This window comes from Zonotrichia leucophrys, chromosome 5 (assembly GCF_028769735.1).
Source record: "Zonotrichia leucophrys gambelii isolate GWCS_2022_RI chromosome 5, RI_Zleu_2.0, whole genome shotgun sequence".
Taxonomy (NCBI): domain Eukaryota; kingdom Metazoa; phylum Chordata; class Aves; order Passeriformes; family Passerellidae; genus Zonotrichia; species Zonotrichia leucophrys.
In genome coordinates, this window is record NC_088175.1 from 36,046,688 (window position 1) to 36,118,776 (window position 72,089).

Here is a 72,089-nt window from a genome sequence, read left to right on the forward strand (position 1 = left end):
AAGTCCTAATATGCTTCAAGGCTCCTGGATTTAAAACAGCATCCAGGACAACACAGGTGGGCAGACTGGCTGTTTCTGCGCTGTCTTCTGTCAGGTTAACAATTAGTTAATTGGTGCTGCTAATTACAATGTTCATTAAGCAATCCCAGGTGGCAGGTTTGCCCTTCCCATCCATATCACTGAAACATTCTGAATAGGATTTCATGCACAAGTGGACGTAATGGCACTTTCTGTCTCTCTTGCACACAGACATGGTAGCGTGAGTGATATTCACCCTCCCATGTCATGTACTTCAGCTTCACTTGGGATTACTACCTGGCCTCATTTCAAAGAGAAGAATGGCATTGTTTTGTTACAGAAATGCTGCACTGTTTTGGTTGTTAACTTCTACATGCTTTGCCCAGTAGAATAAAGATGTTTGGTTTCGTGAGAATTATGCCATTAATAATACATATGACTTACAAAGAAACAGAGATTTACATGTCCAGAGTATTGTACAAACAGTAATGCATAATAATTTGTATAGCAATAATCTCAGAAATAAGAGCCAGGAAGGATGCATTAGGCTCCAGTAACCAGTTCTTTCCATTCTGCTTTCTGGGTGGCTGCAACTACTCCTTTAAAGCAAATCATCTGAGTTCCATTCCATGTTGTTGCTGGGGTACCCCACTGACTCCTGCTTCTCTAGACACCAATTAACATTTCTGGAGTTCTGGGATTATGGTGCACTCTTGTCTCATCTTCTCCCCAAGAAAGCAAAATACATCAGGCTTTTTCTCCAAGATTCTGCTTTGTACTTCTACCTAATCAATAACTTTGCTCATATTTCAGGTAAAAATCCCCTGCTTTCTCTATGCTTTTATCTCTCCAGGTCTTTTTTTTCTCATCTCTTCTGCTTTAACTTCAAGGTAATGTAGTACATTGGTTTGAAGCACTGGCTGTATCAGGTAATGTGGATTGTATTTCTGACTGAGTTATTTTGAGATAAAAGAAAGGAATAAGGTGTCCCTAATTCAGAGTCCTAGATCATTGAAAGTTGCAATTGTCAGCTAAAAGACACTGTGTACATACAGAGTGCTGCTGTAGGCACTCATACAGCTCTCTATATTTGATTTTCTTCTGTTAGCATGATTTGTTTGATTCTCTAGATGTTCTTCAGTCTGTAAAGCCTTTTGTGATGCATTAACCTGAATGATGCTGCATGAACTTCATGATGATGATTCTAATAAAATTGTGGAAATGCACTACATGATCCAGCCTGTGGGACACAGACACTATTAATTTCCTTTCTGATGCAGAGGAAAAGACCATGTGTGTTTTCCAAGCACTTTGTGCACTTTTCTCTCTTTCTGAGGCCCATGTTTCTTATCTCAGTGAAATATCCACGCCATAATGGTGAACACTGTGCAGACAAATTTCCTTTTGAATACATTGCAGAAAGGAATTTAACAAAGCCTCTCAGATGATGCCTAGAGGAAACTGTGCAAAAAGCTATTCTATTTGAAGGTGTTATACAAATTCTCTGGCAAATGTATCATATGAATGCTTCTATAGGTAATTTTGGAAGGGTAACCAAAATGCAATCCTACATAAAGCTAGGAGGATAATCAAAACATGAAATGTTTTTTCTCTTTCATTCCTTAAACAATGGTTTTGCTCTTTTTCCGGCTTTTATGGAAACTGCAGGAAAGCCCTTGAGAAAGTCCCATCAGAACAAGATGCTTATTCTTGCCAATTTTAATGTTTTCTTCATAAGGCATTGACTAGAACAATTAATTTAGGGTTTCAGTGTACTCCCTGGACCATTACAGAGAGGTCTGCCCATGGGCAGTTGAAAATAATTGCTGCATGGAATAAGTTTTTGGCCTTGGTGTGTGGTTCAGCTCTAAGGAACCAAACATTTTGAGTTGAGCTGGTGGATAGTGCAGGCCCTGCTCTGTGCTGAGCTCTGAATCACTTGAGGCACTAAAAGTTCACAGTGCATTGACTTCAAGGAGAGACTGAGGTCTGGCCAGGACATCTTGTCTTGATGAAAGGACACTTTTTCTGGCCAGTGTTTCAAAGTCCTTTTCTCCCCCATGCAGTTTTCCTTTTAATTTTTTTCCCCCTTAGTGTTTCGGATGCACTTTCATTTCTCTTTTAGCAGATTTTTAATTATCCTGGTGCCATACTGAGATGTGGCTGAGATGAATACTCTAGCTGGTTTTGAGTCACATCTGCAGATCTTGTAGGTATAATCTCTATGGTAACTGACCCATGTTGGATAGAAGAAAAAATGCCGAGGACTAAAGGTTAATTGCTGTTTTGTTGATACATGTTTTATGCAACTCCAGTGTTGCAAATTAGCTATCCAATTAGAATATGGATATTAAAAGATCGAGCATCTTTTTTGTTTCTTGCGCACCTGCAGAACTACTTGAAACACAGTAGAAATACTTTAGAAATAACGATTTCTTTTTATACAATCTTGTGCAGGGAGGGATTCTATCTCAGTCAACTCTTTTTTAAAAGGGGGAAGGAAGGTATTTGTCACTGCAGAGGGAAACCTTTTTCTTCATATTATAGAAAAGATCTACCTGTCGTTCTTCCCCTGTCCAGAAGAAGAATAGCTTTGTGTGGTCATTGTTCTATCAGGACACCTAGAGAAAAAGCACAAGGAGAAAGCAAATAACTAAACAAATCAACAGATGAAATTTCTCTCATGTCACCCATGACAAGCTAATGTTCTGTACAAGTTTTTGGAAATCCTTTTGCTCTTCAATGTGTACACAGTGGTCCTCAAATGAAATAGCTCAGGTCTTAAAAAATATACTGTCAAAGTGTCTGGTTTCTCTTTCAGGGGATTTCTTAGATTCATTTAAGAAAGTAAAACATTAATTCAATTTAAGAAATGAAAGGCTTGCTGACTAGTTTTTTCTCCTTACAGTATTTTCTGTCCCTGTGAAAAGGCTTAAAAAGTACACTGCTGTGTACTTTCTAAGTAAGGGTTAAGGGTTAACTATGTCACTTGAAAGAATACTGGTTTAAAAAAAATTCTTCTTACTTTTCATGGGCAAATGTTAGAGACTTCATTCCTATATGAATGTGTAGAGAGTCAGGTGTATCTGTGGTGAAATATTTAACCTGATTTACTGAAATACGGAGAAAACTGGTAATTATGGATTATAGTCAGTTAAAAGATGGGACTGCCTAATATGAATTATCATTTTAATTTCTCAAGTGTGTGCTTTTGGGTTGTGCTGCTCATGAAAATACTCTTTCATCTTTTTTAGTATGTCCATCTTTTTCATTAGGCTGTTTGAGACTGCTATTTTTGGCTTTCCATGAATCCAGTAAAACCTGCTTAGAAAAACTTGTATCTTTTTTGCACTTACGCTCACCAAAGTGACTCTCATGGGGCACACAATTGTTATCCTTCTACATGAGCATGGAAATTTCTAGTAACTTGTCATTATTTTATTCATTCTGTAGGAAGAAATGTTTCTGCATAACCTTTTTTGCAATTAAAATTCTTCCAACAGTTCTTAATGGACTCTGGGGAGGTCTCTCTTCTCATAGATCTTAGCAGAGTGAATTAATCTGTGTTCAAACAAAATTAGAGATGTAATCACTATAACCTTTAAGAAAATAATTATGTTCCTAACACAATCATCCATGTTTTGGGGACCATATTGCAAAGTCTTGTGGCTCCTGTTGCAGACTGACTCCTTTTCCTCATACTCCCTAACAGAATAGAAAAATTAGACTTTTGAGTCTCTTGAGTGCAAGCCTGTGACCTGTGGGTTCACAGTGAAACATTTGGTATTTCTGGCTCTGCATTTCTTACTGTTTTGGGAATTGCAACTCAGAACCTGTGAATGATATTCTGAGTGTAGGAAATCTGCTTAAATTGAATGAAGAAAAAGTTTCTAGGGATGCTCAGGTCTAATACTTTTCTAAACAGTAAAATATTTGCCATTTGTTTATGTCAGTAAAATGAGAAATATTATGACACATCAGATGCTTGGAAAATATTATCTTTCACCATACATTTCTGAAAAAATGTGATAAAATGTCCTAGAGGTCTAGATGTATTGCCTTTCTGTATTTCTAAATTAAATCTCATCATCTGACAAATACAAAAAATGTTTTGGTTTAAAACTAAGTCCTAAATCTTCAAGGCTGCCTGCATGCTACTAACCAGAAAAACTCAACTTTTTGAGTAAAGCGGTATTATTAATGATCTATGTGCCAGCTTCCTCACAAACATCTAAGTCCTGCATGATTATCAAAAATAAAGAGAAAGAAATGGTTTCAGTCTGCAGAATCAGCAAAATGCTACATATTGATGTTAGAAACCAAATGGAAATGATGGCAAACTTGATTTGTGTACAATGAATATTCATCATGGCATTTAAATAATGTTGGAAAATGCCATCAGTATAAAAATTCAAGTCTAAAAAATGCAACATGGAATAAGTTTTAGCAACACTCAAATCCTTTCTATTTTTGATATCTCACTGTGCTGGTATCCAGTGTTTACTCAAATAAATCTGTACAGGACTAGCTGTGATTTTTAGAAACAGCTCAATCTTATCTATATGGTGTTAGCAAACACATAAAGTACATAGGTACTTGCAATCAGAAGATATTACATGGGTAAAATGCTTGGGTACTGTGTTATGATGACAAGATGCTACATCAGAAGCAGTAATATAAATTTGAACACACAGGAATCAACCAGACAAATAATAGGATAGGAGACCCAGTTATGTAGCAAACAGGAACCTAGCAGCTATCCCTTGGGCACTCTCTGCTGTCTGATCCACTGGGCTGGAGAGTCACTGGGCTCCTTGAATTGAGATCCACACAGAACCTGGACTCTCCTGCAAGCTAAGTCTGTATGGTTTCAGAAAAACTGAACACAATTCATTTTTGTCCCATCAACTCTTTTACTGGGTTAAAGAAATATACATTAGTAAGAAGACTCACATCCATGTTTGCTCTCCTTCTGGGATCTATACCAAACCTGTTAAAGTCAGAAGGAGTTTGATGGGTTCCTCTGCTAATCAGGCAACAGGTAAAGCTCATTTTGAAGACACTAGAAAGAGAATATCTAAACTTTTGAAGAAAAATATAACTGCTTGATCAAATTCTAGTAGAAATTATTACAAGATACCACTCACTGCCTTGAGCAGTCATGTAACTTGTACGTGTCATTTAAGAGCTGCCTACCAAGATGAAGCTAATTATGCGGCTGGGTGTGTCTTTGGAGATCTTTTAGGATGACAGACATCATAAAAACCAAAGTTGAAAATGAAAATGTCCAGCAGGACCACTGTAAAGAATGAAATTAAATGTCTTTTTATAGGTAGACGTTCTTGAGTCAAGTAGGTGATTTCACCTCTGTACCTTATCACTAGTTGCTAGCTAAACACGAACTGCTGCCCAGTTGTTATGTAGGATGCATATCAGGCTGACTGCTTGCCTAAGGGTCTGAACACAGATGAAAGAGAAAGGCAGGTTTTTCTGTACACACTGGCTGTTTCTCTGTTGTGGAGGAAATGCCTAGTATGTTTTGAGTGTGACAGCTGCCTCCCGTAAATAAACAGCCACTGACAAATGCTAAAGAAATTAGCCATATGAGCCTGTTCTACTTTATTAAGAGCTTCAGGGAAGAACCTTAAAGTTATTGTAAAGATGAAAGAGGAGTGCGTTATGTATCCTGGTCACAGTCTCTGAGCTGGTGGTGTACATTATTGAAGCATTCTGTAAAGAAGCATAAATTCTCATAATTTAATAAAGAAATTATTTTGTTGCTAGTGCATATTCTATAAGGTGGGGTCAAGTACACACCTCCTAACTTCTGTGACTTGAAAATAAAGAGAGGCGAGGTACTAAGGTAGAAGATATCTGTTTCCCTCTGTGCTTTCTTTCAGATTTTTCTTGATGTTATGGCTCTGTTTTTATTTTATGATGAAATCTGTCTTTGCCCCAGGGTTTATCAGTAGTAATGCATTTCCATAGTACTTTAAGGCTATGAACACAATAAGCATTAAAACATGGCTTAAAACATGAAGTAGTAAAGTGTCAGGATGATGATGTATTAGAGGCAAGTGAGACTCAGGGATATCTTGGGGCCATGAAGTGATGGTTCCTGAAGTTTTCCTTAAGCTTATCAGAAAATCTTGTATGACCAAGGTAGGAGCAGCACTGTCCATACCAGGAACTTTGGTTGCCCAGCTAAGGAGGGGGACAAGAGATATTCAGTCACCCGCAGAGAGCCTTAGAACATTATTTGACTGAATCATAGAACAAGAGGAATAATACCACTGTTACTGGACTTTGAAAAATCTACAGTAGTTACTATCTTGAATTATGGCCAGGATGGAGGTTGACTAAAGTCAATGATCTTGTGATCCTATAAAGGTCTGTTGTGGTCCTAAGTTAGGTCCATTGAGTTCTCTGTGCCAGCATCTCTGTCTGAGTGGGAAGCCTCTAAGAGCTTGCAAACTCTCAATTTTGCAATACTCAGAACTACCCAAAAGCTAATGGTGGGGTCTGGGCTGATACCCACTCCTTGAGGCTCAACCCTTGAATATTGAGAAATTCAAAGGCATTCAACATGAGTACTTCTCTGAACCTGAGGGGAACTTTTAACTTTTATGCCTTAGTACGTTTACATATGAACATCTTTGTGTCTTTGGGTGTTTGTGTGTGAATCAATTTAGGCTCCCTGTGCAACATATACTGTATGTTGCTGTCTTAAACTATAGTTAAGTCCCTGTTGAAACTGTAGTAAATTCTATTGAAAAATTTTATAAACATCAAAGTAAATGATAAAGTGCTGCTAAATCCTTTCAATATATGCCATTGTCCAAGTCTGAGACTAGGACTGGGCCTAGCCATACCTAATCATGAACAGGAGTTTGGAAAGTAAGGGGGCCAACTCTGTCCCTTGTGCCTCAATGGGAGGGTCTCCCTTACCTCTTTGTGTCCTTACCCTTTAGCATCTATAGTCTCTGTGTAAACCATTCAGAATTGACTGCAATATTTTTTCCTTTGTATGTTTCATCCACGTTGTAGCAATAGAGTGAATCTTGCCATCAGACTTTGTCACACTTTCTTAAATTTGTATTAAACCTGCTTTTGTAAATATCTTTGATGATGATTCTCTAAGTGACCTAAACCACTCTTTTCATGACAGTCATAATTTTCCCAATTCCTAATTATTTTCCTGATCTTGATAACAAGAATATGCTGTGTGTTTCTGGCTATGCTCATTAACTGTCCCATGTTGTGACAGGATTCAGGATGAGAAGAATAATGTTCTATCTTTATTGATTGATACTCTCAATTTCTTTGGCTATAGATCTTTGCCACATGCTGTCAATATGCAGCCTCATAGTAGCAGCAGAATTGCATATGAATATGTAATATGAGGAAAGTTCTTGAGCTTTTCAAGAGCTGACTGAGCACAACCCTGCTCTGAGCAGTTGGTTGGACTGGAGAGCTCCAGAGATCCCTTTGAACCTGAACTACTATATCAGTCTATATTTCTAAGACAGATTCACAATTTACAGGAGTTAGTAAGCTTTTCTTCAGAAACTATCCAAATGTATGCCTAAGTCTGAAGTAAGTGTGAGGGACTTTGAAGTTTAGTGTATTACTAACCATAGGTCTGCATCACAGCGTGTCATGTGGCCAACTGCTTCATTTGCTCATGTCCTTAAGTGTAAAATTGGGCAGAATGGCTAAGGTAAATTCAGGAAATAGGGACAACAAAGCTCACATTTTAAGAGTGTGGCATTTGCAACAGGAAGCATCACTGCAATCACAAGGAAATTGAAGGAGGTTTCACTGGCAGCTTTGTTAATTCAGCAGTTTGACAGGCAATCACCAGCAGTGAAAATATAATCTGCCAGGAGGTATGTGAGTGACAGCCCTTGTTTCACGGTGAAACCTCAGACCACAGGGAAAGACTTATACTTGGGCCTAGACTACAGCTGATGGCATAAGATGAAGGACCTCTTGGAAAAGGCTTCATCATCACAGTTTTCTCATATGAATCATTCTGCTTAACTTTGGTGCTGGGTAACCCCAAACACTTAGTTTAGCAGAGGCTGACACAGCACCTGGTGCCCTGATTTCTTTTCAGGGAAGATGGAGAAAGGACTGGTATAGACATGGGTGATTTACTTCTCACAAGGTGCTGTGGTCTCTTGCATAAATACAACAACATATGCATTTGTCTGGCAATAAAACATTTTCTCCTGTAAGCACACAGGTTGGTACTGGCAGCTTTAGGTAGTTCAGCCATTTTGTAATTTATTAAGTGTTGTCAGAGCAGACATTTTGAAATACTGGTCTCTTCATCACTGGGAAGTATTTACAGTGAGATTTTCATGTGAAAATCATTCGTGATCCATTCACTAGTATTTACCATCCCTTTGATTTTTAGGTCAAATACAAAACTATTGTTTCTTCAGGGAATCAAGTGTGAAAGTCAGACATCCCCCCTACATCCCTCTCCTGCAGAGCTGGGCACAGGTGTAAATAGGACCATAAAGTAGGAGGTTATCCCTGTGCACTTTGCTTGACTGGCTAAATCTGGTACAGTGTAGTGCTAATCCATGCCTGTAGCTCTTAAAAACTATGGAGATAGAAAGAAATAGCAGTTTGTTTAATAGCAATGATATTTCTGTTATATAGTGACAATAATGATAATGATGGTGATTATAACAGCAACACCAACAACAATAGTAGCAATAATTATAATAATAATAATACTAATGCTTGTTTATTTGCATTATTTTTAGAAATGCCTTCTTAGCTGCAGCTTAAATCAGCAAGTCAAGGCTCAAGGAATGAAGACCATTTGCTCTGTTTCGAACATGCTTGGCTGGCAGAATGTTCCAGTCAGGGAAGATCGGCCTGCCTAAGAATGAAATGTACATGTGAGATTTTTTGGTTTTGTTTTTTTTTAATTGCAGATAACCAGATATTTTTTCTTCACTGATTGACTTTTGGAGCTTTTATTTCAGCTGTTTTTTTGGAGGAGGCATTGTCTTGATGGACATAACTTGGTGAACTGCTTAGGTTGCTCATAACAACCATTCCTTAGAGTAATCACCACAGAGAGCTAACAATCTCCTTTGCCTGACTGGTCAGCTGAGTTATTCGATGTGGTTTCTATTTTCTATATATTGTCAAGAACAACAAATTTTTATGCATCCGCAGCTTTTCACAAGTTTTCATTCATGAAAAATTTCCTATATTTGGAAAAATATAATCTTCTAACAAAGCAAACAAAATACAGCTGTTCAATTCTTCACAGAAGTGAAGCTGAAAAGATGATCAGAGCGACTCACTTGTCCTCAGAGCTCACTTATGTTTTGCATTTGCAGGACTGAGCATGCAGTGAGAGGACTGTGACAGAAAAGAGACAGAAAAATCATAAAGAGATGCTCTGTAAGGGCACATGCACCAGGGGGGACTGAGGAATACAGGGAGCTGAGATGTGCTTTGATGGTACAGGAAGATGTTACCTACACTGTGATGCTCTCTATGGCATGGCCTGATCTTGTTCCTAGTGTGCACTGCACCCCTCTGCCAGGAGGGACCATGGGTCCCCTCCACCTCACCCACAGGCCCTTGTTTCCTTGCAGGGAAAGACACAGAGAAAGGCTGGGAGGCCTCTTCAGTGTACTCAAAGAAGATCCATTGTCTGGACACAGAGACCATATAGAAACCTATTCCAAAATGCCAATTAAACCATTAGGATGAAGAAATAAGGGAGTAGAGCAGGTACTGAAACATCTGCAATCTAGAGACATGACTGACTATTGTCCAAAGACACTGAAGTGGCCAGCTATAAAGTGCTACAACACAGTGACAAAAAAAGCCAGCTGAGGAAACAATGGCATGCTGAATGTACCCATGACAGATAAAGAGAGGGTCAGTGCTGGAAGGAGGAATGTCTCAATTGTAAGCATGTGGGAGACAGCGAGACAAATGTCAGAAGCGTTTTGGCAGTGGTAGTCAAATATCCAGTGTGGACAGTGGAAGCATTAGTGTGCCTTCCATTACCTTAGCACTAAATGTGCAGGGCTTGGCACTTTCTGGCCATAAAGTTAATTCTGTAGGTACCGAAACAGATGGATAGATAAGCTTCCAGCTGCAAAGCAGTCATCTAAGGGAAAATATGGAAGGAATGTAAATTTGTAAGCAGATCAAATGAGACTACAGAAGATATCTAATCACAGAACCCTTTGGATTGCAAGGTAGATCTAATGGGTCTGTCTCCATACACAAGAATTCTTGATCTGAAGCTTTATTATTATCCTTATACATAGATATTTTCCTGAAGAATCTTAATTTTGGTTTTCATAATAGGGGCGAATATTGATGCTAACTAGATATTCAATACATTTTGCACTTAAAGATGTTGAATCAGGACAGTCTTTACTTTCACTTGGGCTTTTGTCCCTCATGTTTTCTTCCTACAAACAGAGTTTTGATTTAAGTGGGGGAACTACAGAGCTGAGGCAGCATAATGCAGCTTGTGATCACTTGTGTTGCTCTTTAGAGAAAGAAGAGTAATGGAAAGAGTGGTATTGCATAAAAGAGCTGTGTAACCTATAGTCTCAGGTAAATGTGTGCCTGGCAAAATCCAACATGGATGCTTCAAAAGAAGGGGATATTTATTATCTCATTGAGTCATGAACAATGTATCTCTGGACTTCTATTTTGACCCCTATTATTCCCGGGCCCCACCTTTGTGGCAGTGGCAGAGCCTCAGCTTTGTATGTGATACCATGCAGTAGTATTCAAGTTTGTGATGTTTATTTGAAAAAGAGTGCCATCAAAATACAAAGATGTAACCCTGACTTGTTACTCTGACTGTAACTAAATGGAGTGGCCTTAGTCCACCTTGAGAGTGGACAAAACCAGATGAGCAATGAGGTCTCCATTGCTTGCTTTAGTTTCTGCTGCAAGCTCCTTTATTGCTCTCCCTATAAATCACCTTTGTTCATGAGAGTGGTGTGCATAAAGAAGTACCTGCTCTCCTCCCTCACCATTTGAAAGCAGCTCTTTTATGCAATACCACTCTTTCCATTGCTCTGAAATTTCATAGAGAAACCCTCTACTGTTTTTCTTAGTGAGTGCCTTGTTTCATTATGAGGCTAACAGAGACTGTTAATAGGACAATTTCAAAATCAACCAAACAGATGAATAAGAAAGAGTTTTAAGGTTTTCACAGTGAAGTGCAATTGAGCTCAGTCAGAGTGAAAAGTACAACTGGTATGTATTGATTTGCTGGATTGGTGCATATTTAGCCACATCAACACTCAGCAAAAGTCCCTTATTTTTTGGGATTTCCTTTTTTTTTTCCCCTTGAGCAATAATAAATACAAATGATTATATTTGGAACATATAAGCAGGGTGACATTGAGACAGCTGCATTTGTATGATTTCATCTGCTAAAGAATTTAGCTCATTTTTAAACATAAGTGTTGTTTTAGAACATATCAGCTCAATGTGTTGTAAATCTAGTAGTGTGATATAAATATTATACATATATATGTACAGACATATGCAGCCACTGGGGCTAGGTCCTCCTCCTCTGCCTCCACATTTCAAATTTAATTTATCTGAGCTAGAAAACAGTTCTAGTAGAGTAAACTTTGCTTTCCATTCAATTTGGAGCTCTATTCAGACTGACTCTGTAGCTTTATCTCTCTGAGATAGCACATTTTAAAAAAAGGTTTGTGCATATGTTGCATATGTTAAAATTATGGTTTCTTCATTGTAGCAGTTCTAGGCAGCATGTGAGGTTTGAGAGGAACAGACCATCCCTCCTGCCTGGCTCTCATTTCAGGCTGCTTCTGGTAAGAAAAGAGTGTGATGCCCAAGATGAGTAAACTGCTTGCGTGCAATGTGTTAACAGGTTTAGATTGTAGGGCCTGCATATGCCTGTACTTTTCATCCTGTTCAAATTAAAGTGTGTATAAATACATGAAGCAACTCACTAGATTTAAATCACTTTGCATGGCCAAGGCCTTAATACCCTAGCTAGTTTTGCACAGAAAACCCTACACAATGATTTATTATACATAGAGGAATAAAGATTTCTTTCTTATGCTTCAATTTTCACAGGGAATAAAGTTGCATGATTGAGTCTGGGTGGCTTAAACACAGTGCCATAAAACAGAGCATTCCTTGTCATTCTTGCTTTTAGCTTTATCCAAGACAAATAGCATTTAAGTGTGTTATTATGTTATGACTGCTTGGTACCATCTGAAATTTTTTTTATGGGCACTTACATCCCTTAATGTAAAGCAAAATTTTACCATACTTATCTGGGTCAGCTTTTGAGTCAAGAATTGAATGTACACAGAGACTGAATTTCCTTCTGGTGTCTCAAGTACGACCTGCTGTGCACTGGATGTAACCGTATGTGAAGGAATCCTGTTTTGCTGCTGATACAACTTAGAGACTTTCTGCTTGAATGCTGATCCATTTTACTTTTATTTAATACATATATCCAATTTTCAGAAGATATTTTGGATTCCTGTGATGATGACAAAAATGATTCATGAAATTAAGGGACTTTTAGACACTTGTAGGTGATGAAGTTAGGGGAGATTTTGGGCTCCCTTTCTAGCTGAATAGGTAATTTCATCTTAGTGCAGCCTATGATGATAAGCCATTGACACATTTGCTCATGAGATTTTCCCTCTCACTGTTTTCTCACACACTGTGTCTCATTTATACAGAAATAAATTGACTTTTTTGAAAACCAGCTGAAGATCCCATAGAATATGAATTTATGTTTCCCTATCTGGATGTTCATGACTTGAATACTTCTTAAATTGTGCTGAGCTGAGTGTAGCCAGATGATGAGTGAAACCATATGAACAATGCTTCCATCAGCCCTTTGAAGCAGATAAGCCCATGAATAATTCAGCACAGGAGAGTGCCTGGCTCTTCTCTGGTAGCTTCACAATAGGTCACAAGTGACTAAGCTCAGAAGAGGATGTGTCCTCAGTATAATTAGTCTTTCTTTAACACTACTGAATTAGCACTTCTGTTTTATTGTACCCTGAAGGTAAAATGGTTATTAGGTCACAGAACAAGCAAATTATTGCTAAATGCCTTGGGTAGATTACTCAAGAGCTTCTGACTATCACTTTATTAACTACAACTTATGTCATCAGAAAATATTAAGCTAGCAAAATCAGTAAAAAAATACAAATGTTACTGTAAAAATCAAAAACAGGCTACAGGGACAAGAAAGGAAATTAAAATTAAGCAGTTGCCCAAGTCTGATGTGCACTATATACATAACACTTCAGCCATTGCTCCCCACGTCATAGTTGTTCAAATTGTTTATGTAAGATTTCTGTTTTATAATGAGATTATTAAAAAAATACAATTTGAACATTTAGCTTGACCAAAAGTAAAAAAAATTATAATCCCCTCCTCTTCTCCCCCATTCCTAGGCTCAGTGTTACTGCAAAGATGTTCTTTCAATTGCACTAAGCTTGTTCTTTACAGAAACCTAAGGTGAGGCAACCAGGGGACTATATTCCTGGACCAATTTCATAGCTAAATTACCCTCTCTAACCCAGTTTAGAAATTTTAGAAGGAGCTCTTGTGCTTGATTAGTTCTTCCTGATAGTACCTTCCAGGTACAGGGCCCTGAACAGTGGTGCCTTGGCTGGAATCATTCCATGCAGGCTTTTGGGAGCCTTCCAGGAGCCACATCCTAAGGATCCTTATGATGCTGTCCCAGAGGATTATTTCACAGCTGATTTTACTGACCTGATATAGTGCAGGTACCTCAGCAGCTGTGTCAGGGTAACTTCGTGGCTCAGTGGGATGCCGGGTTAAAGAGGAGAATGAACAGCACTTGGAAGTGCAATTGGAGCCAAAGTTATCACCTTGGGAAATTAGAGTCTATGTCACTTTTGCACATAGATTTTTGGCCTGAACACTCACAGGTATGTCTCCTGGGCATTTATGTCTGCCTGCAAGTTCCTCTGAGCCACTGTTACAATATACCCTCTGTCTTCCTCTTCCAGCAGTTGGAAGGGGTGATCAGAGTACTGATGTGGGGGATGGAGGTGCAACAGTCTGACCAAGGTGCAAAAGTGGTGGGATGGAGCCTGCAGACAGCTCAGCAGCAGCCTGTCCCAGATGGATGGACCCACCTGCTTGGATGACTGCGGTAGCAGGTTCAGTGGCAGGTGCCTGTCTATGTGATGCTTTGTCTGTGGCAGACCTACACATGTAACACCAATCAGAGTGAGAAAGTGCTAAAAACTGATGAGTGTGACTGAAATTTTCTGTTCGTTTTTAGAATCATCAAGAGTGAACAGCCTCAGTTCTGGTGTTGTACTACAGCTTTGTGAAGGTGTATGGATGTATTTAACAGGTGTGCATTTAATATAAATTGTATCCACAAATATAAATCACAGAAAAAAGACATGGAGTGGTATATTAAGTCATGAGTCAAGGATTCAGCAGAAAGTAATTTCCTACAATCATTTTATGCTGGAAATAAATAATATATAAACTTTAAGAGGTACAGAAGTAACTTCTCAAAACTTCAGGATTTGCAAATAGAATATGGGAGTAAAATATGTTGGGGAAAATCTCAGGACCAAATTTGCCAATAGCTGTATTGCACATTTTGACATGCAACAATCAATTACCAAAAAAATTAGGAAGTTATTTTGTGGCATTTTAAAGTTTTTAAGTCGACAGAGAAATCTATGTAAGTTATCAAGAATTTCAGAACAAATGCACAGATTTGAAATGCACCTTGGGGTCTTCTTTAATTTTATACGGGGTTTTATTAACAGGCATCAGCTTTCAATCAAAGGGCCTGAGAAGATGAATAAATTGGTAAGGAATTGATTGCATAAAGCTGAACCAATGGCAACCCAGCAGGGGAGCAATCAGGGAGAGCTTTATAACAATGCAACAAATTCTCCACATTGCAGATAGCTCAGACCTTGCACATGTCAGACAGGTAACTTACAGTATATTTAAACAATGATATTTTTCCCTTGAAGCACTGCACATCCCATAGAACCAGGATTTTAGCTGGGCTTAATTGGTATTGCATTATTTTTGTTAGTGTGTCTAAATAAGTTGGTTTTTGTTTCTCTAACCAGATCAACTGCCCTTCCAGGTAACCCTCCCCAGCTTATATACTGGCCATGACATTTTGTGGTGTGAAATATCCCTCTGGTTAGTTTGGGTCACCTGTCCCAGCTGTGCTTCTTCATAGTCTCTTTACAGACCTCCTCATTGGCAGAGCATGAGACAAGGAACAAGTCTATGAAAAACATGACTTAGTAAAAACTAAATCATTAGTGTGTTTTATCAACCCCATCTGCTTTCTAATCTAAAACACAGCACTGTAACAGCTACTGTAATTCTACCCTAACTGAAAGCACGATAGAAGCTAAAGTGCTGCTATTTCTCTGCAATTAAACTTTTTTTTTCTCCTACTATACAGAAGCTTCGGTTTAGAGGAAAAGATGACATAAACCCCTTTTGGGTATTTGTTTGACAACTCAGTGTTAAAGGTACTCTGGAAACCATTTCCTAGGCAGAGATGATGGCAGTATTGGATTTTCTCTCTTCAATAACTGGGAGTTAATGACCTGCAAAGACTTATGAATAGAATTGTGGTAATGTGATCCAGTTAAGTCAAACTCGGAAGGAAGGTAGGTTGAGAGAGGTTTGTATTTGGATTTTGGGATCTCCTTTTGTGTATTATACCACCATATTCCATAGTAACGAAGTGTAAGACAGGTGTTCCCTATGGTGCTTTTTCTTAGCAAGATGGTGTTTTCTTTTGTGAGATCAAGAACCCAGAGCCCAGGAAAAATTAATGGAAAATCCCAATATAAAAACAAATTGCAAATGATTAATTTGAATGAGACTGCTATGAAGCAAAATCTATCAAACAGTCAAATTTCAATAGTCATTAGTTTGCATCACAGCAACAGAACTGCTTTGGGAAAGGTAAAAGGTAAACAGCTGTAAATCTGTTGCCATGCAGAGACTCGCCAACAGATTCCTGCCTTCCTACCAAAGGGCTGGTGGAAAGGGAAGGATACTGGCCCCACTCTCTTAGGTTAGCCTGGGATTAAACAAAAGGTGTTATGAAAAAATAATTGGATGCCACTTGGGTGACATCAGGTGGTGTAACTTCCAGTATTAATTGAGTTTTCATACTGTGCCCAATACAGTTTTAGCAGACTGAAGCATGGCATATTTGCGGACACAGCAGGTTTTCTATTTGTGTAGTACTACTATGTGCATATTATTTTCATAGAAATGAGGGTGGAGCACTGCATTTATATTGCATCTGATCCCTCCAGGGCTGGAAAACCTTACAGCTGTGGACAGTAACTAAAGGTAATGATGAAGCCAAGAAGAGATTTTGAGGTAGTAAATTATAACAAATTAGACAGAATCCACACTCAATAACTTATTTCCTCCTTGAAACATGTTGAAAGATGTGCAGATAAAATGTCAGGGTTAAATTAAGATCTTAGTTATAGTTATATGGCTCAAAACCAAAAAATACATTTTGTGTGAGTGTCCAGAAAAACAGAATCTGACTGACTTAAAACCAAGCCTGAACGTGATTTCCTATTCAGACTGATCTAGAGATATTTCTTTTATCCTTTAAACTCCCTGAACAGAACAAGGACCTGTCAAATAGTGTAATATGTTAAAAAGATAAGTTGTACAGTACTAGTTGTAGGTTTCCATGGCAATATCTACTAAAACTCTGTGATTTACCTGCGCTGAAGCTGAAAAAAATGAGAGAAAGAGAAAGCTGTCTTTCTTATTGCTCCTCTAAGGAAAAAAATTGAGAATTCCATGTTAACCGTACACAGTGACAGTTTTTCTTTACAGGTCACACAAAGCATTTTCTGCAAAGGTTGTATGTTTCTAGATATCATCCAGGATGGCATGTTTTCAAATTTTCTTAGAATCTTTGGCAAGTGCTCACATTATTGTGAATGGGTAAACTTTGCAATCCACACCAGATTTTAAAGCATGTGGTCACTATTTAATTAGTGGTAACATAAGGTTTCCTTGGGCAGGAATTCCAGTTCCCATTTATGATCAGAGGTTTGTAAGGAAGTTACATGCCTAAAAATTCATTATTTCTTTATTGATTAGGATTATGATTGAATTGATTCTTTACATGGTGGTTAATGAAGATAGAAAAGAAGACAGAAGAGAGGCAGAAGATTCAATTTGGCTATCTAAGGTCTAGATGAAGTTCAATGAAATTTTGGTGCTTTTTGGAGATATTTAAAAGCCATGAAAAGCAGCTGATGTAGATCAGCAAAGTAAGAGTTTTCTCACACAGCTCTCACACAGTTGTAAGAAGATGTGCAATTTGTTTTCCATAATTTTTACTATTTTTGACCTTGAAGTGAAATTAGGCATCCTTGTGAGCTGTCTTGAAAATCCTGGATTTGGCAAAATCACAAAGCCATTCTTTCTTGCTGTGACTTCACATTGCTTGTTTTCTTTTCAGCAGAAAATCAACAGAGCAAAACAGACTGAATATAAGAAAAGAATAAAACTTCCTGATGCTTAACCAGACTCACTTAGCAATCACATTCTGAGTGAAAATTCAGCTTGGTTGACTGGGTTTGAAGTTACCCATGTTTTATGTTTTCTGATGTCTCCCTATTCCACAGCAGTGGCATTATTTATTTATATTATTTATGGATTAAATATTGCAATTTGAATTCAGCTGTGTTGCCTTTAACCAAAAAGTCTGTTTCAGCTGATGCATTGCATCGCTATTAGAGAAAACGAAATAACAGTTTTCAAAACATTATTTTTTTGCTATAAAGTACTTTGATTTCTACATATTAAAACTATATGAAGGGCTATAAATTATCCTGAGTTCTACAGACTGTAATTATTATTGTAATTATAATTTTTTTTCTAGGAAGGGATTTTACTGCTCTGCACCAGTCTTTAAACCAACATAATCCACCAAGCACTTAACAGTTCATTACCTCACCAGTGATGCTGAGTTCTGTTATTAGAAGTTTTTTATGAGGGCTACTGAGGTCTGCTGGGCAAAAGGCTTAATGGGCAAAGGATCAGGCTTGTTCCTGAATTCACTGAAAGAGCTCCCAATCCAAAGGAAGAAGCAATGGATAGCTGGCTGTGAGTGTTGCCAGGATACTTCGTTCTGAAGTAAAAGCTGTCAGCCTGTTACTCATGTTGATGCCTTGTCTGTAGTGTTTGCTTAGCATTGAAAAATCAGGTTTTAGCCACTTACTGATTTCAATGCAGTGATAGGACATATAATCTATTTCATCTTGCATGATATTTGGAGCTTCCTGTGTATAATATTGGGGCTGATACATAATCTGTAACAACTGGGTATGAAGTTATTACAAGAACAAATTACAGTTATTAATAAATGGCTAACTTAAGCTGCAACTAATCATAGAGCACCCTGAGTTGGAAAGACCCACCAGGATCATCAAAATCCAACTTCTGTCCTTGCACAGAGCAGTCCCAAGAGTCACACTATGTGCCTGAGGGAGTTGTCCAAACATTTTTTGAATTCTGTCAGGTTTGGTGCAGTGACCACTTCCCTGTGGAGCCTGTTCCAGTGCTCAGCTACCATCTGGGTGATGAACTTTTTCCTGATATCCAACCTAAACCTCCCCTGACTCAGTCTCATGCCCTGTCCTTGAGTCCTGTCACTGGTCAAGAGAGTGAAGAGATTGGTACCTGATGCTTTGCTTCCCCTTGTGAGGAAGTTGTAGACCACAATATTTCCCCTCAGCCTCCTGTTCTCTGGGCTGAACAAGCCAATTCACCTTAATCACTCCTCAGCATTGTATTCCCCAGTCTGTCCCCGCATCCAGGGCTGTCCCAAAACAGGTGCAGAATCTGGCACAGGTCTTTGTTCAACTTCCTATGAGGAAGCTGAGGAAAACTCGCCCTAGAAAAGAGCCCTGAAGAATGCCACTGGTCATCAGCCTGATATAAAGCGATTTATTGTAATCCTTTGCACCCAAACAATGAGCCAATTTCTCACCTGGTTGCCTGATGTGTCTACCTATTTTTTACTAATGTTTACCTAATATTTAGAATGCCACTGTATCTTTTCATTTCTCTCATATGAATAAAATTATAACCATTCTTCTGCATCCTGTGCAGGTTTACAAAGGACAACTAGAGAACACTGCTTGAATTATGCATGCTTTTAATGAAATGTGATCATATATATTTCTAGCTTTGGACTGTTAAAGCAGAATCCTTCCCAAATCATTCTTTTATTAAAAAAAATGAACATGAGGATAGAATATACAGATTCAGGCTGACAGACACAAAATGTTTTACTTAAGTTTTATGGCTCAAAATTTGTCAGATATTTGTTGAAGAAAATGGCATTTTCTAGAAAGAAAAATATTCTACTAAATACTCCACCACTTGCCTCATGATGACTAACTTACAGGCAACAGCTTATTTTTTTAAGTAGATATTATTAGGAGCTACTGTAAAAAATGAGCATTTTTAATATTAAATGGAATAGGTTTTCACTGGTATAGCTTTGTGTAGCAGGGAAGTTCTGCAGTACTTTTTTTTTTGAGTCAGAAAAAAAAAGAGGAAAACTTCTTCCTGGCACCAGACTGTTTATGTTCTTGAGTGACAAAGTAGAATGACATCTGGCAGGAATTTCAGAAAACCGGGCAAATTCTGTGCCTCAGAAATGTGTGATTTATGTGGGGAAGCAAAGAGTGAGGAGTGTGTGTGCAGTATGAGCTTTCACAGGAAGTATACAATGAAAACCCAGGCTGCTTGCATTCATTAAAGAACTCATACTGCCTTTCACAGGACAGAAATTCTTTTCCCAAATTGTGTAGTTCATAAAAAATGTATCTTAATTATCAAACTAAGGAAAGATGATCTTATTATCTGCTAATGACCATGCCCTCCTACACTGACACTGCAGATAACAGTTAGAGAAGTTTCTGTTATAGGTTATTGTTAAATATTTTTAAACAGTCACTATATTACACTCCTATATATACATATTTCGTAAAATGTTTAAATTCTAGTGGCATTCCATGAGAGAGAAAATCTATTTGACTCATTATTCTGATGGGAAGTAAGCGCAAAATGTTTGTCAGTGAGCCAAAATTAACTACAATTAAAATATGGATAGGGAAATGTCCATGGATATATGGATAGTTGAATTAAAAGACTATCCAAACCATTTGCACTCTTGCACATAAGTAAATTACTACCTGTGGGGTCATGAAGAAAATTGTTTCAGAGGCATCTTATTTCAAAATTGTCTGACAGTTGTTAAGAACTAGACTACTTAGATTTTCCCTGCTAGTAGTTTTTCAAGTTTATACTGTCTTCCCTGTCTCCACTATAAAATTTTTCCTGTCTCATGTAAATATGTCTCTGTGAACAGAACAGTTACTCAAGGGAGGTGCTAAGAGTTACTGATGCAAAGGCATATTGTTATTTTTAATACTATTATTCTGATGGGAAAAAACCAGCAAAATATTTGTTAGTAGGTCAATTATTTTCTATTACTAAACCTGGCTTATAAGAAAGAAATGCCTTATAAAGCCATTGAAAGGATTTCTTCAAGTATCTAAAGACTGAGTATGGTACTGAATCTACATTCTCTGTAAAATAGCTTTTGCTGTGGTCACCTTTGTACTTACTTATATATACTTAAGTATTTTGGATGCAAGGACTTTTAAATCCTTAATGTTCTGTTCCTGTACCCATGACAGTCAATATTTCCTTTAGTTCCAGTTGCATAGGAACAGTATCTAACAGGTTAAATCTTGCAATCAAAATATAAGCAGGTTGTCACCATTTAGGCTGCTTTTGACAGTGGGACAGGCTTGAACAATGAAATTTCAAGAAAAGAGAGGGGACAGAGATGTAAACAAATGCAAAGATTCTTAGCTCTTTTCTTTGGCTCTAAACATTAGGCTGCACAGTCTGTAAGATTTTTCTACTTGTAGACTCCAAGCATTTTGAAGCTGTCTCACACAGCTGTGCCCAGGATGCTTAGGCTTAGAATGTTCCAGGTAAGACCTGGCTTCACTGGAACACATTTTTGTTTTCTATGTGAAATAGCTAAATCTGTTTGCTTAACAAGCAGATTTACCAGCAAATAGATTAGACATGGCTTTCACTCCTAATCAGTGACATGACAGCTTCTTAAGCAGACTCCTGTTCACCTATTTGCTGTTCTGTTTGAAGGAACTTGCCAATCACTATTAAGGTATCTTAATGAATTTAACTTGAAAAATCAGCTGCTGTGCTGCAGATGTCCATCCATCAATTTGCTCCTGCACTTTCCATCAGGAATGCTTGACTGTATGGTTATTTATCTGCTAGGGCAGTAAAACTGTCCCAGCTTCTCTTATATTCTGATGGGCATTTAAGAGACCATAATTTAGAATTATAGAACTATAAATTCATCTTCCTTCATTGTTTAATAAGCAGACCCTAACTTGATATTATATATTCTTCATTGTTTGTAGATCTCCTGTCCTTTCTGTTATATCCATCTATCCATGTTGTTCTGGCCAAAGGTAATAAGACCTTACCATAGAGAGAGACTTTATTCAGAAAAATAATTTATTTCAGTGGCTAAAGACAAAGTAATATTATAAGTAACCTATATTTAACACTGGACAATTTGTATAGACATGGAGTAAAGTGAAAATGTAATGATTTGGAAAAAAAAGGAAATGTGAAATAGTGAATAAAGTTTCAAGTGGAAGGACCTCTTAAGTAGACAGCAGGGATTTTTTTCTGTGAAACGTAGCAAAATCTGAATCTTGGATAAATCTACTTTTCTGTCAACTATACTGAAATAGAGTAGTGGGAAAAAAAGCCCCATAGAGCAAAGTTGTACAGTGTCATTAAAAAACAGTCTAAAAAGAAGTGAAAACGATACACAGAAGTTCATTATCTTAAATTGAGTTCCCTTTGATTAATTTGTAAAGATGTAAATTATTTTCTGTAAAACTCAGTTAAGTTTATCACATGTACGATTCTGGTCTAAGTGACTCCTAAGTCAGTTGAAACCTTTGTAAATCTGTCAGTGTGCATCCAAAACACATCTCCCTTCTGTAAGGAATACATAAGTGAAGGAAGGGTGTAATCATGTCGTGTAATTATGGTGCAGTGGAGACATGACCCTAGAGTAAGAAAATTCCTAATCACCTAAAAGATGGACTGTACTTCTCAACACCGAGATGCATATAAAAAGAGTCAGGAAAAGAGCACAAAAGAAATGTTGGAAACACAAAAATCTCCTCAATAAGGAGGCATGATGCCTATTCAACAGCTGCAGAAAACAAAAGAAACAAGGTAATATAAAAGGATGAAATCAGAGTCAGTGAAATAATCTTCCCAATTCTCTCTCAAGGAGAAAAACAAATGAAAACTTGTGAAAATTATTATGCAAATAGATGTGAAGAAGTGCTTTTTAAGATGAATATTAATTGTTGGTACCATGAGACATGATTGAGATGAAGCTTGAAGGAGATTTCAGAAAAGAATTACACATTTATATGAATAATAAACACACAGAATGAAATGAAAATAACTGGGCTTATTAGGCTCTTCTTATTCAATATCATGCATCTACCACATATGCTAGAACTAAATTAGATCTATATCATACTATAATGCAGTAATAAAACAACAAGAATCATACTTCTTCACTTAAAAGATCCAAGAAGGCCTAAAAAGACTTATAAATGATTAACATATATAAAAGTTGTTATATGCAACAAGACCATGTGGGACAAGCAGCCTGTACCAGTATGAAAGCCAAGTAAAAATTCTTAGAATTCTGTTTCATGTCCTGACAAGAATAAAGATTGAACAGACTGCAGAAAATCACACTACAAATAATTGAACAGCTTCTTCTCAGAAGATATCTTCCTAGAGAGACAATTTGCTTGGTAATTAACAGAATATTTTGCTATAAAATAGAAATTTCATGCTGTAAGTCATTACCTCCTAGAAACAGTTTTACCGTGGCTGCTGACTGAAATGGCATTTTCGGAAGGAGACCATCCCAAGGCTGCCAAATTCTTTCACTGTAATTCATGAAGCCAATGCAGCACCTCTACTTGCATATCCCATCAACAAGATATGAAACCTGTATCTTTAAACCTATTGGTGAAGGATAGAAAAGTGTGTGGGGGAGGGGAAAGGAGAAAGAGAGTGTGGATGTGTGTGTGCAGGTGTGTATGTTCACTTATGCCATGGGATATGGCTCTTAGAAAGTGCGAAGAGCTACTTCCAGGCCACATGGGCTAGAAGAAGGGGTAAAAAAGTTTCTGGAAAAAAAGAAGGAAAGAGGAGATAAAAAAAGCAAAAGGGACTAGACAGCTAATCCCTACTTCATTTTTGGACCAGGTACAGTATTCCTTTGTGTCACCACAATTATCTGCTGGCTTAGATAGAAAGGCATCTGCAAAGGTCTGGTTTTTCCTGGCTCGGGGAAATAGTTACCATTCATAATTAGAGATGACAAGCTAGACTATACAGACCCCATGATTTGTTTACTCCTTTGTGCAAATAATACTTGAGATGCTGCTAAAACAGCCAGCTGAATTAATTTTGCCCAACCCAAAACTATCCCAAGGGAATTCATCTGTCATATCTCTACCCACACCTCAGTGCCTCAACCAGCACCACGGAGGAGTTGTGTCTCTTACTGCCTTGCAATGGCTATGATGTAGTTATTGGCAATTTCACACTACGTGTGATAGATGGGAATCAATTAAAATACTGTATTAGAGACAACAGGATGTTTACTTGAATAATTTTTTGATTTAGTAAATGGTAGAACTAATAAAAGAAATTGCTTCTATCAGCTTTCACAATAGTTTAAAACTTACTGAGCACAGCCAGACAAGTGTTTAGTTATCTGGAGGAAAAAGCTTGAGCAATGGGCTGTAAAAGCAAGGTCTTTTAAAATATGCCCATTTTTAAGATTTAGTTTCAGTTTCTTCTTTCCCTCCTCCTTGTCTTCTTGACTTGTTTCAAAATGGCTTAGATTAAATTTCATTTTGTTAAGCACCTCAATTTTTCAGCTAGGGAAAAAAAAGACCATTAGGAATTTGCATTATCCATTACAGCCCCCTTCATGATCTGAAATTTATATGGGAAATGCTAATTGGACATTCATCATAATAAAGATAATGATTTCTGTAGTCTCCACAGTGATAATTAAGATGAAAGATGAAAATAATGCAAAGCGAACATTGTATTCTTTATTTGCTGTGAATAGAAAATGGCAAATTAATTCTGTCCTTGTCTGCAGGGTAGGGGTGCCAGACAGGGATAGAGGGGGACATGTACAAGAAGTTGTTTTACCTAAGACATCTGAATTTGCTCAGGGGTCCTGCTGATTTTACTCCAGTACTCAGATGAAGAAGGCTGATACTGAGTGTAACCGCTTCTTACTATTGGGAGCTGTCCTGAAGACAGATGTGCCTAATGAGGTTTTGTTCATTATGCTCCACTGCACTGTGCTTGCCTTCTTTTGCTTACCGAACAATGTGTGTTCCCAGTTCCTTGAAGGGAAGGGTCAGCTTCCATGATGTGGAGTTCTAAGTGCATGCAGTGCCAGAATGAGGCTTTGTGAGTTTACTGGTCAGAATACTCATTGCCATCTGCATGCATCTGTTTTGAGATTAAAACTAAGCAGGAAAACAAATTTTTGTGAAATAGAAAGAATTTTACACAAAAATCTTTCTCTTACATTTGTTTTACTCTTTCTACAAAAGAGATTTGGTGAATCAAATCCAAGATTGAGATTGTTGACTGTTATTTTTTCTGCAGCTGGAATGAACTTAAACTATCAGCTTCAAGTCTTTGGTGAACCCACACAGCACCCAAGAAAATCCAATATCACTAATTTTCCATTCAGAAGGCTAGTGTGGCCCTAGATGGGTGTCATTTATCAGGGGCTTGCTGGATACATATTTTTCAGGAAGGATTTATGGCTTCTAGGTGCCTCTGTGGGCTTTTGCTCCTGAAAAGAGGGTTGGAGAGCAGAGATTACTCTGTAGTAATTACTGTGTAGTGTTGGGCTGAGGGCACTGTGCTGCAGGCCCCTGGGAAAGTGGCAGTCTGGAAGTAGGGGGCCAAGGTTGGACCCACCAGACACCCTTCACAAATTATCTAGTCCTGTTGTCACTGTGGGCTAATGCAAATGAGCCCCAAAAAGAGCTGGAATGACAATGTCTGGTCTGACAAGAGTTGCTCCAGCTGGTGGCTTCCCATTGCAGTAGGATGAATAATATTTGGGGAACAGAGATCTATTATTCACTCCTAGTTTTGGAGAGCGAGATCTATGGATAATGATATAGTTCAATAATCCATAAAAATATTTTACATGTGCCCAGAAACATGGAATGCAAGACAAACAATTGCGCATGCAGAAAGACAGACCATGGAATTTGGCTAAAAGCTCATTGTGTATACACTGGCACACAGTTATAAGGAGGAGGCTGTACCATTTTCCTTTCCAAATGGAAAAAAACCAGAGAGACAATTCAATTAATACTGCAACTTATCTTAATAGCTACTAGTTTTAAGCCATTTCAGTAGCATCCTACAACTTTATGAGGCCATAATCTGGCTCCTGAAAGGAAGAACGTTGAAGACAAGTAAGATAGTGAAACACAAGCACTATGCCTAGTGTGACAAACTTCACATGGGGCTGTGCAAATAATTGACTTCTTGGTTTGCTTGCTGAATTATGAGGGAGAGGGGAAAAGTGGACCAGCAGCCATGAGAACAGAAAACCAATTTACTTGCTTGTTGATCCAATTGGATCATCACAAAATGAATGAACATAAGAATACAATTTCTTAGATGATTTTCCTCAAATAGTGCTTAAAAAAACAACAAAAAATTTCCTCCTTCTGGAGATATTCCACACTATAGAAAAGTTTTGACTAGATAAAAACGGCATGGCATGAGTGGTTATGACATTAATCTTTGATTGAACCATTTTAGCAGCTGCCTCTCTGCTGATAGCCTTCTGTTATCAAAAGCACAATGGAACAACTTCAGAAAAGCAAGTTCTTCTGAGCTTCAAACCACTGGTCAGAACAAATACACTATCATCTTTTGGAGTTTGCAAAGCTGCCACTGAAATGGTTTCCATGTTTGGAGAATGATATCTGTGTGGGGCTATTTATTCAGTGATACTGCTTTTTGCTGAAGAAACCAGCATATTTTCTGTACATATAGTAGGGGGGAGAGTTGCAAAGAATTAATTTTACTCTTGAATTGAAGCATTTCCTAGATTATAATCATATTTAGAAGGAATGGGAAATTGAGGGAGATTAATTTTTCAGAAAGTCCTTGGGTGCTTTAAATGTCTTAGTTCAGAAGTCTTGTCTGGAACTACTCTGATTTGGCCATAATAAGATGCCTGTCTAGAATTTTTAAAATGATACTCAATGAATTCCTGCATCAGCCTGAACTTTCTTTTTTAGCTTGCTCATGCGCAAAGTTGATCTATCTTGAGCTTTCATATGCAACTCAATGTCAAGCAGGACTTATGAATCATGAATGTTGAAAGCATTCAAAAAATTCTCCTGCTTCCTTTTTCCTGGTCAAATTCTACATCCATTCCTGGACCCCCAGAGAGTTCAAGCAGAAGAGGCAAGTGCCAGACATTTCACAAACTCTTTTTTCCAGGAGGTTTCTTGACCCATTGCAATAGGCTTAAGAGAATGAAATTACTTCGATGAACTAGAATAAGAACTCGGATCCAAATCCTGCTTTTCATGGTGCTTGAGCCAATAAGTTGAATAATTGTTTTTCTGATGGCTTAATGCTTTATGGAAGACATGGCAATTATCCACAATTTTTACAGATATTCAGAGTATCTTTCATTTAATAAAGATACTTCAGCTTTTCACACACATTTTAAAGCATTGTTCATTCTGTTTAAAACAGGGTACAAAAGTTTAAAACTGACAGCTAATTGAAAGTGTGTATAATGAATTGCTCATGAAAAGGAAAGCCTGCATGATCATGTCTAGGGATGGCTGCTCTCTGCCATCCCATGCCATTTTCATGGAAAGCTCTAAAGTGATCACACTAGAAATAAGTAATTATCAAATCAGTGGTGCACAGAGTGGTTCACAGGTGATATTTACCTTTTCAGAGTCTATCTTCTTTATACTGCTTCTCTCTCTTTGTTTTTCTTCTCCATCTAATCTACATAGCAATACACACACCGTTTACAAGAGTTGATCCTTTCTAAAGGGAATATTTTGCAAACCAAGACAGTAAAGGAATGTAAAAAGATTCCACAGAAATTCCATTTTCATGTGTTTGATTTTAAAGTGCAGTAGAGATCTAGAAAAGGAGACATGGTTTTCAAGCCTCTGCCTGTGTCATCTCAGCCTTTGATTTCCTCAATTCTAATGGATTGAGTAATCTTAGGTTTTGTTTGCATTGCTATAAAAGTTCTGAATTTCATGATCAGGCACATCAGGGAGCAAGTCTTAAACTATCACATAATTATCCATCAACCCATGTGCACACACACATACATACACAAGCACGTGCGCGCGTGCACGCACACACACACCCAATAGCTTTTTAAAATTCATATAACTGCAGTTTTGGAATTATGCCCTGGTCAATTCCTAATGATGACTTAATTTTATGCTATTCTGAGGCTATGGAAATTGATCTTGAAATAACCAATGAATCTAAGATTGTTTGGAACCCAAGAAGGTGAGGAGCCTTGTTTGCAGATAGCAAGTAGTTTATTCTGCTAAGTGTCTCCTTAAAGGTACTATATAATGTCACTGAATTGAAGAATTACATAATTTTGAAAGGAACTAGTATGATTCATTGGTGCCTCCGTTTTAAGTGGTATGGTACAGCACCCTGCAAGTCCTAGGATAGAGCTTACAAAAGGTTTGTTCCCAGCCTACATCTGACATATATTGCAAGACATCATCAAATTCAGTATTTTCTAGAATAAGACGTAGTTAAAAAACCATACTTTACTGAATTAGCATGGTGTGTGAGGAAAAAATGAGGATGCACCTTTAATCTTAACACATTTGCTCTACATAATTGAGAATTCTTGTGTATTAAGGTAGTGTTTGTGGAGAACCATATCACAGCCAGATGTGTTCATAGGTTAATACTCACCTCCTTCACCGTAGGGTTACCAGCAACCTTAAGGAGAAAGGCAGAAGGGGGAGTGACAGTGCTTTCATGGAGCTGGCTGCAAAATAGATTGCAAGCAGGCAAGCAGGGAATTTTAAAGAGATTGAAAAATACTGTGGAATAAATAGGATATGAAAACCTTAATATGCGTCAGGATTTTTTCACAATAGTTGCTGTAAAGACAGTTTCTCTTTTGGGAAAACTCACAGCTGTGGAAGCATTTGTAACAGTATCAAGAACATTTTTTCTAAAGTAGTAATGTCTTGCAGCATACGTTCATCAGATCTTGTTAGATAACTAGACTCAGGCAGGCAGTATTTTACTGAGGAGGCCCAGAAAAAGCATTTACAGCTGAATGGATGTTAGAAATCTGTAGGTGGCATTTTCCTTCTGGCTGAATCAGCTGAGTGGTAGAAAAGTTGTTGTACCTTAACAAAGTCTATAAGGGCTCTCATTACAGACAGTGCACTTGATTTGTGGGTGGATAATTGTACCATGCCAAATTTCACTTTGGGTAATTCAGGTGAGTCTATTCAGCTTTATTTGGGGTTTTCAATGTTCTCCTTTGCTTCCCTTTCTATGAAGCTTTCCAGCATTCCTTTGGGTTCCTATGGGCACCCTCCAGTAGTGGGTTTGCCATAGCAAACAAAATAATAATTATTAATTTTATTAAGTTTGTAAACATAACCTAGGCCCTATGTAGACACTGGTGGTATAAACCTAGCTTTGAAACAACTGCTTAAATATAAATGGTGAGGTGGAGAATCTCCAACTACTAAGGAAGGTGACAAAAGCCTTGCATTTTTCTGATAGTGTCCATTAAAGGGCATTGTTCTCCTGTGGTTACAGGCCCATATGTATTGTATTCACTGCTCTATAAACATGCATACAAAATACAAACACCACCAGAGGATTATAATATAATTAGAAGAATCTTTGTGTACCTGTTTGATTCATGTAGAATCTGTTTCCACTCATTGATTCAGACAGAATTCGCTGAGCTGCCTCCTGAGGATGAATAACAAAATTCATGTTTCAGGAACCAGTGTTTCATGTAACTAAGAAATGATTTTAAAAGAGGCTGAATGAAGAGCTGATGACAGAAAAATGGAAATCCAGGTGACAAAAACTTTTAGTGTGTATAAGCTGGATTCTGCTGCCTTCAGCTAAAGTTTTAGTGTTCAGTCTTTGTTAAAAACTAGATTGCTTTCTCCTAAGAGAGAAAATTTTCCCATTCTCCTTTCAGTGGCACTTGAGTTTAGTGCTTCCAGCTAAATAGCTAATTGCTTTTCTCAAAATAATAAAACATGCATTGGCTAAAGACAGGCTTTACTGACAAAGAAGACAGGAAGAATGGGCTTGTTATTAAAATTTCATATGGAATCATTATAAAGAATATGTATAGATTTATAATTTATTTATATGCTTACTTCTAAGCTAAAGTATTGCAACTAACCTTTACTTGGGTTTGAACTGGGAAAAAAATACTGATGTATTTTCTTTTTGAAAATCTTTGCAGTCTCATGGCAAGTGTTTTTTTTCCTTTTCTATGTTCTTTCAATTTTTCTCAAAATCACATGGTGCTTCCTTCAGTTCTCAAACAAAAAGTTTGAGAATTTTTTTTTTAAAAACATCTCTCAGCAGGACTTTCACTTCAAATACTATAATTTCTGCTGTGACTCACTGTGTTCAGCTTTGCTAAACATAGCTAACACAGTAATCCTGGGGCTGGAAACCATGTCCTAAGGCAAGGAGCTGGCTTTGATGCCTCCAAGCTGCTCCAGCCCAGTCATCTTGACTAGACAATTTCCAGTGTAATTAGGCTGCACCCTAAGCTGGGTGACCTAGAAACCAGGACTGATGGAAGCACATATAGTGCCAAATATCCATGCCTAAATGGGTGATGCCTACTGGAGTCCTTATGAAACAAAGTTCATCCTCAGTACAAAGAGAATCATGTTATTGGCTGCAAACTAATTAAACTGGAAATTCCTATTCTTTTTAGGCACTATCTTATGTTTCACTGAATTGACAGTAGAATTCACTGTGGTTCAGAAATCCAAAGCATGATCTATGCCTCCCTTAAAATTCAGGGTAATATATTTGTCAGTCCTTAAGTGACTGAATCTGGCACTATGACATGAATTATATGCCTGTAGTTAAGAAAATATTCAGAATACATTCCTCAAGCAACAAGGTAACTTCTAGCTCAGCTTTGATAAGATACATCATGCCATTCAGTTTTCATACTCCTATGAGCTAGCATTCTCTCTATATCTGCAGATTACTTATATAGTCTTCATCGCTTTAGCATTTTGGTGCTATGAGATATGCACATTATAATATACAAAACCTTAAAGAGTAACTTCTTGTTTAGAGAATTAATGGGAATTCCAGATAGAGATTAATAGTTCTTACAGGCTGAGTGGCTCAAGTGACTTTAAACAGGGTGTAGAGCTGGCTGCTGATTCAAATTCAGCCTGGCTGAGTGGTTTCCAGTATTCTTCCTTTGACAAGTGAGGAACAGGACTGGCTGCTGTGAAAGCAACAGGGGTGAAAAGTCAAAAAGTTACTGGGACTTGGCATGAGGGAGCCAAGATTTAGCAAAAGAGGCTGCAGGGAGTTTCAGATGAAAGTGAGAATTATGGTGTGGATGGCAGTCACTGGTGACCTTCTGGGCTGGGGCAGCAAGGTGTTGTATAAGCCCCCTCTGGGCCAATAGGTCTGGACAGGGGGAGCTGGAATGGATGCAGCAAGGCACTGTGTGGTCAATTTGAGGTGCACAAGCAGAGTGGTATGTGGGGAGTTAATATAAAACCTTCCTAACATACTGCTGGCTTACTGCCAGCAATATTAAATCCTTGCCTTTCTGCTCACGATATACACTCAGGATAAAATTTATGAACACATTGCTGAGAAAAGAGTCCCTGATCCCCACACAAGCTGTACATTTCTTTTGGCATCTTAGTTTCTTTCAGTGCTTAATCCCTCTTCACCTCCCCTGTCTTTATCTGCAGTCTTTTCAGCAGCTGAAAGAATATGGTTCCTAATACTTTAAATGAAGAAACACATTTACATTTTGGTGTAAATTTAGTTTTGTTTGCTTTTCCCCCACTTTTTTTTTTTGTTGGCTCTTTTTTTCAGTGAGATGTCATCACCTCCTGGATTTTAGATTATAAAATGCAAGGAGGTTTTTGTGCGACTTGAGGAAGGATGAAATGTGTGTTGACAAAACTGTACTATGAAATTGGAGATTGCAAGAGTTTGTTTAACATTTTTACTCACATGTTTCTCATGGCTGTTTTTATATTCAGTTCCAGATACATATATAGCCTTTGTGCTTTTCATCATGCACATTGTGATATTATCAATTTCAAACATCAGAAAAAATAATTATCTTTTATAAAAAATTTAAATTGTGAAATTGTGCACAGTAAGTGCACACCTATACACTGAAGTGTTTTACCTGTACATTTTTAAAAATTGAGACAATTTTATTAATTTCAGTGCTGCCTTCAGAACTAAAAAGAATTTTAAAATGATATGCAGAGGCAACCAGTCCTATCTTCTCAAAAGTCCAAGGGAGATAATAATGGCTGAGCTGCAGCCGCTCAATGCTGGGACACCCCTTGGCTTCCCTGAGGCACTTGGAGCAGTGGATGGAGACTACCATCAGCTGGCCATGGGAAATGTTCCCACACACAGTCATAGGATCAGAACATGTTTTTCTTCTAACCTAGATGTGAGGGAAGCCTGATGCATACTGCACGTTTTGGGAAATGCAAAGAGGGTTGCAGGAAAGACAGACAAAACACTATGTATGTGTATAGGTGGACTTGCATAAGTTGACAGGTGGAAAATCAGCATTACAGCTGGCTACTTCCAGCTTTGACAACATATGAAGATGGAATGGAGTGGGCTTCAGAAGGATTTTTATTTTTCTAATTTCACATGGACAACAACATGAATTTGAGCTTGCTGATAATCACATCTTTCTAACGAAAATGTGCAGAGTGAAAAGATGAGATGATATTATTTTGAGCTTGTTAAATATTTGCCCAAGCAACCAGCAGACCTTTGAGTCAGCTTGGTGTCCCAGAGATGTCATGAAGGCCCTTTACAGGTATTAGGTCATTTTTCGATGGATGAGAAGGTAAGACTAGAATCTCAAATACTTTCTTTTGAAACACTCACCCAGCTCTAACTGAGGGCAGGTTGTGTAAGGAAGGTTTGCTCTACTTCCATTCTGTAAGTAGTAGTCTTTATCTTCACCCCGAACAGTCAGCCCTTATCCTCCATGAATGCTACATGAGCTTAAAAAAAGCATTTTAAAAAGTATTTGTTTATTATTTATATACACATATATATACTTTCCATCCCATGAGAATGACCTGCAAATAGTAGATCAAAATATGAGAGCATGTTGGAACATGTTTGAGCTGATGCTATGGGTATGCTTCAGAGACATGACAAAGTTTCTCATTTATAGAGTTCCTTTCATAACATAAAATTAACAATTTATATGGTTGATATTGATTTATACAAAATGATGGGCTTAAAGCTTATTGTGATCATGCAAGATTGAGATGTTTCATGCAGAATAAAAAGTTTTGGGAAAGTGATTTCAGTGCTGAGCAACAGTCTTAAATATATTCTAGTTGTTACGGCCAAGTGAGTGAATTAAATAGGGAGCAGCATTATACCATTCTAGAAATCTATGCTGCAGTTGTGTGGTTGCAGCTCTGTTCTGCTCATCTTAAAAAGTATATAATAGAAATAGAAAAGATTTGGAAAATGGTTGGGATTTGTTTTCAAATGATGAGTGACTGTGAGTCCATGATTTCTTTGAGCCTGGAAAAGATGCGACTTGAGGTCTTTGAAACCATGAGTGTCACAGAGATGGTGAACACAGGCCAGTTTGCCTTGTCTTCCAAGGGATGATCTAAGAGTTGTCTTACTGATAGACCAGTGGCAGGTTCCAAACTCTCCAATGAAAGCAGTTCTTCATTTGATGGAGATGTAAACTTTGTAAACAAAACTCTATTCAGATGTGAGAAACAATCTTCCTTATTTCTTCTACCTTTACCTTCTCTGTGACTTTGGACATTATATAAAAGACTAGGCTGGGAGCTGATAGCTCCCAGCTGGCTTGCTGGAGTGATTTCTCTGGAGCAGCAAGGACTCAGTAGTAAAAAAACCCAAAACTAACCCAAAAAAATCTATCAGGCCACACTTCCCTTTAAAATGGACTGAAAGCAACTAAAGCTAATTGACTAGCCACTACAACTCACATTGCTAAGTTCAAGAATGCTGTTCAGACACAATAGATCTCATATTTGTTAGTCCAGGAAGACAGGAATGGGATGAATTCTTTGTAGCTGTTGTTTCATACACTACTCCTTAGGCAATGAGAGTTTTATTGCTGAGACTGCTGACACTAGATCAGATCTTTGGGAAAAAAATCCCAAAACCTACAAACATTTTATTTTGTGAATTATTACAGTTGTGGAATGAATCCCTGCTGCTGTCTTGAGTAAGCTGGGGCTGACTAATGTCTGCAGCCACAAGGAAGGAAGGTTTTGTAATCTACACTCTCTCTCAGAAGACACAATTCCAACCGCCATACTAAATCACAGGGAACGTTGCTTCTTGTCGAAAGTCTGAGATTAAGGCAACAACAATTTCCTTTTCTTAACTCTGTTTCTTGTTCTTTGTCCATCTGTCTTTAAACAAACAGGCAAGCAAAACCAAGTAAAGCTGAAGCAAAATAAATAAAAAAACAACAAAACCTTTCCAGGATGATCTTCTCCAGACCAACACTGCATTTCAGAAGTGTCTTTTTCTAGGATCTTGAATGGAATGAAATTTTACAAAAAGACACTTTATGCAAAAAATCTGTGTCTAATGGTTGTCGCTCATAGCCCATTTTAAGACAAGGCTGAAGAGACTGATATTTTACTCTTCAAAAAACAGGACCACTGTTTTTAGCATTTGTATAAGAGCATCTTTAGTTGTACAAAGCTGTAAAGTGTTGATGAGAATTGATACTACCCAGTGGAGGGTGGCAGAAAGGGGCCCTGACCTCCCAAGGCTCCTGTCACCTCAGCCACCTTCTGCTGAGGTTTTCTTTATGAATTTCTGCCATCCTTCTTCAGGCATGAAGAGGTATTGGTTAGTCTTCTGTAGTGCACAAACAATCAGGAATAAATTAGCTTTCCACAGCAAATAAAATTCAATTGTTTCTCTCCAAAGAGCAAAACCAATGCATTTTTTGAGTTATCATTTTAGTTACCATAAAGTCAGCTTTCTGGCTGTTTTATTCATAAGTCATGCACAGCAAACAGCCACGCTGCTCTGCAGTCACGTTTGTCCTCAACTACACCATAAGCCTTTTCCTTCAATTCTCCCAGCCCCTGCGATTACTGGTGCAAGCCTTCTTGTAACAAGAACAAGAGAAAAACTAGATCAGAGTAACAGTAAGCATTTTAACCACAGCACTCCCTAAACCAAACGCTTCTCAGTCACATGAAACCCATTCATATTGCAGGTGATCTTAGCAATGGTGGGGTGGCACCAACAACAGCAATGAGAGAACAAGGCAACTTGTCTAGACAGGCGCCTTTTCAGAGCACACTGCTCTTCTACTTTGCTTTCACAGACCCACACCTTAACTTGGAAACTGGTCACACCTTGCAATATACATGGGGTTGTTGTAAAGGGACCTTTATTCCTGAAGGCCTCTGTATTTCTCGGATTATGAACATTTTTGCAGCACTGTTGGACATGGAGGTCTTACAGAAGCTGAGGTCACATTTTGCTGGATGGTTTATGGACTCTTGTAAAAAACATACATATACAGACTTAAACATGAGTTTGTGGTTTTTGATTATAAAAAAGACTATTATTACAGACTGTATTTTGTTTGACTCTCCTGATAACAAGAAAAATGGACAATTTTGCAATACACAAGCCTTTTTTTTCATTAGAACTAAAGCAATGAACTTCAGAGAGCAAGTCACTGGGATCAGTGACTCTAACGTAATTTAATTATGCTAATCAGATTGAGAATTGGAGGGAAAAGGTGACTGGTATTCATGTAAGGAAAGGTCCTAGCAAAGAGAGATGTGAGAATATTGTTAACCTCAAGGGGGAGAGAGAGGAAGATAATTATCACCTCAGGAGATGGGTCATGGGGTAAATTCCAATCTGCACTACACATCCATGTATTTAAAACCAATATCTAGAGAAAATATTTATAGTCAAAACAAGTTAAGGGAAAAAAAGGTGCAAATATAGGAAGTAACCCATTCTTTTTCTCTATCTTCCTCTGCTCTAACTTTCTGTAGGAAATTGCCTCTCTCACAGCTCCTGATACACATCAAACTTTAAGAGAGGAAATATGGCCTGATGAGGTGAGGTAGCTTAACTCCAGGTGCCCTGTGAATAAATCAGCAACAGAGTTAGGAGCTGTGACCTCTCTCATCCTGATGAACCTTCCAGACATAACTCCTCACTCCTGTTGGAGGCTGAAGTTGGATGTCAGTTGAAGGGTTTTTTTCCCTCTATGTTATTTGCTGTGTCTGAAAATGTTGTTTTATTAGGCAGCTTTGCTTCTAGGAGAGAATAAAAAGCTGAAATAAAGATTGAAGAATAAAATCCACCTCTGAACTTTGGAACAGCATGAAAATGAAAGCTGTCAGGAAGAATGTCTGCCTTTTAAATCACTCAACTTGGACAATAAGCAAACAGCTGGGTCTGGTGGAGCAGGTTCGCTCTCTGGAGGGAAATAGTTTACATAGGATGAGCATTTATATTTCCCCTTTATTGTCTGATTGAATGCGTAATAAAAGACAGTCCAAGTGAGAGAGAGATCATTAGCATCTGTTAATATAGGAGGATTTAATAATTTGACGTTCCTGGCCAAAAGATGGGATGGAAAATTGGAGAGAAAGTAAAAAAGATAAATTAAAAATTATGTCTTCCCTAACTTTCATTACATTATTAAAGCTCTTTCCATCTGATCTCAAACGCCATGTGGATGGGTCAATTTGCAGATTGCTGTGGACATCCTAATGTTCATGTAGGCACTTCAAGACAAGCTGTCATAAATAGTTAAGCTGCCCTGGGAGCAGTGCCAAAATGCATTTCAGTGATGACTGCAGAGATGCCTGCTAAAAAGCAAACAGCACATTAGCAGCCCTCAGAGTTATTGTGCAAATGGAGTGTGAAATTCCGGTCCATTGCTCTGCACTGTAACTTTTTGTCTCCCTGATAATGATTAAGAGAAGCTTTGCTTGATTTGATGGTGGGTGGAAAGAAGGGTGTGAAAAATGGAAAAAATCTCCTTTGGATGTTTCACTTGACCTTCAGGAAACTCCAAGGGAGGGTTGGTTGCCTGATCTACACACAGAGGAATTAACTGGATTTGTTTGTTCTAAAATCTGGTGCTGAATTAAGAAGCCCAGGGATGCATGATGTGGAATCACCATAAAATAAAATGTCCCGAGCAGTTATTAAATATTTAAAAAGCAATCTGAACCTAACTGTTGGTTGAAATGAATGAAGGGGGAAAGATCATACTGTAGCCTTTGGGAAGAAATGCTATGCTTAAAACCCACAAGATCAGAACTGATTTGTGGTTCTGTGTTAATTTACTGGAAATGATTTTTTTTGCACTTTCATTATTATTATTAATGGTAACACTTCATACTTTCAGACCATCTTACGTCTCAAAGTATTTCAAATAATTGAGCCTCCTAGTCATGGAATGATTACTGCTGGTGGAGCACAAAGTGCAGTGCCTTAAAAGGTGGGTAAGTATCATCCCATTTTACTTCTGAGATGTAGAGGGATGTAGCGATTTGTCAGGGCTCGCTTTGGTGGCAGATGCAGGGTCAGAACATAAATTTTCTGACCTGTAGCTCCACTTAACTGTGCTACCTGTCCAAAGCATTTGTTTCATCTGTCTACTGCTACCAACTGATAGGCACAAAAGTAACGGCCTGAGAAAATGACCCCAAGATTGCTGAAATCAGTGGCAGTGCTTTGAAGGAGCTTTAGAGCAGCCTTCAAATTTGATCTTTAACTTCATGTGCATTTTATGTTCTGCTTTTCAAACACAGGGACCCTTTAGGTTTCAAACAATGAATGCCTCCAAAATTGTGAATTACCTTTGAAACCTCAGAGCCCAACCAGAGAAAGCAGGGGTTTAGTCTGCTTAAGCACTAGGCTAAACTTCTTCCTGTAATTGTTTTTTGTGTTATGCAGTGGATAAAATATATTATGGTGTTCAAACACACCTTAATATATTTTATCCACTGCATGACACAAAAAACAATTACAGATCAAATTTTAAGGCTGTCCAAACACATTGGGCCAAGCCGTAGTTCTTCCAAAGAACAGATTCAGGCAAAGCATTTGTGGATTTGTCACTACCCCAGTTTTTACACAAAACAGGATGAATGCCTTTGATTTGCAGTGAAAAGCTTTCATCAGTCACCATTTGTTACTGAAGAAAAGAAAATAAATAGAAAACAAAGCTTAATCAGTAACTGAAAACTAGCCGGGAAAAGTTTGCTTGTGGAACTTATGACATCCTGTGTAGTTTTCAACAGTTGCTGCAAGTTTTACTAGATTTAGAGGCTAGATTAGCTACCTCTGGGGAGAGAAGATAAGACTTTCTTTCTGCCACTTGAACAGTTATGCTAAGTACTATGTAAGAAGTCCATGAAAGCTTTAGTGAGGCCTTGAGAGTATGCTATGATCAATTAACTAGATCAGTCTAATCCCCAAATTAAAGACATTATCCAGGCATCACAGAAGGCAAGGAAACTACACCAAATTGGAGTCACATCCTATCTAAAGGAGAAGAAACAAAGTAAGAAAAAGAAGAGATTAATTATATACTCACTGCTAAATCTGAAGCTATACATTTCCAACTTAAAATTGCAGCTCTATTGTATTGGAAAGCTCCATAGTGGTAAATAATAAAAATATTAGTTTTCCTACTGCCTGTCAAGAATGAGAAAAATGAAAAATACCAAACCAAAAGCCCCCAAGAATACTGAGTGTCATATATTGTGTTTCAGTCACTGTAGGGACCAACATAAGGATGCCTGTGGCTTGTGTCTGTTCTCAGCTGACAGATATAGGCTGATACTTGCTTTCCATCATAAGACAGTGCCTGGAGAAGCCAGTTGAAACATGGGTGACTTTGGCTGCACACTTACACACATGGGACACAGCAGCACATACTGGGATATGGAGAGAGTCTGCTTGGCCTGGCTGACTGGCCTTTGGCTCTGAGGGTCCGATGTAAGTGAATAGTCCTAGGCTTGCTGAGCTCAGCGTCTGAGACCTCTTTGTTTCAGAGTGACTTTCCTTGGTTCAAGTTAAACTATTCCTGTTGTACAAACGAGATAGATGGCAGAAGCACCAGCATTTTACCAGAGTCAAATCCATGTATACATGCACAGAAGATTGGAGTAAGCTTCTTTACTCTGAAGTTCATAGCACCTCAATTATTCCCAGTATGGATTTTTTCCTACAGTGAGTATATAAAGAACACCAGCTGAGGATAATGGGCATTTGGAACAAGGGAGTAGCTTTGGGCAAACACTGTAGAATTAAGAATTTGTTTGACAAATTTAGTCTCCTTCTGTATTTGCAGATTATTCATGAACAGACTTGGATTTGTTCGAATCTGCAGAGCTGGTCAAACAGAATTTGCCAAATCCTAGGCTCTCTCAGCAGTGTCCTTGACCTGGTTTGGGGAGTATATTTGTGCCTAAAAATATCCAGCTAATATCACAAGGGAATATAAAGGAGAATAATGAAATAGGATGGCTTTCCAATGAATTTTCAGTTCTGAACCAGACTTGTCATCAAATACATTAGCTGCTGTTCACCTGACTAGATGAGCAAGCTCCCTGCCTCACGGGAGGCTGAAATAAGTGTTTTGACTTTGCTACCTAGATTACCTCCAAAGCTTTATGAATAGGAAAAATGTGAACACAGGTGAATCCAACCAGAATTTTAGTTGTTGTCAATATATTTTCATCTCTGAACTGACTTCCTTCTTACCTATGTCTTGGAAAAAATTCAGTGGCTTGTTTACAAAATTTAGTTTCTTGGCTACTAAAGAGTGTCAGTCACAGATGTTGACTTTTATTTTTTTCACAAACCCACCCAGTGTTTTCAAGTCAGTTGCATAAATGTGATAGAAATGGGTTCATGTGTATACCCATAACCTTTTCTTTCTAGAAATAGCTTTTTGAGCATAAAAAACTATGTGAGTAGTTAATAAGTCCTATGCAAGTAGTCCACAGATCCTAAAAAAAAAGGAATAATAGATTTTATTCAATGTTTCCAAACGCTTTTTAAGTGTCTATTTTGTACTCTCTGTTCAGTATATTTTTTTCATATATGCACTGCAAATCAGAAGAGAGATCTGAGAGTAAAACATCAACCTTATTAATTATTAACAGTTATGTTATGTGATTAGTATAAATAATAACCAAGTTCTATTGAACTTTTACCAACTGGTGTGCAAAGACCCTAGGGATGATAAAACTGCTACAAAGCACATTCAAATCCCAGCAAGGTCACATGTTTCAGCTTTTGGAGGCTCTGTTTCTAAAATGAACTGAATTTTATCCTGCATGCTGTGTGCAGTCTCAGCTAGATAAGGTCTGCAGAAGTGTTTCAAGAGTGAGTTCCTGGCAAGTGTATATGACATTTAAAGAGATATTTTCTATATCAGAAATTTACTGCATGACTCTTCAGGTAAACCTTTCTAATCGAGTTTTCTTTACTCATCAATTTTGTCTATTCTAAACAATGAATCAAATTTGCTAAAATAATTTCACAAGGTCCCTTTAAATCAATACAATTGTTTCCTACATACTAATTTCTCACCCTCTTTCAGCCAAATTTACTATAATGTGAGGAATGCTGTTGGACGCTCAGGATTTCATAAATGCTCTGGACATAAGTAGGAAATGTGAAGACATTGTATCACTCTGAGTATTAGTAGCAGATAAATTTTGCATTTCATTATTACTACTTTTCTGAGCACTGCGTAATTAGAAAGCAAATCAGATGGGAATTGCAAATGGTGACTTTAAATTCATCCCAACAATATTTATTTAGGAGCTAATAATTTTTGGCAGAAGCATGAGAAATTTTTTAATTCCAGGTGTTCGATGTAATGGTGGTGAATTTTGGTTTTTACTTGATGTTTATAATGCCTTAGCATAGTTGTTTTCTAAAGCTTTCTAGCATAGTAGCTTTCTAAAGCTTCTTTTAAATTTTTTAAAATTGTTTTTGGACTGGTTGAAATATATCATACAGGAGAGTCCCCAGTGGGGGAAAATGCCAGATAATAAACCAGAGCTGAAATTGTTTTGTGTTACATATAAACTGGATGGGTTATGCCCTGTGCAGGTGGATAGACAATGGCCAAATCTTTCAATTTTTAACATTATTATACATCATATAATGACTGTCATATATTCCACAACAGCTGATGAATACATTTGTGGTCTGAAAATCTGAAGACACTTGAGGAAAATGCTGCAGCTAGTGACAAACCTCCTGAGCATACTCTAACATACAGACAGCCTGAACCACTCAGCACTGGGGGTGGATTGCTACAGTGTGAGGAGAAAACAGGAAGAATAGATCAGGGTGTTATCTCCTTGGTTTTGGGACACAAGCAGACATATTGAGGAAAATGTTACAATGTAAGGTCACACCTTTTTTTAAGAGGTGAAGGAGTTACAGATAACCCAGCTAGAAGCATAGATCTTTCCTTAGTTTCGAGTTTCATCTAGTCATTGAATAGAAATCTTTCCAGCAGTGAATTTGTTTTTCTTTAAGAGAAAGCAACTCAACAAGTCTGTAAAGAAGAACAAAACTGTAAGTAAAGCAAAACTCAAACCGATTCTGACATCAAATGAAACATCACACTGGGCTTCTCCAGCACCCCTAATCGTGATCCTTCTGACATACCTCAAAATTGTAATTTCCAATATCTTGCATACCCCTGTTAGACTGAGAGGACTCCTGATCTCTGTGGTTTGCTCTTTTACCTCAACAAATTTTGCATCTGAAATGTTCTCTCCTTCTCTTGAATGAGAGAATTGTTTTGAGAGGAAAGTCAGGCACAGCTCATACAACTTGTGCTCTGGACACTTACTGGTGACCCACTGAATAATGGTGGGCTCATTGTAACATGCATGGGACAGGAGAAGTCTCTTTTGGCCTCTCATGTCATGCTTTTTGTCCCAGGAACAGTTTATGTATGTCAGGGCACAAGATCTCTCCTGTTGTCCTGGGACTGTATAATCTCTCTTCTGCATTATTTTGGCTCTTCCTCTCTGTGTGAAGAAAAGAGGAAAAGAACAACTACACTGGAGGCAGGAGGCTGAGGATCTACCTGCAGCGGATCTGGTACTGACAGGAAAACAGATGATGATATCAAAATGTGCTCCCTGTCTGGTCTCTGCCTTTAGAACACTGTGGGCTCCTTTCCACAGCTTCTCAAAGAACATCTTCAGTACACTTGTTTTGAGTGATCCTCACAAGAGTTTTAAGTATCAATTTGTTTCTGATGAGATATTCTGTGTTTACTCCCTGTGTGGTTTTCCATAAGATCTATAGCCGGTTGATGTCAAGAACTATTACAATCACACACTCTCAAAGTGGCATAATGAGATTTTCTTCCTTTATCTGCAGTGTTCTTCTTCAACATTTTCCATAAAGACACTGTTTGTGATGAATTCATTCCTCTGATTGTGATGTAATTTGCATTTATATTGTAAGTTAGAATTTTGGAATAAAAGATTCTAGCTTTGTTTAAAACTTTGTGACTTAGAAAATCTCATACAGATAAGTACAGAAAAAAATGAAGCAGCATTTTGTTTAATTAAGTAGGATTTTTTCCTGTGCAGGTGAGTCCTTGGATATTGTAAAAACTCTTATCTAAATCTAATGTTTAGGTCACTTTTTAATACACAACTTGCTTGAAAGCTTAAAATAGACAAAAATTCATTTAAATAATTAAGGATATTTGCTGCCTGTGAATCTTGAATATAAATTACTACAAGCATCTATCTTCTGAGAAGTAAGCAATATATTGGACTTTGTTATTTTAATTTTCTTTTCCCAACTTCATTCATCATGCACCTGTCAGTGAAATCCATCTACTTTCCAGTCCATCAAATAAACTTGTAATAACATTTGGTTTTGACTGGTTTTGTATAACAACTTTCAGAACAAGATGGAAATTCAGTAAACATGAATTGTGAATCTGGTCCAAAATAGATGTTTCCTACTGTGAGGAAGCTGTTGTCAGTTTTTTCTGCCCCTAGCCAGTCATTCTTGCCCTGTGGCAGCAATGTCTTGCTTTTCCACCCCTCATTCCATTATTTTGGGGTGCTCAATAAATCTGATAACTAAAATGTTCCAAGTTAAAAAAAAAAGTTAGCTAGCAAAATATTGTTTTAAACACTTGAGTCATTTTGCAATTAGTGCTAGTATATAATGGAGTTCTTAATATCCTGGTCTGAAAATCAAAGGAATAAATGTCTTCGTGCTGAGAAGAAGGCCGAAATTGATGATTAAATGATTGGATAAAGATTATGGCTGGGTGCCAAAAGTCAGACTTGGTGTTGCATAGTACTGGCTTAGCATTAGACTTGAGAGCCTACAGGATGAAAGAAGAATTAATTCTTGTACCCATAACAATTTCAGTGTCTTCCCTAAGACTGAATGACTGGTAAAGTAGCTTTGGAGTGGTGGACATTTGCCTTCTAACATCATGGATTAACCCCAACAGTTCCTGTTGAAAAACAAAAATTAGGCAACCAGCAAGCAACCATCAGACAGTAAAATTCATTTGATATGATTTTATATCTATGATCCTCTATAGGTATGATTTGTTCATACAGGGCTGGAAGACTCCTTGCCCCATTTCAAATAAAGTTCCTTTATAAAGGTATCTGAAAGGAAAGCTCAGGCTGTTATCAGGTCACATCTGCCACACAGTAGCTCAGCTTAACAACTCTCAAAACAAGCCAGTAGGAATGTGTTAAATCTTGCTTATATAATAAGGCTTAATTTCTATGTGTCTGATGCTGTTTGACTTGGCTTGCATAGCTGGAATACTTCCTGGTTTACACATCCCTTTAGTTTGTCTTTTATTTTCCTTGCATTTTACGCAGATTCATGTAGTCCTTTGTGAGGTAACAAAAAGTTTGAAAAAGTGCCTTAATATTTCAAAAACTGCATGTCAGGTAATGGAGATGGGAGTGCCTGCAGGAAGACTGTGTTCAAGGGAACCTGACTTTTACCACTGAGTAGGAAAACATAGATTATTCTTGCAAGATTTGCTCTCTAGAATCACAGGCAATTTAGCAGCATAGCTACATTTAGCAGAAGACATAATGGTCTTTCCTTTTAAGGCTTTGACACTGCCAGCCTGTGTACATTTTTATGCATACAAAACATACACTTTGAAGTTCAACCAGTCAGTTCTAAAAGCTATTTTTCTCGTGCACTTATTACTCATCTGTCAGGAAAAAAATGCATATTTTGTAGGTGAATTGAAAGTCCACTTTAAAACTGAGAAGCACTAGACTGTTTAAGATCAGCTTTAATAAGTTAGCAGTATGAGTGCTGACATTTTAAAATGACCTACGAACAAAACAGACTACAAAGTTGAAACTCATCTCCAGTTTAACACTTGAAGTCCTAACTTCAGGCAGATATTAGAAGGTAGCCCAAAAATGTCTGTCAACACTGTGCTCAATGCATTATTTTTACGGGTATAAATAAATGTGTCCAGGTTTCCAAGCTTGTTTGTGCTTTCGTTTGAAAAAAAATGAAAGCTAAGGAGAGTATCTCCTGAGCTGTAAGAGAAACAAATTCATGAACATTTGTCAGGGTGTTTGCATAGTCCTTCTCTTTAGAGCTGAAAGATGAGAAGAATCTGGAATAGAAGCAGAAGAGACAGGAGCAACAGCTACTTTGTGTGCACCTTGCTCAGTCAGTGAAGGATGAAAACACAGCCCAATGTTGGGACCATAGCAGCACCTTCCAGATGGGCGTGGGGCGTGGGCACACAGAGAGGGCCCAAAGCATCAGGGGTGCCCCAGATCTGGGGAGAAGTGTAGGAATGAGGCAGCAAGAAGGAGAAGAGCCTGTAGGCTGAATCTGATAACTTCATCTGGAAAATCAAACCCATCTCTTATTGTAGGCAGCTGTTGGCTTCAAAAGCGAGAATGCTGTTTGATAGCTGCATTGTCTGAGAACTGGAGACCAAGACATTCAATAAATGCAGTAATGAGAGGTTGGACATCCTGCACAGAGGATCCTACACTTCATACCAAACCCCACAGTTAAAACTAATTGGCGAATATGAAGGGTGAGGAACTCTTTTACAGATTAGAGCAAACCTGCAGTTATGCATTGAATAATGGAACTATTTTGTGAAAATATAATGAAATGGTGTGTGAATAATCCTACCTATAGCTACAACATGTCAGGTTGAAGTGCTTATTTACAAATATATGTCTACTTTTCTAATCTGTTAAGAAATAAAATAAACATTATCCCCATGTAAGTCCTTCTAGAGAAGACTGGTTTAAAAAATGCTGCTGTTGAATCTTTTAGCCCACAATTTAAAAAAAAAAATCCTTGTATTTATCTTACTATACCCAAGTCCAGGAAGACTGTCTATGAAAATACAAGAGATCTTTTTTGTAACAATTTTAATTCAGTGGTGGGCTCTCTGTCACGTTTAATTTAGTTCCTCTAGTTTCCTCCAAGCATAACATTTCTCTTTTTATTGAACTGTAGCAAATAAACAGGTATAGGAAGACATGCTTATCATTCAGCCAAGGCATTCTAATATATTTAGACCTGGTGTAACAAAATCTCAAGAACAAAGCGACAGGTAATATGGTATGGGAGTGGGGGGGGGGGGCAAAGTTACAAGGGATGATATCACATGCCTTGTATATTTGCTTTTTGTTTTCTTTTTAGAAAACATTCAAAAAAACCTTACTCTACATTCCCTAGATTTAAAATCATCTGAGGTCTTGGCTTGAGAAATGCAGATGCTCTCTGCAGAACCTGAAAACACCATTGGCAAGTGCTGCAGGAAGGCAGGTGGTGTTTTTTGCTGTGTCTATGGGTTGAAGCTGCTATATTGGGTGCATGTGAATCAAAATCAGTCTACGCCTTTTCATCAGGTCCTCTGACAGAAGAAAGTCAGCTGGGCAGGCTTTGGCTTTGAATGTACTTCATCTTTTCTACAGTGAAGACTGTGTAACTGCCTAGTACTTCTTTCAAAGCCAGCAGTGCTGGTTTGAAAGAAAATGTATTTCTCAGGACACTTGGCTGTCTGCTTACTCAGTCAATTTCTGTCTGCCCACCTGACTAACTGTGTGTACCAGCGTTCTCACCATGATATCTTCAGTACCAGATCTAAATGTATTCTAAAGAAGAATCTAAAGAAGAAAGTTAAAACTTTTCTTTCTTCTGCTGCCTCTTACCACCTCCCACAACACATATTGGCACTTGCTTGGAACAAGCACTAAAAAGGTATCAAATCCTCATCAAAAGTTTAACAATAGGGGGGTGGAAAAAGGAATAGAAGTAATTTTTTGTACATTGTTTATTTATGAGCTCATGATAGTTCTCTGAAGAACAGAAAAGGAAAGGCAGGCCAAGGAAACACTTAAAGGATATATCTTAAGTTTCTCTATGTTCCTCTCCTTAAGTGGAACAATCCAGAATTTTGATTTATAATACACAAAACCCTGAAAGTAATGGATCTGAGTTCTATAATGTGAGTTAATTTCCTATTAATATAACAAGTAAAATGTTAGACATGCTTAATTCAAGAGCAAAGAAGCATTTAACATCAATATGAGTTTTTCATCTACTATAAATGACAGCCAGCTATACCACCCAGGCACCTTAAATACCCTTGTCTTTTGAAGCATAACACTGACATCTTACTTAGATTAGAAAATAAATTATTTTACTTGTCTTTATAAAATTTTAAATCACCACCAGACAGTGGAGCTAAAGAGCCACAAGCAGCACTTGGAGCACAAGCAGGAAAATGAACTTAAGGTTTCTTTTCTACATGTTTGTGTGGAGTATGTGTATTTACAAAATAGTCAAGCAGATATAATTCATTTCTACATGCAAGTGTTAAGTCATAAAATATCTGATTGAATGCAAAGTGAGAAGAATGTATGTTATAGGCTAAATTGAGTCCTGTCACAAGGGAAATAACTGGGAAAAAAGAAGTGAATTTTGTCCATTGAAAAAAAACATGGTACCTATTCTTTCTGGTTCCTTTGGACTAGAAACAGAAAATGCACCTATAAAGTCTTCCCCATTCAATTTATTTCATGCTGCATGCAAATGACCTAAGGCCTGTTCCAGTGAAATTGTGGGAGACTTGGTCCTGCAGTGCTTGTTGAGATGGGGAGAGGCAGAGCAGGGCAGGTTCACGCAGGACAGGGGAGAAGCAGCTGTCTGTACCATCATGTTTCTGAAAGGTTGAACAATTTCACAGAACAGCTCCAGACTGTTATTTTAAAGGAAGTGACAGAGGGCTGCTGAGAAGAAATTGCACATGGACATGCTGTGCTGAGATGCAGCAAAAAGCCTATAATTTAAAGTCCACTCTTACTGTTCTAAAAGCCTTTTCTGGCACAAGGAACGCAAAGTTTTTTGCCTTATTAGTGGTAAAATGTAAGTTTGGAGGGTTTTTTCTGTACCAAAAGATGTTTAGGTCCTTTAGGAAGACTTGAGGATCTTCCTTCTCTGATCTGCATCTTTAATACTATTGTGTTTTTCACACAGATCTCATCTATCAGTTCATCAAAACAGACAACCTGTCCTTCTTCTAAACTGCAGTCTTTGTCCACCATGGGAATTCAGATATGATAATGGTGAGTTTGGGATGCACAGAGATATCTACACAAAACCTGGATCATCTGTGCATTATTAGAGCTGATATCCTCTTTGTAGGAATTCAGCCACTAGAGAGACAGAGTCACAAGCATATGAGTAGTTTTGATTCACTGCCCTGCAGCTATTGTTGAATTGTATCACATTCATTTTAAAAATCAATTGGTATCTAGTTAATGTTTGCAATAGTGAAATAGGATTGAGTCGGATGTTGAAACCCAGGGACATTGTACAGTTGGTGACTGAAAATGAAGAGAAAATTGTCTTCACTTTGACTGCCTTATGTTGATATTATTCATATAAGTACAGCAATAAAAATGGTTGCTTCAGCCCCTCATTTCATTCACTAGACAAAATAGAAGCTTATTTCCTTTTCTCAATTGATAATAGTTAATTGGTAGGCACTGCAGTCTGGAACAATATCTTGAGGAATAGTTATTAACTTCACCTCTGAGCTAAATCCTTTGGCTCCTGAGCTTGTTTAAGCAGAGATCACTGAGAAGAATGCACCCTGAAATTATTTTCAAAATGACTGCTATATACAGAAATCCCTTCCATCGTCTGGCAGGGAGGATCTTCTGCTCCATTATTTCTGTCTGCTACTGGAAAACATTCTTGGTATTGCTACATAGTTTTTGGGGCCATGCCTCCTTCTATTTATTCTGAAAGAAATTTTCAGTGTTTTTGTGAATGAGGGTTGTCTGGAAAGGGCATGGTGTTGGGACAATCTCAGTGGCATAAAGCTTTGCTTTATTATAGGTGGGCAGGGTACAGATAGCAGTATACAGGCTGCTTCAGTAGGTTTCAAATCTACTTGAGGAGGGATTAGGGATGGTGTTCAAATCTGAGCATCCATGTTGTGCTTGATTTCTCTGCTGTCACACCAAAATAGCAAGGGTGACTACAAGTCTCACAGCGTTTCACTCAAAGGGCATTCTCCCTTCAGTAGCAGGATAAATATGGGAACCATGTAAGCTTAATAGTATAATAAATTGATCAGAATTTGCATTCACAGCTCCCTCTAAGTCAGTCAAAGCTATCCACTTCTCTTGTGGGGCCTCCACAGCTCAGAGATAAAGTGATTTTCCTCATTGTCTTCTCAGTTAAGTTGGTTAGTGACAAATCTGAAATCCTTGGTGGACAATAATTTTTTTCAGAATTTATTTAATACTCAAAAAAGCTGCATTAATTTCAATGAACATTGTGAGGATGAATATGCAGGACATTAAATTTAAAATGATACTGCTGTGTCTAAAACCACTAAGAGTTTTACCTGTTATTTCTGGGTGAAGCACCTTGAAATTTCGTAGCATGACTCTACAAGAGCTGGAATAGTAAGTGAGCTCTGCTGCACTCCTTATGTCTAATCTAAGCCTGCTCTCTTTCAGTTTTCCACTCCTGTTTTTACAGCTTTCCTCTAGTTTGTCTCCAATAGTCCACACTCTGCTAGGAGTATCAAGAGCTTGGGATACCTTGATATTGTGACAGGATAGAAATGTAACTCCAATGGCACAAAAGTATGAACTGAGTAACCAGGGACAGAGCAGGGATGCAAGGTAACAGCTTCATGATGAAGCACTTCTGCATTTCTGAGGGTGACTAAGGAAGACAATACATGTCCACTCCCTCAGAGTGTCCCTAACCAGGTCATCACTAAAGTTTTGCATTAATAAGCCCTACATTTAGCACCAAAAAAAATAGTAGGAGAGAGATCATCTGGATAATAGACTGATTTTGAGCTCTTACACTGTGGCTCCACAAACTTTTTGAAATTATCCCTCATGGAGAGAAGAGTACGTGAAAATGAGCTAAGATCAAAGCCCCAAGTATGATAAAAGTTCATTTTCCTATTCCTAGCCCTTGTCTACAAAAGCATGTTGCACAAGTTTAATTCAGGTTATTTTTAAAATTGAAATAGTTAAAAGTAATACAAATTCTTTATGGATCCAGTTAATTCAATAACTGAACTGAGACAAATCCATATAAATCAGTTATGAACCAAACCTGTTCATATGGGATATGGAACAATTTAACTAAATCCATACCTATGCCTAGGTTGTAACCAAAGCAATGCAACTCTTCTGTGTCATCAACGCTGCAATAACCCATTATCCTCTCAAATATTTTCAATTAAGCTGGAACATATTTTTGAAGCAAATCAGTATTACTGAAACAATTTTTTAGATTTAGAACTTCTATTGTTTATGTTGTACTTATTGTATACATGGATAAAGCAAGTATATAATTGAGATTGTTCACTAAGACATCTCTAAAAATGCAGTGGTTCATTTTCAAATACAAATCCTTTCAAGTTTCATGTTATGGACAATATTTTATCCATGTTACCAAGAGGATATTGAGCTACAGAAAAATTTCTGTCAAATATTTCCAAAAGTACTTTTTACTCAAGTCCTGAAACAGATGTGCCATAGCAGGAGGCAGACCAAGAGCACAGAACCTTACATGCTCTGAAATCTTGAGGAGAAACATCAACAGACCTGCATGGCAGCAGCAGCAGGAGGCACTGCTACGACATGGAAAGAACTGTGCTGCCAAGTGAATTAAGAGGGATAAGAGCTTTCTTTTGACCCTGCTCCTCAAGTATGAATTTCTGAGCTATTGCCTGTAAATTACAAAGCTTTGATTTTCCAGTGCACAATTTAATACATGCTTTGACCTTTCAACATGCCATATGAAACTTTGATCCTTACCAGCCGACTGTCAGGGTGAACTTTGCATAAGATGAAAACAATACATTTCAAAATCATATTCTCCCTCCCTTTTAGAAAACCCATAAAATATTTCTGAGGTGGAGAAAAGTTGTCTTTATACACTGACTAAGGGTAAATGCTACAGAAGCGCTACATTTTAATGGCTATGGTTAGAAGCCTTGATTATCAAGACCTTTATGCAAGGTTGATATGAAGCACAGATTGTCTAGGAGGAAGGTAAATGCCTAAGAAGAATATAAATCAAGAATACTCAAAGTAATATTCTTATTTCAGCATTACCTTGGAAAGGATGGGGAAATCACTGACAGGGCAGTCCATTGCTCAAAATGACTTTGGAACTAGGAGGTAGTTGTATCATTTAATGCACAATTATAAGGTGAGTTCAAAAGGTCTAGTTCAGTCCAAATTAAGATGAGCTGAGAGATTTCTGAACTGCTCACCTGTGAAAAATGAAAATTTCATAAACACAAAATCCTGTGATATTTCTAGTCTTGCTAATGCTAAGAAAGCAAGAAAAAAAAAACCAACTGAAAAAACCCAACAACCCCAGGATGAAAAACCTAACCCAAAAGCCCAAACAGAAAGAAAACCAGCACACTAAAAAGGTGAAAATAAATATTTGTGGCAGAATTCACTCTTCAATTTATTTTTGTTTGTATTGGGCTTTTTCTCTCTGGAAGCCCTAAAAAATCAGATTGCAATATTTTAAAGCCTAGGTATATTATGCTATTTCCCCCATGCATGGTAACCCTATATAATTTTATATCACACACTATAACCTATTTTCATCAACTTTAGAGATAAAGAAATTTTCAAATTCCTCAGTAAAAAAAGCTCTTCATGTTTAGCACAGATGCATCCTACTTCCTTTTATATATATATATATATATATATATATATATTTTTTTTTTTTTTTACTGAAGGATATTATGAAACCTCCCTCTTCCAGAAAGATAAAGAATCATAAATCCTCTTCTATGTGTGAGCTGCAACACTGCCCATGGAGTTGCTGTGCTGCTGGTATTGAGCTCTTTGTCTTAGACTGCACAGTGAAGACCCTCACAGTCTACTCTAAACAATTCTTCAGACCTACAAGCCTTGGATGTCAGTTTAAAGGCAGGCTTTGTGAGTTTTAAATGTCAGTTTTTTTCTAATCTGGAAAGTGACTCTAGAGGCAGCATCCCTGGTGTCACATCCTTCCTTCATCAGTGCTTTCTCTCAGAATCATTCTGTTCCCAAGCCAAAAGATTTCCTGGCTTTCTTCTGGCTGCCAGTAGGCATATACTCCCCACATTCACAGAAAACTCACCAGCATAAATCTCTCTGACATTCCTCCCTTGTCATCATGTGATCAATGGCACTGGAAAAATGTGCACAGATGAGTGCAGTGACAGGACTCCACAGCCCAGCAGGAGATCCCCATTGTGCTCAGCACAGATCCTGGAGGAGGGGACATCACTCTCCTCTGACCCAAGGCAGCCTGGGGTGCACCTTCTGATGCTTGTTTGGTATGTACTAACACCCAAGCCACGCTAATTCCTGACTGTCACACTGTACAAAGGACTCCCAGGGAGGGTGTTATAGCCTTAAAACTGGCTATACAGATTCCACATCAGTCAGGATTGGCTTTTTGCCTCAGAGCAGTCAAGCCTATTTTGCTGCCAGTTTATGCCAGCACTACTAGCTGACCTCCTCAGCTGCTGGCATAAATTGCTGCAACACACCCCTAAATTTCCTCCACAGGGAGAAGATTTGCTGAATTAGAAGGTGCAGTCTTTAGATAGCTACTTTTCTGCATAACACGAGGAGGCCAGGAAGCACAAAGAGTGCATCAACTTGATGTGTGCTCAGTGAGGAACCAAAGTGTCACAGGAGCCAGCCCTGGCTGCTGCACTGTGGGGGCTGGGAGGACAGCAGGACCGATCCATAATAAGGGGAGACAGACATGGAAAGTGAACAGAGCCATGATTACAGAGGAGAAATGAAGAATTGCCTGACAGTGTCACACTGGGAAAGAAAAAGGCAGAGAGGATTAAGGATGGCATCAGAAGATATGTCTCACTGCTCTGTGACTCCAGCATGGCCCTGCTGGCAAGACAAGGGGGCAGAGATGTGGTGAAAAAGTCCTGTCTAGGAAAGTGATGAGGGCCTGTGAATCACTGGTGATGATTCCTGCTTTTATTTTGATTGCATTAGTGGTTGTGGCGTTTCAGGACCTATTTTCAGTAAGGCATTTCCTTGGTAACAGGAATATAGTTTCAAATGCTTTTCATGTAAGATTTGGAAGTGTTAGAAACAGAAGTCTGATAGGTAAGCCTAAAATGGGGCCAGATTGAATAAAAGGTGAGGCAAATTTCTTTTAACTCCTCTGTGCTATTATTAAAAGGCCACTAATTAGAGATAGAAGATAATGCTCGTAGACTTTAGCCAGCTTCACCACAGCTGCAGTGGTATTTGGGAATGAGAGGGAGAAAGGATAAGATTGTAAATGAGAGGGATCGTAACACAGGCTTTCAGCACCACCAATTAAACTGTGCCTCAAGGACTATCTTCACATTTTCAGTCATTTGGAGACCTCACAATAATTTATAGGAATAAATCACATGGTAAATCATGTGATAGCTCCCTTGCAACCTCAAATAATTGAGACTCATTGGGGTCAGCTAAAGTCAGCTGAAGTAATTTTCACTTGGTTTCTAAACATGCATTAAAAATTAGGCTTGATTCAGCTGGAGAAGGCAAAGGAAAGAACACAAATCAAAACAAATAAAACCCAACATGTGTATGTTCTCTCTGAGGTCTGCATTTGCCTGACCCACTGTAGCCTTTCAGTGCCTTCTCCAGGTCCTCTTTTAATGATATTCAATAATTTCCCCTACTTAATAATTAGAATCTTGTCTTAAAAGATGTATTTTTTTGGGGTAACAGAACTGGATATGATATATATACTTCCAATTCCAGCAAATCTGAAAACATGGTAAATGAGCACCTGGCACATTGGACAGGTGACATTTGAGACATCCATGTTCAAGAATTGGAAGAAATTGGAATATTTGATCCAGGACTTGTGATACTAGGTTTATAAGAGACGTTAGCTAGGTAAATTTTATGCAGATGTCCAGACTTTGAGACTAGTTTCCTACTAAAAAACAGTTTGGAACAAATTTTGAAAATTTTATACATTACCTCATGTAGTTGACTTTGCAGAGATTCTCCATTTTTTAAATTAGTACTATCCCCCTATCATATTAGTGCACTGAACCTATCTGTATTTAAACAGCTTCCTAGTGTGGATCACTATATGCTGCTGTCTTCTAATTGCTGAATCAAGTACGCATAAATAATTTACTGAAATTGCATTGTTGCACTTAGACAATTTTTGAAATTGCCTCATGTAACTTCATTAAACTTCAAATCTGGAACATTAATTTGAGGGAAGAAAAATCACTATTTCTGTATTATTAGATCATTCAGCTGATAAACACGTTCTCAAAAAAGTCACCTGATGAGTTTCAGTCATCAGATTCAAATTGTAAATGGAATCATTGTCTATGTATTAGAAAAGCACATGCCATGTTTTGTTAACATAATCAGAAAAATGGAGCTGCCACAAATCCTTTCCCCATCTGCCAGTCATTGCACTAAATGTTTCTGCAATTTTATTAGAATCCTGTCTCTGCAGATCCTGCTCAACTGTGAAATTGGAATTGCAAACAGAAATATTACATTTCTACATACAGTAGTGAATAAAAAGTCCAATTTTTACATGTAGAGAGACAGGGGAAATGTTTTTTTAAGACAGAAAAACAGCAGAGGGAATATCCTCTCTTTCCCCAGGTATGAGGCAGAAGGTAAAAGCATCTGCTTCCTTTATGACATTTTCTAGATGGCAGGTAGAAACTGAGATGTGCAGAAGCAGATTTCTGTCAGGAGCTTTAACACAGAAAGGACAAAGGACTGCCCATCCTTCTGGTCCTTGGAGAGGGACACGAGGTGAAGGTTAATAAACATGAGTTGTTTTGGCTGCTGCAGATCAGACTTCCAGAATGGAAGAGTCAAGGTTGGAGAAGGAGTGGGCAAGCCCTGCTGCCTAAATCCTGGCTTGTAGGATTCTTACTATACATTTGTTGCTATAATGCAAGAGATATTTATCTAGTTTTGATAACATCACCTGTATTGGATATTCCTGAAGCATTATTTCCAAAGCTGATAAAGCACAGTGGTTAAAAAGAGTTTGGTGAGTCTGATGATTGAAGAATCTTGTCTACAGGGTGTTTTCACATGTCTTTTAATAAAAAGTTTCAATATAAGGTGTTTCTCCACTTCCCCACTCTCCCTCCTCCCATCTTCCTACTCTCTTGGCATTTGTTATCATTTCTTAAAGGGTATTTTCCAAGAGTCAAATGCAAACACTTTTGCATGTTCAGTTTGCCTGCAAAGCACATTTACATCCTTTCTGGAAAATGAGAAATCAAAGTGGAACGAGGGACATGAGAAGACTTTGCTTGTTCAGCTCCTTGTGCAAGCATCCTATCTTCACCATTCAAGACACAGGAGATGTAGAAAGAATGACCTCTAGGATATCTGGAAAAAAATTAGCAATGCCTCTGTAGAGCTGCTTTTTTTTCCACATTGACTTCAATGATCTCAGTCATGAAGTTTAATCAGTCCTGCATCAGCAATACTTGATTTTTCAGCTCTTTGCATTGATTGACACTTACCTGAAAACAAAAGGTAGAAGTTACATACAGTTAGTCCAGCATTCCTAAAGAACTGCTACTATCTCCTTTCACAAGAATGAACATCCTTGTTTTTTTCTCTTAAGTTCCTAGGATGTTCAAGAGCTGTTCAAAAATTTCTGTCTTTTTCCACAATTTTTTTCTTCAATAGTCTCCACCTTGGATCAAAGTCTTGGTCTACTTTATTTTCTCATCATAAGTGAACTCTGGTATTAGCTATGGCTTTTTGTGATTTCTATCTAGTCTAGACTATTGTAATGATTCACGGAAAATGGCACTCAGTGGAGCAACTTTGTCACGCTACCTGGCTGAGGACACAGAATCTGCAGCTGCCTTCACTCTCTGATGCCATTATGAGTACTTCATAAATACTGCAAATCAGCCTGCTGCATTCATATTTCTCTCTCGAATAACATTTAGCCTTAAATATTTTTAAAGAAATCCAGCTACAGCTGTGTCCCCATCTACTTTTTGCATGGGGCACCGCCCACAGGGTGTCTCTGTGCTCCCTGGTGCCAGTATGCAAAGTTCTCACTCAGGACAGGAGCAAAAGGCAGACTCCCTCTCTCTTTGGCCTGTGGGCATCAGCACCTTTCCCTTTGCTGCAGCCTGGGCTGACTTGATACCTCAGAACAAACCTGTTACAGAACAGTGTCACAGCTGGTTACAGGACTCCCCTAGGAAACATCCACCAGTCCTTACCCTAGGTACTTTTTTCTGAAGCTGCTTCTTTTTCTGTTTGCAGTTTGAAGTGTGTAGGAAGATGTTTGAGTGTCCACACATACAGAGTTCCTCTCACAGCTAAACCCTTAATATTAACTCTCCCTCCTTCATCCTGTGGTAGATAACTATAGGTACATCCCTTTGGCACCTGTGGTGTACCTATCATCTGTTGCACCTTGAAGCAATTTTAACTTGGTTCTTAATTATTTACATTAGATTTAGTCCAGTGTTGGTAAGGGGAAATAACAATGATGCAAAACTTGTATAAGCAGATAAGAAAAGGAGACCCCATAACTCTCTTTATAATCTTCCTTGAATCAGCCTTCTCATAGGCTGCTTAGAAAGATTTCTTCTTGCCCCCAATTTGTAGGTTCTACAAGCTGTGCTTTTGTGCAAGTCTTGTTTAATTAGGATTTTATTTTAGAATAAAGACACGCTTCCTTGGAAGGTCAGGGATGGCTAGATTTTAGTCTCAGACAATTTCCTCAAATCAAATTCATCCAAGGATAAACAATGAATTCACAAAAGCTCTGTAATGTCCTTCTACATGTCCGTGGATATAGGCAGGAGGCAACATATGAAGAGCTTCAGCATTTTGCAGTCACACTATAATACATAATCTAACAATTTTACAGAAGAGAGATTTTCATACCTCTGCAAACTTGTCTAGAATAATTTTAAAACCTGTACTTTCTTGACAGGACCTACTCTACATTTCTGAGTTTCATATTCTATGTGAAAAAGAAACTGGCACTTTCAGCTTTACTTCAAATAAAACCAGTGAAAAACAAAAAGCAAACACAAATTTGTTGTGATGGTGTATCACAGGGATTTCTTTTTCAAGCTGCCATCTTGAATCTCTTCAATGTAGCCATCAAGCAAGCAGGACTGCTAGCATTTAAGTGTTGCATAGAGAAAGTAATACTGAAAATACCATCTCTGTAACACTGTAATGAAGAATGAGATTCTGCTTTCACCCACATGTCACTTCCTTTTGTGATGACCTTCTTGTAGTTGTCAACATGGAAGCAGGAAATGAAGCTTACCATGGTGTAAATTTACTGTTATGACCTTGATGCATAACTAAGTCATAAAAATGGACTAAGCTAGGGTTGTGTAACAACTACAACAAATGAGCAAACTCCTGAAGAGAAATTGAACTGATTGTCTGCAAATGGAACTTGTTCCATAGAATGCTGAACAGTATGCAACAAAGCCAAGTCAAAGGACCACAAGCCACAAATTGGCAGATTTTTCTGGATTTGCTTTACTGGCTTAAGTGAGGATGAAGATGAAGATGTGTCTGAACACAAACTGAACAAGTTATCCCAGTTCAGTTTATCCTAACTATACCCATCTAGGACTAGATCTAGATCTTCATCTTTTTCATTATAGAAGAGAGAAAATATTTTAGCTTGCAATCTCAATTCAGTACTCTCAAACTTTTTGTTTAAGCTCAAACACTTAAAGACTTTGCCTGTATTTGAAATAGTTACAAATTACAAATAGTTACAAACTATTTTATAATAGTTTATAAAAACCCTATCTGCTTTCTTAAGAGATATTATGAATTAATTTTCACCCCTACAAACTGTAGGGTTTTTAGCAGTAGATGTCATTATCATCTGGCTTGTCTCAAGCTCGTTTCCCAGTGGAGCACAAATACATATGACACTGCAGACTTACTCAAAATCAGGCCATGACGAATTTACTCCAAGACCTCAAGGTGATATAAGAATTTAACTTGGCATCTGATCTCATTCCTTGTGAGGCTTCCTCTTAGAGACTTACTTAATATGGATTTTTCTGATATGATCTATAGATTTGAAGAAATGCAATGATATCTATGGGAAGATGATTGGGGTTAAAGTTAGAGAAAACTGGGAAGTTAAAGTCACATTCTAACAAATGTTATAAGAGCGCAGAAATTATAGTAAAATGCAGCTGCTGCTTCCTGCATGGAATTTGATTGGCATGCAGAAAATCTCCTCAACAATGATTTCCTCCTGCTCCCTTAAGCAAGTGCCTGCAACCTTAAGCAAGTGCTAAGATGAATGAAATGGAGTTTGGAGTGGAATGGAAACACCAAGGCCAGGCTCTGCAGGGAAGGGAACCTGATGGTACCATGTAGCCGATAAATCACATAGCAGCTCTCAGCCAAGGTGTGCAGGACATGTCTTGCTGTTGAACCAGCAACTGTGGCAAAATTACTGTCCTTATATTCATTTGCTTCATTGTAATCTCATTGCAACATCAACGCACAGCCGAATCCCTGGAGTTAGAGCCAAAGTTACCTGCCTCCAAGGTATGACCATCCCTCATTGAAATTGCTCTCTGTATTTCATTGACTACATTTTAACAGTGAAACCAGAGAATTTTACACCAGTCAGTAACAAGGGTATGTATGATGAGTCATTCAAGCCTCACACAAATGTAAAGAAATAGTATAAAAATGAGGTAAGAGTGGGGAGAAATTAGGGAAGACTCCATGATAACTTCAGGAATCAGTCAACAGGCTGAATCTATATTCTCCTCCATAGAGATGCCTATTGGTTAAAAACCTTACTCTGTGTACACTAAATGATTATCTCGAGATAGCACAATTTTGTATTGTCAGTGTATTTTTTATTAAAGTTTGTTATTCCATCCTTTAAGGATGCTAGCAGTTCCTGGCAGTGGATAACATATTTAACTAGGAGTGAGGAGATCCAGGAGGGGGATCTCTCTCCCTAAATTGCAGTAAAGGGTTTGCCTCTGATGCACTGTTTGCATGCGTCTCTAAACAAGTCAGTTGAACTGGCCTCCAATATAGCAAGCTGTTCAGTGGAGTCCTCATAATGCGACACTGACAGACTGAGCAGCCACGAGGGTCTCATCATCTCTGGGGCATTGGCACACTGATCAAACATAAGAAGGTTCAAGAAAACCAGTTTTTCACTTGACAGATGACTAGCTGATCACTGATTTTCTGCAGTCTCTAAATCATTTATCAAATATCAAGAACTGACATACCTCAGTGCTTCTCCTGTAAGAAGCTATGACATGAAAGTCTTGCAGTATTTTCCCCATGGCCTGAGCTACCTTTTCTTCAAGCACAAAAAAATTTCACTGTTTATGTACCAGAATTATTACCTACAGTGGTAACACAGTTATAACACAACATTAATTTGGATGTATTTGTTTCCATCAAATCTAGCTATTGAAAAAATAGGAATATCAACTGGGTAGCAAATATGATTTTCTTAGCTGATGGCAGGATCATATGCTGCCTAGCTGAGCATATAACACCATCCAGGGATGCCATACATTTGTGTTCTCAGGGTTTTATTACTATTTTACAGGTGGCTTCTGGATTGAGATGTAGTAGTCTGACTCAACCTATTCTGGCTTTTTCTCCAATCCCGCTGTGAGATTGAATGCTGCTCTGGTATGAGTAGAGGATGACTCTTTTGAAGTCAACAGAACAGTACCCACTTGTGCCAAATGAGAATCTGTCCCATATTGCTGTTTTAATTACAGTTATGTCAGAGCTGCTGTTTCATACATATCGATTAATCAAAATGTTACATGAAACATACGGCACCAACAGGAGAAGGGTAAAGGACATCATCTTCCACTAGTCTTACCACATGAATATTAAGTCATTGCTATCAGATAATACTTAATGCAAGCATATTTCTGTCAGGTGTACAAAACCACGGGGATATAGTCATCACTATTAGGTTGATGCAAACAGCTGTCCACATGGGATAAATTTAATGACATACTCCAGATGCTGTTGAAAACTGGCTCCAGAAACCTAGCAACCTGCCACTACTCATCCTTCCAGATCCAAGCTCCCAGCTTCCAAACTGAGCTTTTCATCTTTTAGCAGTGCTTAATGATAGCTGATCCTGTAACTCCATAAACAAATCAAGAGATATGGCCCAAGACCAAAATATTCTTTCCCTGAAGAGAAGTCTAGACACATCACAGTATTTTTTATTTTGCTGGCTATTTTTTTAACACTGATTAATCCACCCAGGCTGCATTATGAAGCATCACCAGAGGCAATTTAGCATAAGCTATTTTGTGTGCATGGTTTCTCTCCATCTTTTCAATATCTTTGTATCACAGGAATCACTCTGATCTATCTTAACTAAGTGTGGTGGCACCAAGCAGCTGCTGCTCTGCCATTGTTCCAGATTTCCAGAAATATAGAACAAAGGTCCCAACCTTTTGTGGTCATTAAAGCTAGTCTTGCAATTTACCATATGGATCAAGTTGTTGTGCTGCTATGCCCTTGATGGAATCCTGTCCCTGATAATTGCTCTGCCTTTATAAATTACTCCACTTTTCAGCTTTACACTGGTTTTCTGATTGCATTGAAGCCCTTGGGTGGTTTTGGCACTTCCCTACTTAGCTCAGTGAAATTGCTTTTTTAAAGTAATAAGTTGCCACTTCTAGTGTTGAATGTGAAGGCAACTTCAACATCATTCAAAGATAGTCGTTAAGAAAAATAATGATGAAAAATGTTGAAAGTCGAGTGTGGATTATGTGGATTACTCAATAAACAGTTATTACATATGCTGGATTTTGGCCAGATAGGTTTGCATCTCTATTCTTATGAGGAGTGACATGAAAGACACACTACTGAAGACTGGACTTGACATCAGGAGGTGTAATGTGTGGGAAGGATACTGCTGTACAGCAATACAACTGCAATTACTCTTGCAGGTCTGCATGCAAAGCCAACTGCTTCCATCTTTGACCCTGATTCTTCTGCAAAATTACAAAGGAGGCAGCTTAAGCCCTTTTCTTCCTGAAGTAAACTTTCTACCTGGGAAATGATCTTCTAATTTCATTTGTGGCTTCATAAACTATCAGGACGGTATGTGAGGCCAGATGCAAGATAAAACCACTATGCTCTTAGTTTTGTGGGTATTTCCTCAACTATAATTTATAGAATAGGCATAACTTAAATGTCATGAACACTTTTTTTCTGCATAGGAAGAATAAACTGTTTACTTAACATTTCAAATGGCATTGTCCCTAAATATCTCTACTTTCATTGAGTAGGCACTCTGAAAAAGACTCTCAAGGAACAAAAGATAACATCAACACTATAAGCCTGCATCTCAGGACCATCTTTATCCAGAAACATGTGTGATAAATGCTAAATGAAATTTATAAGGAAATAAAGGAAATAACTGGCCTTAATAGACTGGACTGTGTTATCTGTATCCAGAGTTGTCTGTCCTGTCATTTGAGAATCATCCAGTCACAAAAAAATTTCCATGAGAAAAAATACAGGTCTTTTGCTCCTGAGAAGAATCTGCTAATGTAACAATGTGGGAAACTAGGCCCTAAGGAGCAACTGTCAATTAATTTCACAATTACACTTATCTGAAATGCTCATGGTTCTTTTATTAAGACATAAGCTGTTCATCTTAGAATAAAATGAGAGGTATTTGTATCATTATGCTTGCTTTCCTTTTCCATCTCACAAGGAAATGAAATAATTTTATGACTTTTCAAAAGATCCTCTAATCTTGGGCACCTTTTCTGAGACACTACAGACACTGATTTCATGGGCAGTTGTAAATGTGCAGCTGCTTAGGAAAATCTGGTGCCAAATCTTACCCCGCAGACGGTGCACTTGGAAATTATGGAACCACGTGATTTTGTTGGATAGCCTTGAGAAGGGACCAGACAATGGATTTCTCAGTCACATGTTTTCTCTTCAGCTGAGAACAGTAAAGAATGAAAATCTTATTAAAATAATTCCTTCTAGGTGCTTACAGCCCTTTACTAGTAATATACAAAACTGCATCTTTCTGTGCACTATCTGCAAGGTAGAAACAATTTGCAAACAGTGAAATTAATAACTGGAAATTTTATCACAGTACTGACACCTTTCAACAGCAAGCTCCAGAAGTTAGTACTTCTAGTTTGATGAAGAAAACGGAGAGGGGCAAAATTCCCTTTCTATCCCAGAAGTAATCCCATACACATACTAGTAAAAAAAAGCTGCCAAGGCTTTGGGAGCTTAGCTACAATTTGTGAGCTCCAGTCACATCAGCCATGTCTGCACTGTTTAAATTTCCACATCCTAGGAGAAAGGCAACTCAATACATTACTGAATTCATATGCATTAATGCAAACCCTTTGTACATTTCCCTCAGGTCCTCCTTGGAGAGATGTCTTAACACAGTGATATCTTATCAAAACCTCTCACAATGTGATTTCAGAGGAGAGTTTTTGCAGACTAAATTGTGTTAAGGTAGAGCAGGAAAGGGAATAAGAGGAAACAAGATACAATTCTTAAGCTATGCATTTTCTAATTTTTTATCCTTATCTTGGGACTAGGTGCAGGTGGCACTGACCAGTTTGACACAGGCTGTATGTTAGTTTGCATTCGTACACAGAGCAGGCTGACATCTTGAAAACCTGTCAAAGTTGCTACTCTCTTTTAGAAGAAGTTCTATTACCTGGGGATACAACAAAGTAATCACAAAAGTATTTCAAAAGTGTAGAAGCCTAATTGACATTTCACCCAAGATCACAAAGTATTCAACTAACTTTTCAAAGTGATTTCTGAAGTACAAACCAAAGTCTGCACATACAGAAATTCAAGGTCATGTATGCGTTATATTTTTCTTGCATGGAAAGCACGTTGGTGTTTTTATTCTGAACAAGATCTCAGTTTAGTCATGGGGACAATGAAACCCAGAAGAGGAAACAAGAAGTCAGCATACATCTCTTCCTTCTGGGATCATCTGCTCTGCACAGCTCCGTGCATAATGAGAGCTGTTACAGGCTCCCAGCCTCTTGTTATTCTGTTCCAGGGCAAAGTCAGCTGGCACAGCATAGACAGCCTTCACTGCTGTTTTCAGCTATCATGTTTTCCTTGTGCTGCAGTAGATGAGGATCACTCCCTAACAGGTTCCTTTCCTTCTGTTGGCCTTGCTGAGGGGTGGGCAACCCACCAGAGAGATGTGTTACCAGACTAGATGAGGTTTAATAATGTCTTCTTGCAGAGAATATCTGAACACAGGCTGAAATGTTACATGAAATGTCGCATAGAACAGTGGCTGTTCCTGAAGCTAGGATCACATGAGAAAATTTAAAGTTGTGGTACAGGTAACGTTAGGATACTGCAGAGCCCAATGACATAAAATAAGGAAAGTTTTGGCAATTTGCACCCAAAGGAAAGGTGTGGACCTCTAGTGTGAATAGCTGCTTGAGAAAGGATGCTTACAGTCCATGAGCTGTTCTTTGTTTTCTGATAGTATAAAACTCGGTTAAAATGAATCATAGTACTTTTTTTTCTTTTTGAAATTATTAACTCTATCACATTATTTAAGATGTACTTGAACAATCGAATGCTCAGTCTGAATTGATGTTGCAGTTGTACCCTTAAATAATGACTATTACAACTGACAAGGGATGAGCTCTAAAGCAGGTTAGAAATTATTAATTATTAGGTCTTAAAGGTGGTTGCACATATGTTTGATTCATTTTATGTTTGTTTCATTTTATCTTTGTGTCAGTGAAGTTGTGCTGAAAAATCTGTGGCTAGAGAAGCAGCTTTGTTTAGTTGCCATTTGACAATAGAAGAAGAATATATTGACTGATTCCATGTAAGCACAGGAGAAGTGTCTTTCATTCCTCACCACAAATTGCTATTCTCCCTAGTCAGCAGTTACTTGCATCGAACTTTACTGCCTCTGCAGTAAAGTTTGCATTCAACTGCTGTGGAAGGAAGGACTAGAGAGAAAGTATTCGACCTGGAAGGTCAGGCATTCCAGGGAGAGAACTCTGAGTTTTGCTGCGGGTGTCTCGTTAGCTGTAAATTCTTAACCACGAACTACATGTGCCACTTCCATTCTCATTGCTTTTAGATTTCAATTAAAATGCAAACACAGGAAAACATCTTGTTTCTTTGAGCTATGTGCAGGCTACTTCATGGGGACTTTTTGACCCTTGCTTCTTAAAAGAATGGAGATTCATATGCAAAAACAGAAAGACAGGTCCTGTTCCTCCTTGTAACAACCAGAGGACATTAGAAGGCTATAATCCAAATTTAAAGAGAAGTAGACAGAGAAAATCATAGCAGAGTGACAGATATGGCCTTATATTAAAGAGATTGGGATCAAGGGGTAGGACACCTGAGTCCAGTCAAAATTAGGCAGAGTTCTTCCTTAGGCTTCCAAAAATAATTTTCAAACCACTTACATTTGATCTGTCTAAAACCCCTCTCTTGTTGCAGGTCTTGTTTACTTGACTGAAAGTTATTTTTCATGAGCACTGTTTCTTAGTGCAGTATTCCCAGATGTACCATCCTAAATGTACTATTTCTAGGCCTTTAGGATCACTTAGGGTGTCTCATTTCTTTTGAAATACAAATAATACTCATTAAAAGAATCTGGTTTACTTAGGAGAAGAACGTATAGCGAATACTTGGCATTTAGATGTTTCTCTGGCCACTGGTCAGTAGGATCACAGAGAAGAAAGACAGGAAAAACTTCAAGAGAAAGAATGGAATATATCTAGAAGGAAAGTTATACTCAAAAAGAGATAGGGACTTGAGAGATTGAGGTTGCAGTAGGGTAGAATTTCGTACAGAGAAAAAAGTTTTAAAAGAGATTGAACAGAAAAAAAAAGAAAAAATATGGAGATGAGAAAGGACTTGGAAAAGAAAGAAAAATAAATGGGAAGACTAGAAAAGCAATGAAATTTGGGAGAAAATATTTAGGAGAAACAAATACACTACAGAAAAAGAAAGAGGATAATAAAGTAAAGAAAGCATGAAGGAAAAGAAAACTCAGAGCACTGCAATACCTTTGTTCCCAGAGCAGATGCATCCAGTGGATATAGGAGATACAGAAAGTCATTCTGGTCCATAATGAACTCTTTGATTCTGTAGAATGGTCATTAAATACCTATATACTCATTTGTGTGACTTTCTTAGGCTAGAACTACCTTATCTCATCGCTGAAAGAACAGGATTTGTCTCTGAAGTATTTGCCTTGGGTGTATTCTAAATAAGCAGTATTTTAGCACTAAAAGAAAGCAGGAGTAGATGGAGTAGGGCAAAATTGGAGAAGAAAGACCAAGAGAAAAAACTAAAAGAAAACCCAGGTTTAAAATTACAGTTGACACCTTAGGTAATTATATTGGCAGGATCATTCAGTCTCTGCTCTATTTCATTAGGCTGTTGTACCTCTTAGTTTTTCCAGGGTGTGTTCACAATGTTTACTGTGTTTTGTTCTTCAGCAAAAATTACTGACCAATATTATTATGATCGAGATAAATAAAGAAATAGATCAATTTGTCTTGTATATTGTTGATAATAATTCAGATGCTCACTCTGACTATTCCTTGCAGTGTCATAAAGAATTGCAATCAATGGAGTGTTAGAAATTACTTATATCTTTCCTTCCAAACCTAAGCATGCTGCCTCTTGTTTTTAATCTACTAAGTGACATTAAAATAGTCATTTGGAAAATGTCCTCTGAGGCTGCTTTGTTCAGTTGACTGTTCTTGATTAGACTTGTATTAGTAGGACTGAAACCCCATTTTATAATCTGGAAGCTGTACTAAGACTTGTTTTATGTCATATTTTATATTTAACCATACTTAACATTAGCATGCTATTTACTGATAATTTGCACTGACTCTGGAGGTTTACCGGTTGCCTGTGTTGAGGAATAAAGCTGTAGGTGCAGATTCTTCATGTGGGCCTGTCTTTAAATGTGTAATCTAGACACTTAAGGTATTTAGATGGATAATGGACAGATAATATTGCTCATTCATTTGGTAATGAGCAGGCCAGAGAATGTGTCATGAATGGAATCAGAAATTAGTAATAGCAAGGTTCTAAATTGTTACTAGTTAAGGACATTCTTAAAATGGCAAAGGTTGAGAACCCTTCTAACCTCACTTACTTTTTGATTCTATTATAAAAGTGGTGATGCTACATGGCAGAGACTCTTTGCACATTTCCATCTATTACATGAGACAAGGATGTGTTTCTGAGGTCACAGATGCAAAAGGGACAGAAAACCAAACATATCTGTAACTGTTCATGAGATAAGTGACTCCGGTCAGCTCCTATTGTCCACGTGATATACCTGTCTTTCCCTCCACAACAATGATTTTTTAATTAGACTACATCAGGTCAAAAGACTTGACTAGGCCTGTCTTAAATGGACTTCCAGATGCCTGCCATTTAAACTATGACTTAAGATAAAACACATGGACCATTTTTGAAGAATAAAGTATGGGAAATCCATATTGTGTAGTGCCAGTAACTTGCATGGGATTTTCCTTCTTTTGTTGTACATTTTTAGAGGTTGCTTGTTTTATGAGGCAGGAATTTCAAGACTATGAAGTCTCACAGTTAAAGCAGACAAATGCTGAACTCAAGAATTAGGTCTTATCTTTTCTGATGAATTCTGATGTGTTTCTTAGCAAGTGTCCTCAAATCCAAGTGGGGTTTTCAGATGGGGTCATTAACAGTTTGTTCGTTTTTCCCAGGGTGCCCTGCATGAGACTCTTTTTCCTGATTGGCAGGAGTGTAAAATCCTCACAACTATAGCTGCAGTCAATCAGGGATGTGCTCTCAGCATACAAAATCAGATAGACCGTTAAATACTCTGAAAACTGAGGTGCTACATATCTCAGAAAGTGTGCTTGGTGTTAGTGGCTGTGTTTGACTTGAACTCTCCTGTGTCTCAGTTTTAGGTCTACAATAGGAGGATAATGACAGCCTCCACCTCACCTGGGCTGGAGAAGATAAATTCATTAATGTTTGCAAAGCACTTAGATATTAGTCATCACCACCATAGAAAAGTCTGCAAGGAAATGAACAGTTGTGTATTCAGGGCAGGGTTTGAATGTAATGCAGTAAATAAGAACTGAGAGCACACACTGAGCAATAAGAAGAAAGTCAAATATTAAAGAGCTGTTCATTAGGTACATCCTCTGAATTCTGAGCACTGATTGAGACCACAGTTCTCTGTAAATAAAAACGAGTGATCATGGAGCGAAGAGATGTACTGTGATGCATACATACCAGAGGCTAAACTAGCTTTGCAGGTACTCCCTTAGTCCTGTAATTTCCTAATTGTCAATTCTTACCCTTGAAACTTTGATAAAATTCTTAAAATTATGCACAAAATTTCATTTTGATGTACATATATTAATATATACACACATCTTCTCATAAACACACAACCACAGAGCACAATATATTTTACATGTTTTTATATCTTTCTTTTGTTTTTTCACATTTTTCTGATGCCATTCCAGCATCCAATCTGATTCATAATTGTAAGTGTAGACACTGTGTCCAGTGACTTATACCTGAGTATAAATCTGAAGGCTAAATAGTTAAAAATATTAATAGATAAAATAATGACTTCTTGTAAGTAATCAAATACATTTTTCCAGACAAATTTTCATCCCAATATTCCAAATTATTAACCTGGCAGTTTCCCATATTTCTCCTTGATATATTCCTTTCATTGCTTTTTATGATAGAGCCAGGTTTACATTTGCAAATGAAAAGTGTTAGTTTTTTGGAATGAAAATAACTTTTAATGCTGGACTTTAAAAGCACATTTAATATAGCTAACAGAGGCATTTTAAAGATACAGAGCTAACAATGCAGCGGGTTAGAAGTGATGGATATTGTAAAACCGAGTTGCTTCACAAAAAATATTGAGGGTGAATCACTTTTATATAGAAGACAGTGCTTATTTTGCATATACATTTGAGATACGGATATAAGATGTGGTTTTTATTTAAAATAGATCTGGGTACTCCATGCTCTGCCAATATCTTAAGAAATTCATTGACTTATGTCTGGTTTTAAGATCAGCGACAAAAATTACCTTACTGCTGTTCTGATCTGTTCTGAGTCCTGTTAAAGGGCAGCTTTTCAGGATGTCTAATGGAATGTCCAGTTCAGGTTTTCACCAGAACCAGAAAGTTTGACTCTGCTGTGCAACTTACACCGATGTGCCTAACTTTTGACAAATGGGGATTTATCCATTGAATGCAGCTCTGAACAAATGCATAGAAAGGTGTGGAAAATATATAAGTAAGAAACAGGGACTTCACAGGCATAGCATCCTTTTGCTATTATTGTAATCCAGAACCTTGTATGGCTCACAGGTAGGATGTAGTGTCTGCACTAGGATAGGAGCACAGGTTGAGGGATGGATAGTTTGAAGATGATAGAGAGAGCCCAGTCTTTATACACAGAGTGAAAATTATAGCTAATATTACAACAGGACTGAACATCAGTTTACTTAGCAAACACTAGAAATGTGAATCCTCTCACTATGCTGTGCAACAGAATTTATACCATTTATAGCTTTCCAGAAGAAACAATCCTGGGATCAGGCAAATCCATGAGAGACAGATTCAGGGACAAACATTTCAGTGTTGATTTAATTTTGAGATTGATACAGTACAAGTGATGTAAAATAAATGTCAAGGTATGATGAGTTCATCTGAAAGAATATAATTAGAGAGTGCTGATTATGTAAACAAAATACCATCCTTCTCTCGTGTACAGAAAAATTAATTCCACAGAATTAATTTTGAACAGATGCTCCTCTCTGTCAGTGATTTTTCCTGCCATTCATAGCCAAGGGATAAGTTGATTAAATTTATTTTTCTGATACCCACATGACCACCTTAATTTTTTGACATGGAAAGTTGCCCATGCATTCAGGTTGGAAAGACTTGGATGCATTTTTTGTTCAGGGCCCACTCTGCAGGAAATTTGTACATGAATAACCACTAATGAAAGCTAATTAGAACCAGTCCAACGATCTGTTTTAGAGAAGATACAGTGATTGACTTAATTCTAGGAAGTATGGATTTAAGTGGAGTATTTTTATTTTCAACATTGATATTCAGGGCATAAGTGGAAAAAAAGAAGAGCTTAGATGCCGGACAATAACTCATTTGGAAGGGCAAGAAATAATTTAGAGGTGTCTGTGAATTGCAGGGAAGAGTAATGGTGTTACTGTATGTACCATGGCTCTATACCTGAAGAAATAACAGGACTTGATCAATGATAACTTATGGAGAGGAAGGATGGGAGATGATGAAGAACCAGCAGAGGCATCCCGAAGAGAATAATGATATCTTTCCCCATGGTCCACGTCGCCCTACACAGCAGGTGTGCTTGGATTGATGAGAGCTGTGCTGAGGGCAGTCAGTAGTAATTTAGTGTGGTAGGCCATGCACAAACGACGTTCGTTACTGCTGACAGCTTCATTACAGCAGGACCATCCTTCACTTATTGTAGACCTTCTTCCATCAAGCTGAAGACAAATGCAGGGATGACTGAGGCCCTATATGTTTGCAATATTATCCTCTCCATTACAGTACCCTGGCCTATTTTGTCTGTAAATTCTACAGTTGTACCTTTGAAGTGTACAGCAAAGACCCAGAAGCATCTCTAATACCTTCATCTGCATGCACTTACTGTTTGTACTCCAAAAGATACACCAGAAGAAAATGAAAGAGGGACTTTAGCATAGTCTGAAAGTGCAGCTTTTCTGATATCTTACAGGAAATGATTTCTGGAGCATGCTGGGTCACCATGGAGTCTTTTTCTTTCTGACATGGTATGAACCATCTTTCTCTAAAACTGAGTTTCCAACCAGCTTTCCAATACCTTTTCTAAGAGAATTATTAGGATTCTGTAAAGCAATAAAATTACCCAGACATGAGTCATCCTCCTTAATCTTTTATGTGGGTGTATGCTGTAGAATGGAGCAAGGCTGCAATCAAGTCTGAAAATCTCTTTTTCTCACAGCAAGTGACTCAAAGCAAACGGGAATTTCTATTTTCTGTGATAGAAAAAAGTAGCTTGAAGGAAGTAAGGGGGCTGCTTAGATACTTTATACATACAAGGACTGCTGGAACACAGAATGATGGAGTAAGGAATACACAGGCCAAGGCTGCCTATAGTTAGAAGCAAGAAATCAGAGGAATGAAAGTTTAAAGGATATTAGACTGGAACTCTGTATTAGTGTCTCCAAATGCATGTGAGAAGGTGCATTTTTTCCTGCTGGTGAATGTGGTTTTACTAATGCTACAAGACTGATGGAATTGTTTGTGAGTTTCTATAAGCCCTGTAAAATCACTGTTTATGACAGCATTTGCCTCTGGTTGTTATCATCCCACTCAGGAGATCTGTCAATGCCAATGCAACAACTGAGATTCTTTCTTGGGTAAGTTAAATTACACACTCAACTACCTTAAAAAACCTCTAGACACTGTACATAAAACCACTAGACTCCATAATAATACTTATAATAATAATCAGAACTTTGAATGAATATAAAGTTCTATCAAAATGTTGTATCTTGGATTTGGAAGATGTTTGAATTTGTTATTCTAAGGCTGCATACCAGATAATAACGTAATAATGTTTTTTATTGACTACGGTGTCTCTGACTGCATTGCACTATCTTTTACAGACAGCACTCCCTACTGGAGGCTTGGCATTTCATCATGGAACTTCAGGACATCCATGTATGAATGATCTGTGCATTTGTCACACAGTAAGTTCACTCTTGCAAGGGGCATGTGCATCTGTGTGTATGTCTGTAAAATTGTAACACTCCCTGCCTACTGCAGGAACTCCCTGAAGATTCAGCTCTCCGACCAGGAATATGCTGATTGTGTTGTAAAGAGGGGCCATCCATCCAGCACAGGCAGGCAGGATGAAGGTGCATCCTATATGAAATTGGTAATTGTGGATTATGACTGGACTTCAACAGTAACTCAGGAAATACTGAATAAAACAGAAGACTTCCAGCTCTGTCCCAAAATGACCCAAAATGTGGCTATCAGGTCAAAGGCAGGAGACTGGACACACAGAACTCTAGCCTGAAGCAAAGAAACCACTGGCACACTAGGTTGGTATAAAGTGATCACATATTCACAACTTACCAATTTTTAACTATTATAAACATATGGCAAATGGTAGCTTTGAAGGAGCACTTTTATGAAGACAATTAAGCAGCTTTGTAAATGTTCAACCTAGGGCTCTTGAGTCGATACTCTTTGTTTCATGCTTCTTAGGAAACAACTAAAAAATGCTCTCTGTAACAACAGGATCTGGCAAAAAACCCAGTTATAGTTCCTAGTTTATTTATTTTAAAAATAATATGTTTTATATAAAACCCTCCACATAAGTTCATTATGCATGATAACTTTTCTGCCAGGTGTGGAAGTGGCAAATTTCATGAGCCATCTGGACAATTACCTAGAGAATGTTTTTCTGGAGCTGTTGGTGAATGTTCATGTGGATAACAGCAGCAATGGGAGAAGTAAAATGGAGATATGGGGAAAACCTACAGCTATGAGTGAGACAGTTGGTGTAACATAAACCTTAGCCACTTCATGGAAGGGCAATAAACAGTGGAACTCTAGAAATCAAAGAGCAAATCAGAGACCAAAGCTTTATGCTGAGGAAAACACAGGGACAGAACATCTGCATTATTGGTGTACATGGTTAATATAAATTAGCATCAAAAAATAAAATCTCTAAATTTGCTCCATAGAAATTCTTCGGATTAAAATTTCATGCTTAAATGGAGAGAATATAATTCATTGTCTTGACTTCATAATGAGGAGGGGAATGCTGGTTATGCAATGCTGTCAGTGAAAAGAGAACCTGCAAGGGCTGAAAACACATCTGCAGTGAGACCTCTCCTTTCCCATTAATGTTAGCTAAGTGTCAAGGTAAAACACTATACAGAAGTTACAGTCTTAGAAATCACTGGTGAGCGTCCCTTGAAGCAACTCTCTTCAAAAGGAAGAAGAGTTACTACAGATTCAGACTTCAACAGCAAAATTTAACTTCATAATGGATGTCAAGACTCATCCCTCTACAGGCCACCAATTGTTGGCATCAGTGCTTGGCGCCAATCTGACTGTCACCATCAGTTTATCATCTCACTATAAAACTTTCATACCCTCTCTCTGTGAGTTCCCACAGGCAGCTTCTCACAACACTAACTCCTTTTCTCTTCCGCATGGCTGGCTGAGTCCTTCCTGTCCCTCACAGAACATACTAACCCTCACTGTCCCTTGTACGACCACCTTACCCTTACTGCTCCTCACAACGCAGCCAACAAACACCAACTCTCCTCTTAAACAGCTAACACGTTCTTTTATAAAACCCACCCTTACTGGACAAGCTGTGGCCTATTAAGGGCGGGCCTTATTAGATATAGCTGTGCCCTATTAAGGGCAGGGCCGTTCTTACTCTTTAGTAGTTAGTACAGCTGCAACTTGTCAGGGGCGAGATTGCCTTCAGCACTATCTCTACTATCCTACAATCCATCCTCCCACAAATGGAAACTGTGGTAACCAGGAAAATTTTTTAAACGGTGAAGGGGAGTAATAAAAAGGGTAAAATATTTTCAAGAACTTTTAAAGGCACCATATTGCATCCTCAGCATAAATTTTTATTCGCATAAAAATATTGTAAATTACAAAAAAAAGATAATGTGGTTAAGGAAAGAGGAAAAGACGCAATTATAAGTAAAAGGATATACTTCAAAAAGCAGAATTTGTATCCAAAGGTGCAAAACTAGAAAGTGTGTAAAAATTCTGA